Source organism: Solanum lycopersicum, chromosome 3 (assembly GCF_036512215.1).
Source record: "Solanum lycopersicum chromosome 3, SLM_r2.1".
In the NCBI taxonomy this organism is placed as follows: Eukaryota; Viridiplantae; Streptophyta; class Magnoliopsida; order Solanales; family Solanaceae; genus Solanum; species Solanum lycopersicum.
The window spans coordinates 62,390,768-62,457,771 of record NC_090802.1 but is presented as its reverse complement, the minus strand read 5'-3'; the positions used below and the strand labels follow the sequence as shown (position 1 = coordinate 62,457,771).

Here is a 67,004-nt window from a genome sequence, read left to right as displayed (position 1 = left end):
AGAGATACATGCACGATTTTTTAATGTTAACTGTTATCCTAAACATTATGCATTTAAAATTGTTGATTGTGTGGAGAGATAAAAGAGAGTAACAACAAATAAGGTTGGTAGATAAAGGTGAAAGAGAAAACAAGGAATACTTTACAAAAGTGTTAAGAGAGTCTTATTTGAGAGGAATAATATATATTAGAAAATAAAATAGATTTTCCATTTGAAATTCTAAAAAAAAATGAAAAAGTAATACTTTGAAGTGCAAAGTTCAATAGAAATTTGAGAGAAAAATCGTCCCATTAAATGGTTTCAAATATGGGCCCTCCGTGGATCACAGGGCCCATTATTCTAGTGGCAAGGAAATTATGGGCTGCTAAGCTTTTTCCCCTTCTTTTGGGCCCAACAGATGATCCAGTATCAACAATTCTAGTTCAAATTTGATTTGTATACTTGTACTTTATTATCACTTGTGGAAAAAGGCATGTTTTTCTTAAAGACAGTGCCAAATAATCAAAAAAATATTCTTGAAAGTGGAGGCTGAAATATGTGAAGAAACTTTAGTAATATATCACATTAAAAATATTTTTTGTCTAGTCATTATACATTGAATATATCCTAATTCCTATATGACACTGTGACTAATTATTTGCCGTCATTTGCAGACGACATTATGTTTTTGTTGACGGGATATTCTGAAAACTATGATAAAATTATTGATGTATCTCTTTATCATATATATATAAATCATTTTAGTTTATTGGGCTATTTGGACCTCATTGCAAACTTGGGCTGTAAAGGTATTACATATCCTGAGGTCCAGTCCGTATCCTTTCCGCGGGCTCATTGAAGTGCTAAAAACCAAAGAAAAGAAATCAACAAAATAGTCATATATATGTATAATGTATTGATGTTATATAAATAATTATAGTAGTATTCAATAAATAGTATATTATTATAATGTATATGGTGTATATACTTATATTTATAGATCGCAGTAATTCATCTTTCTTTAGCAAGTTAATTTTTTTCTCTTGAATCCTGAGTAACTCAATTATCCTATAAAAAGTTTCAAAAAATTGAGAATGATTTCCTCTCGATTCAAGTCTTTTTTTGATATATTATTAATTCAAATAGTTCATGTTTTGTCTTTTAATAATAGAAATGATATTATGTATCACAATCTTCTTTCATACTTTTGAAAGTTATATATATATCTTAAAATTAAAAGTAATTGTTCAGTTATTTGAAAATAATTTACTAATGCTAAATGTTTTATGCAAGAAAATTATCACAATTAAGGCTTATAAACCAAAAATAAATAAATAATCATGCATCCATATATCGTGTTATACGTACGAATTACGATATAATCTCTATTGACTTTGAAAAATAATAAATTTTGATCAAAATAAGGACAAACACTACATTGTGGATATGAATTCAAGGGGACATCAACCAATCCACGATCGACAAACAAGACACAATTAATAAGCATATAATTGCCAAAATAATTTCATGCACAAATAAGGCCGAAAGGTCATTATATTTTTTTATTATATAAATAGTCTTCTGATTATTTTGGGTGATGAATTTTGATTTAATAGACTTTTCGTCTAACTTTTCCTTTTATTATTGCCTATCACAATCTCTTTTAAAGGGCATACATTTTTATTTATCTTTAAATTTAAAAGTCTTTTTTTTTCTCATTCCCTTATTGAAAAAATTATAAGAATGAAAAGTGTACTTAAGGTTTTTATCATCTAGTGTCAAACTACTCTCTTATTGCTTACTAAAGTAAACACAATTTTTTCCTTTCTATTATATCGTCAACTTATTAACATTGAGTTTTGTCTTTTAAAAATATAGTGTGTAAATATGTTTAAGACTTTATCAATTAATAGATATAAAATGATAAAAATTCATTATATCAATCAATGTTTTCTTAATAAGTATGTCAAGTCAAATAAAAAAAAACGTAAAAAGTAGTATCACCTCCACAAAAAATGAATTGGCGTAGTTCCTCTATACTTAGGATACCTGAATATGTAAGTTACAAACGAAGAAAGATATGAGATAAAAACACTGTTGTATTAGTCATTTTTATATACGTACATGTATGATTTTTTTTTAAAAAAAGATTGAGAATGTGGGAATTGTAAATGATAAAAATTAGTTGGGTGCACGAGTGAATAAATATAGTTGAGGGGAAAAGAATGTGGTCAGAAAAAAACTCAAGTGCAATTTGACATTATAAAGGAAAGGATGGTACAAAGTCATGTCTGGTTTGGCGTATTGTCCTTTCCATTGGGCCCTAAACCAAAAGAATCTCAGCTAAAGGACGGCAGGGGATGTTGGACTGAAATTGATGGTTTTTAGGGCCTTTTTAACACTTAACCCTCGTACTATTATTATACTCTTCCAATTGTTGAACAACAGTCTGAGACGTAATTTACGTTCCAAAAAATAGCTCAAAGGGAGAAAGATTGTTCAAGTTTTATAAGAAGTTTACGTTTACCAATTTCATTAATTATGTATATGAGATTTTTGTCATTCTTTTAACACTAATCACTCCATCTTATTTTATTTGGCACTCTTTTCCTTTTCGGTCCGTTCCGTCCCATTTTATATATGTATTTGTTGTATTCATGCAGTTTGTTCAGTTCCTTCTAATTTCATACACTCGAGTCTCGAAATACGTGTCTAGTCAAAGTTGCTTTTATGTCATTCAATCAAAGGAAAAAAAGGTGATCATTATTCGATTTCCTATATTTTTTTAAAAAACAATTATTAATATATGTATTTTTATCACACTATTTTTATCAATTGATTTTAGTATTAACTCCTTGAAAATGTTTTAAAAAATTTTTCTCTCCCAACAAGCAAGACGAGATCCCCTCTTCTCTCCGTAATGAACTTTCTTCACTTCATAACCTTAGCCTTAGATGTCCTTTCATAGATTCTCCTAAGGGCAACACATAGGATCTTATTTCTATTGACGAAGAAAATTCAAGTTATGGTGAAAATTTGGATTAAGCCTGATTGAGCCTCATTAAATTTTTGTGTTCTTTTTTCTTTATTTATGATTGTGTGTTCGATTAATCCAAAATATTTCGACACCATAATTTATGGTCGTTTGGAATGGATAAAATAAGGATCATGTTACAACAATTATATTATTGTTTGGAGGAGACGATGGACACAAGAGTTTATTTTGGTCATGGTACTACTACTCTGATCAGTTTTTTGAATTTATAAATATAATCGAATAATTCTATTCCCCCTTTCAAAATTGCAATTAATTGATAGTAATTTATAAATATTAATCCTGGGATAAAATATCAACATACCAAAGATTCTTCTGCCAAATGCAATATTAAAATTATCTAGTGTTTGTACCCACTATACATGTCATATTTAGTGCAGTAAATCAAACATCTATTCTATTGATGAAAATTTATATCCACAAAATAATTTTGTTATTATTAATCCCTTCATGTTCAAGGCAATATCTAAGGAAGGTGAGTCAATGAGTCATCAGACTAGATTCTCATAATTAAGAAGAATTATTAAATGCCAATAACTAAATTATCGAAGCCAACCGTTTGCGATGTGATTCTAAGGTAAAGAAATTGAGTCATTAGATATTATTTTGCAAGGGTAAAAACAAAAACTTTGAAATTAAATTACTTCTAATCATACAACGTGACATTTTTCAGTTACCTATTTTTTTTAAGGGAAAATTTCATATATGGCAAACTTATTAGATTAAATAACATTATATGGGTATAGTTTACCTAATTACATAATATGGGTATAGTTAAGTTATTAAAGGTATCTTTAATTTTGTATATAAATTTTTTATTATTATTTATACAATTCTATTTTAAAAAGTTGTTTGTAACTGAAGCATTAAATATGGTAACAATAAATCAAGATAATGGCACAATTTTAGGGAAACGTCCCTATTTTCAAGCCATACGTTCAAATTTAAAAAAAAAATTGTTTATAATAAGTCATGTACAAATTAATTTGTGTATATACATACCTACCTATATATACAAAAAAAAAAAAAAAAAAAAAAGTCATTCACAGATTATTTTCTGTTTATATATATGAACTTACCTTTTTGTATATAGTATATACCAGCACGTATTCAATGTCTTTTATTGTATATGCACATCCAATTAGATTGCAATAACTATACATATACAATCTTATTGAATAAATATATACATGTACAAAAATGCATTTTACGAATTTGTATAACAAGAGATATATGTTATTCAGGTTTTTAATTGTATATAGTATATACTAACACTTATTCAATGTTTTTATTAATTGTATATGCATATTCAATACATTATATTCGATAATTTATATATAACTACTACAATATACAAAATTATAATCACAAATGATATTTCCCCATCTATATACAATCCCTACTACTAGCTATTAAAACAGACATGTACATATCAATTTTTGTATATGTATGTAAACTTAATATATACTAACTTCAAAAATTTGTATATAACTAATAGAATATATAAATTCTAATCATATATTCAAATTTTCCATCTGTATAACTAAGTCCAATTACTATTTTGTATATATATACAAAAACCAAAAATAACATAAACATGCAATATACTATATACAATTACTCACATGGAATATACTATATACAATACTTAATTTAATGGTTTTGTATATTGACAACTAATTAACAAAAAAATTGTATCTAAGTTTGTGTTTTAAGACACTATCTCATGATTATGAAGTTCTTCAGATCCGACTTCACAATCATTTTCCTCTGATTCAAATAGTACAACTTTCCTCTTTCTTGTACCTTGTACAATTTTAATACCTCTAGCTTTGACATTTTTAATAACTTGTTGAACTGCCATAGGGTCGTTTTTTTTCTTTGATCTCAGCTCTTCCATGGTTTGTTCTTGTATAAGTTGTTTTGATTTTCCCAAAGACCCTACATTAACCCCAAATTCTTGAGTTAGCCCCATTGAAAAGGATAGTAAAATGTCAACAACATTGACATGCAAAGGACTACCTCTGGTAATCCTCAAAGATGTAGATGATTTGTTCATTGTTTAACGAATTTTAGATCTATCAAGAACAAAAAAACGATTATTTCATCAAAATATATGGAAAAAAAAAAGAACACATATACAATTTTTAGATAAGTTAGAAAAAAAGGTAAATAACTAAAATTAAGGATAACTTACGAAATTGACTTCAACTTAAGGAGGAGACTTCAACTTCAGGAGGGATTACTGAAATTTTGGACAAAAATTCGAAATTCAAATCTGATATTGGAGTATTAAATGTAGGAGAAGACGTTAGAATGAGGAAAGGAGAGAGAAAATTAATTGTGAATAGGAGAGAGAAAATTAGATTGTGTATAATTATATACAAAATTAGAAAATAAGATTTTTATACAATTGGTTACATAATAGGTTGTGGACCCCCATTAATTATAGCAAAATAAAATAAACTATAATTATATAATGTAAATAAATTAAACTATACCCCTAATATATAATTAGTTATGAATGTTTGCCATTTCATATAATTTTCCCTTTTTTTAATCAACTAAATAACGTTCCTTGAATATTTCCTAAGAAATGGCATTTCATGAAAAGAGAAGAGAGAAGCCACGTGAAGCCTAACCTAACATGCTGGAGCTTTTGTTCACTTTGTATTAATCTCAAATTTGGACTCATGATATATAATTTTTTAAAATCTCTAATTATTCTTACGCTTTTTATTTTATCTTTAATTAGATAATCAATAGTCATGTGAATATTTATAATTTGTTAGAACACAAGTCGGATCGAAATGCATCACACCATTGGATTGCATTTTTAGTTACAATTAAGTGTAAATCTATATATTGACAGTCACTTGCGATAAGAAAATTGAGGGAAACATAATTTTCAAAGAGAAATAATATATTTTTGGGGGCATAAGAAATTCAAAATCATGAATCATAGATTATAGTATTGGTATATATGTATATATATATTGCTAGGGTAGGGTAGGAGAAACAAAATGTCTATATATTGCCAATCAACCATCTCTTCAATGTCATATCAACTCTTTCAACCAATAGCACTTCTAGCATATGTCAAATTGCATGTCGAATGTGTTTTTGAAAGAAGGAATGTCTTACATGGTGTTTAGATGATAGTGTAAAAAAATTGGCATTTTACGTTGAGAATCTCTTCAAAATTTTAATTATATACTCGAGTCATGAATTTGTTTTAAAATTAAAAACTAGAGTAAGAGAAATTTAAGTTCATTTTGAACACTTCTTAGCTGAAATTTTGAAAAACCTTATATTATGTACACGTTTCTAAGCATCCATTAGGCAAAAAAGTTAATAATGTCTTCAAATGCATTATCTCTTTTAATGGTACATATTAACTCAACCCTATTCCAGCTGAGCGTACAATTAAACGATATATATTATATTATATAATCAACATATCTATTTAATAGATATAATTAATAATATATATTATGTGATTAACTTATCTATTTCATAGATATTTCAAAGCATCGATTTTTCCCCCCAATTCTTTAGCCCAAAGTGACGAATAGAAACATTAATCATGTGATATTTCAATCTAAGTAGAATAAAATAACATATTTAAAGGACCAGCAATATATTCTACCTTATAATAGTATTGGTTATTTGTATAGCGTGTTGACTTACGATGACAATATAGGAATAAAAGTTTAGTTACTTATAAGCAAAGTGACTTCTGTTAGTAACTGAAAAAATCATTTAAATTGTTTTCTTTTGGTAGGAAATGTTTTTTTCTTAATTTTCTTTATCATACTAAAGTTGTGATCAGTTGAATGAAGTCTAAGTATGAATAATTTATTCGGAATTTAGTAGCTTTATATCCACTTCATTGTTATTATTATTATTAGGGAAAAAAGTTTGAAAAATACTCTAATTTTGCTGATTATTATTGTTATGATACGAAATTTTATAACGGATCTTTTACCTTACACTATTTAATAGTGTATTTAAAGATATATATATGTGCCTATGCGGACATATTACTTTTATTATTATGCAATATTTTTTATGTTTACGTGGACATATATATAGTTTTAAAATGTACTATTAAATTAAACAGTGCTAAAGGGTAAAAAGGTCATTTCTAAAATTTAATGTCGTTACAATAATTTCAATTAAAGTTTAAATATATTTCAAATTTTTTCCATTCTTATGATTATTATTGTTACTATTATTAGTGAAATGACGTTTGTCATACACTGAATAAACGTTTTGAGAAAATTTTGAAAAAAAGTTGGTAGATGAAGTTTAGGTGGGTCATCTTTCCGCTGATTTAATTACTCTATAAGATGATTGAGAGGGCTAAGCATTATTATTCTTTGTTGCACTACGAGCTTTGCCACAAACCAATCAAAAAACAACAAAACAACAGAGAGACATGATATGGAATTCCATTAACAAAGTGATAAGTTTTTCTTTTCTTTTTTAATTCTAATACATAATTAGTAATTAAATTAATAAGTATGGTACAATTAGTTGAAGGGAGTAGAAGTCTAAACTGGTCTAACCATATAATTCTAAAAATTAGATAAAATGTCTATTGGATCAAACATGATTTATTTCTACTAAATACTATATTAAAAAACTCACAACTTCAAGTGGAATTTATATCTAAAATTTGAGACTGTTACAAACGGATATGAAATGATTGAGATTGAAAAAGAAAATATAAATACTATATAAGTATGTGCATGTATATACATTTTTGATACATAATTGTACATTATATATGCACAATTTATACAATATCAAAAATGATATTTTTTGTTGCTTATACATTTACGTAAGAAGCCCATTACTCACTCATCAATTAGTCGTCTATATTCCACTCCAACATATTTAGCCTATTAAAATTTGAGTTGATATCTAATCCGAATTAATTTATGCGATAATTTTTTTTAATTTAATATATTATATATCGTTATGATAAATAAAATAATAAAGTAATATTATATACATACACATATATATATAAAAGAAATAAAATAATTAAAACAAATTAAAAATTATGGGAATTGGATTTGGACCCTCATTTTAGCCTATGTAATTTTTTTGACTAAGTCAATATTCTACCTACTTATTACAGTACAAAGCTGCGCCACATTCCTTTGATTCTTCACCAATATTATATTATAAAAATACATATCTTATTTTTCACATGATTATTTCCTCTATTGGTACGCAAATGTTTTTTTTTGCTCGTCATTTTGATCTTATTCGACCATATTAAAAATATATTTAATATAATATATATAAATATAGTCCCACTCAAATTTAGTCCAATATCTCATTTACTACCTCAAATATGGAGCAAGGGAGATATGATCTACGTAAAGTACGGGAACTATTATGTTGTAAGTTTAGCATCCTTTATTATAAATAATAATTGTCATTGCAAAAATAGTTAAATTATAGGTTATCCTCACAATATATTACTAAATATATATATATATATATTTTTAGGATAATGTCCAAGTACCCCTCAATGTATGCCCAAAATTCAAGAGACACACTTATACTATACTAAGGTCCTATTAACTCCATGAACTTATTTTATAAGTAGTTTTCTATCCTTTTTCAGCCTACGTGGCACTAGTTTGAAAAAAAAAAAGTCAACCATCATTGGACCACAAGATAGTGTCACGTAGACAGAAAAGGGACATAAAATTATTTAAAAAATAAGTTCAGGGGTAATAGGACCTTTGTATGGTAAAAATGTGTTTCTGAGATTTCGAGTATAGATTGAGGGATACTTGTGCATTATCTCTATATTTTTATATGTGTACATATAGAGAGGCAGGGGAGGGAGGGGGGTAACTCTGTAATCCAACATCAATATCTTGTCTGAGAACTCAATACTCAAAATAGTAATTTTTTACATTATTTATATATTTTTAGTATAAGAAGGTGCTTGGTAAGATGAAAAATGTTTTTCCACAGAATAATTATTCAAAGTATGGGTGGTGGTGGTGAAGGTGGCTAGGGATATTATTCTGTTCTGAATAATAACGGTGAAATTTGTTTTTTTACTCCTATTGGAAAAGTTTTTTTTAGATTCTTATTAAACTTGTTTTTACTAGAGATAAATATTTAAAAAAATTATTTTAATCTACGTGAGATTTAAAAAAAAAATATTTTTCTTCATACCATCATCACACACTAATTATATCACGGCACTAAAAATATAAAATTCTATTTAATTATATAAAAAGAGAGATTATATTGAAACAGCATAATAATATTTTTGACAATGTTATTAAGATTTGACGTGTGTAAGAGACCAAACATTTTGGATTAGATGTTAGCATCACATGTAATCGTTTGGTAATAAAAAGACAGCAATGATAGTGGCATTACATAGTTAACTGTTTTGTGGAAGCTAAACTCATTTTTGACGTAGCTTTTCTGGAATAAATCCCGCGTTTTACTCATCCTGCTGGCCTTCTTATGGGGTTCTCCAAACTTTGTTAATCCTAGGACTTACCTTATATTGTTGTCTCTTTTAACTTTCTTTTTATATCCTTAATTTATGCTTTTTTGTCTTGTTTTCGTTTTTATATGTTAAAAGATATAATTTGTTTCATTCAATATTTATTTTATATAATTAATTAAATTGGTAACACTTTTAAAAGAAAAAGGAATATTGATTTTATCTTGAGTTTTTAAAAATAATACTCTAGTAAATTGTTTAAGATAATTATTTTTAAAAAAAATTGTGAGGACAAATGATTTGAGATGAAGAGAATAATAATCTTTAACTTTCTCTAGAACAACTAATATTTTTTTCATCTACTATACTAAAATTAGATAATCACTATATTAAAATTTATCATATATGTTCTAGTGGAACAAAAAATAAATTACAGTATATTCGGAAAAATAATTAGTTTTTTTCTTCATTATACACTTTATTTCCTCAGAGTTTTACGCCAGAGAATGAAAGGAGAAGTAAAATAAGACTTAAGTTGATAAAAGAATTAGTAAAAGAATATGTGTGAAAAATATAATATATATCTCTATATGATTCTTTAAAAAATTAAGATAAAATATAATTTAAGATGTCTATTTTTCACTTTCGTTGGATAAATGATTATATGTGAGTCAATTTTGTAACAATAAAATATATTTGATCTACTTTTATAATGGTAAGTATATGTACAAGTTTATAATGAGATTTAAAGAACAATGTAAAGAAATATATTAGACCTTTTTTCCCTTCTATCTATTGTTCCTTAAGATTCGCTAAACTGAACAAGTAAAATGAGTCCCTCTAGTCCATATTAAGTGAATTGTCAGTACTTTTTATAGTTCAAAACAAGTGAATTCTCGAAAGTTTAAGAGAATTATCGTGACTCTTTTTTCCCCTTCATATATACCCTTCTTTTTAATGAATTTCTTAACTACTTTGTATTTTCTAATAAAATATTTTACCTTAAGAGTGTGCTTGATATGAAGGAAAACATTTCGTGGAAAATATTTTTCAATTTTCTCATGTTTGGTTGGGGCAAAAGTTTTGAAAAATGTTTTTCAAATCAACTCATTTTTCTCAAGATTAAGGAAAATGACTTCCCTTCAAAAATTAAGGAAAACATATTCCAAAGTTCTATCTAATTTCAAATTACATTTTTTTGGGAAAAACATCAATTTTCAAAAAAATATTTATAATTTTAAAATTTTATTTTTTCACCCGATCTCTGATCCCCCCTCCCCCTCCCCCAACACCAACCCCTCCCCAAAAAATTAATTTTGCTTTCTAAAAATATTTCAACTCCAAATTATTATTTTTAAACTCCTACCTCCCCCCCTAGGCCAGCCCCCTAACCTCCACCCCCAACCCCCTAAAAAATTAATTTTATTTTATAAAAATACTATATAAACTTCAAATTTTTATTTTTTTCACTCCTACCCCCTCCCTCTGCCCCCACCCCCTATCACCACCATCCAAAAAAAATTGTTTTTAAAAAATATTTCCAATTTCATGAATTATTTGTATTCTAGTAAAAATAAAAGATGTTCCTCAAAAATATTTTTCATTCATAAATCAAATACTAAAAATCATTTTCGGAAATATTTTCTATTCACCAATCAAACATGAGAAAAATAAGTCCAACATCTACTTGTTTTCCAGGAAAATATTTTCTAGGAAAACATTTTCCTTCGTACCAAACACACCCTAAATATTATTTAAGGTGTGTGTCATATCATACTATCAACAATTGACTTAATATAAATTATATGAGTATGGGGTGCTAGATTGCAACTGGAGGAACTGTTTGAATTGGCTCATGCCTAACAAATTTTCAGAATTGGCTAAAGATGATTATAATTTTGTAAAAATAACGTACTTATACTTTCTCACTGTTATATAAGGTACGGTAAAGATCTGGAATAATTACGTTTCTGTTAAAATTTTGTATTTTGTGTGTGTTTTTCTTAGTATTTCTTTTGGCAGTATAGCATGCATATGCTAGTGCTTTTTTTTTTAAAAAAAAATTGGTATGTAGGGTTGAGGTGGGACTATTACATTATGATTTTTCTTGAATATATGATCTTCTAGTGGCTCCAGTTTGTGTAAGCAAAACACTTCATCCAATATTATTTGATAAAGGCACGTGCTTCTTGAAAATGTATGTTTCTCTTTATTTTTTGTGAATGTCAGCTATTTTGCCTCTATGGTTGAGATGCTTCTCAATTCTATTCATTTTTCATATATTCAACTTCACCTCTTATTGCATCCATTCACAATTTTATGAACAATTTGTTACTCCTTCAACCTCTATTCATCTTTTTTCTTTCAAATCTTTCTTAATATTTACTTAATTATGCTATTGTGAGTGTTAAACCTTGTATTTAATGAGCAAGCTAGTACCTTTACCAAAGGTTAGCATCAATCAATTTGAAGTTTATCTTAATGTGATTATTCGACTAAAACTTTTATTTCATAGAATCATCAGAATAAAGTATTTACGATTTTTAAATATGAATATATAAGTTTTGGTCAAAGTTACTACTCGTAATTAATACTCTAGCTCCAACTTGCTGAATAAGTGTATGTGTAAATTAAAAAAGATCAAAAAGATTTTTAGAACTTGTCATCTTGGTTATAACAATATTTATAGTGTAATTATAAAACTTTTGAACTTTGTAATATTAAACGTGGCATAACATTAATAATTAAGAAACATCTATCCAAAGCATGTGATATTTTTTAGCTGGAAAGTTTTAAGTGATTGCGTGTTACAACTAATGCTACAAAATAAAACCAAGAATAAGGAAAGAGATGTCTTTGGCTGAGAAAGCTTAAACTAAACTGGTTTAAATAATTTTAAAAAACACTTAGATACATGCATCATTTAGTGTAACGTCAAATAATGTAACAGTTCTTTTATTTTTGTTCATAAGAATGCTAAAATTGAGTTTAATTAATTTGGCATTATGGATGCTACTAGAAAATAAAAGAGTTATTGTCATAGTGCAAATAGTAACCTGGCTTTTAAACATCAGTAAAGGACCTACATATTGTGGAATTAGCACGTAAATCAATGACTTTTTTTTCATTTGGCCACTAAAGCAAATAATTTCCATTAGCTTAACGACGAACTAATTAGCAAGAAAATCACCACCTTTCTTTTCTATATAGACTTCAAATTAAGGCAGTTGAACGATCAATTCAAACCCTCATTCAAAAGATTTCCATCATTAATTAACATCTACCACAAGGAAATTCTAATAAAAAGCTTAGTGCTTTGTTGATTAATTTTTATAAAATAAATAAGATTTAAATGTTATAAAATAGTGTAATACTATAATGGATGTGCTTCTTGCTGCCCTTGTAATTCCTCGAACAATTAAAACTACTCATGAAGCTAATGACACCTATTATTTATTTTGGTCCAACAAATATCACCTATTTAAGTTTTCCTTTAGGCCATGTCATCATTAAACTTAAGCTAAAAGCACATGTACCAATAACTTTGACTAATGTGTTATGTGTACCTTTAGTAAAAAATTGCTAGCCTATAAATTCGTTGGCCCTTCTTTTCAATTTTCCATTTCCTTGAGGACTCAACATCCTTGAGGGTTTGCGCCACATAGCTTTAGAATATGATTAGGTGTCAATAGGATGGCTCCAATGAAATTTGGGCAGGTTATAACGGATTAAGACAACAATCAGGTTAAGATTCAATCACCTAATTAAATTTGCATAAGTCAAAATAAGTTAGGTAATAGATTATATAATGGATCAAGATTTAATTCAATTTTTGCTAAACTTAATTATTTGATTGTTTCTTTTAAACTCTTTTAACACCTAATAATTTTTTTTCTTTTTTATTATAATTATATACGATATTTCAAATAAAAATAAATATTTACCCAATACTAATTACATACCATTTCAATTTTAATAGATTATGATGAGTTAGATTGAAATGAATTGAGCTAATAAATAACCGAATCACTAACCCACGACAAATTAGGTAGATTAGACGGATTGAGTTTGTTTCACAACCTCTAGAATCTGATAAGAGATTAGGTGGGTAATTGGGCATATAACAAAAAAGGTTTCCTCGGTCAAAAAAACAAAAAAGCAGATTTGGATTCCTTTTAGCACCCTAATTTTCTTATTAGCTTTAAATTTTAATACTATGAAACAAATAGAGAAAGATTAAAGACATTCAAGATATTAGTCAAGTTAGCCGTGCAAGTAAGAGTTTGTAAGATCTCGTTTGTACTTAATGGAGGTTTAAATTTTAATTATTCAGATTTAGTCTATTAAGTATGTTTGAATCTGAATTATTCAGATTCAGCTATTAGGTTTATTTTTTATTTTTTAAAAATCTTTTAATAAATCTGAAGAGGTCTGAAAGAATTAGATCTGTAGGAGACTCTTAATAACATTTAGACTCACTTAATAAATTATTAAATAACAAATAATCGCTTCTCTGCTTTGGCTAAAAACTCTCTCTTTTTTCAATCAAACACTATTTTTCTCTCTTGAACTGGTCAGTTTTCATAAATCCATTCAAGTATATTTTTTATATTAATAATTTTGTTGTATTGATGTGTATCACGAATACTAATTGCAATAGTATTTTTGGTATATTGTTGTTTATCAATGTTTTTGAATGAAAAAATAGTTTTTATATTAATAATTTTCTTGTATTGAAGTGTGTCAAGAACACCGGTTGCAATAATATTTTTAGTGTATCGTTGTTTATCAAGATTTTTGAACGAAAAATAGTACACCAAATCATGATTATTAAAACTTTTTTTTAATCAAAAGTGATATATTTTGTTGAAATTAAAATTTTATAATATTTTATTAATATAATGTTCAAATTCACTTGCACACTTAATATTGAAAACAAACAACATTAATTATTTAGTGTTCAAATTTAGAGATCATATTTTAATATTCAGATCAAATCATCAAGATCTTAATGTAAATCTTAATATTATATGTATATTCAAATTTAGACATGTTAATCTTAATGAAAACAAATAACGCATAAGTTTAATTAGGAGGCTAAATAGTTAACTTCTCTTCACACACGTAACACTAAGAAGCAAGCTAATTTCCACGGCTTGTGATTAAATCATACAAAAAAATATATATCAAATTAGTAATAATGACCTAAGCTCTTAGTATATGTTTTTTGCGTTGCTTCAATAAGCCTCATAAATTTATTCCTTTTCACTTTAGTCCAACAAGCCTAATAGATTTGATCAAACAAATCTCATAAATTTATTTCTTTGAACTATAACATCTTTAAATTTATGATGTACGATGCACATATAAGATGTAAAATTAGATTATGCCTTAAATTTTTTATTTTTTACTTTGAAATTTATACTATCTTCTAAAATGTCTTCTATCCCCTTCTTTGACCCAGCCACCAACATAATGTCTAACTTTTTAAGACAAACCAATCTCGTCCCAAATTTCGAAAAAGTAAACTTAGAGATACGAGTAGAAAAAAGAATAGGAAAAAAAAAAACTTAGTCTAAAAGTTTACACGATGTGGCAACTTTTAACTGGTGAGGTGAAATTTGTAGTATGTGTGTGATCGGAGAATCTTGCCTAATTTTTGGACCAAAAAGAGTATTGAAACAATCATTGAAATTAAAAATGCCACTATCTTCCTACCCCCACTCTCCAAATTGTTTTCTTTTTTTCCATTCTTTATGTTATTATAAATTTGAAACTACTCCACAGTCCACATGCAATCATGCATCATTCAAACTCGGACTTCATTTGACTTGGCACGTTATTTAAGTAATCATTTATTTTTATATTATTTTATTTTTAAAATTAATTGTTTTTTCGTATTAATTTATATAATTTAACTTAACTAAATTCAATATTTAAGAAAGATTTTTTTTAAAAAAATTATAGTATAAAATAATCATAAATGTTGGCATTTCAGAGTAATAGTATGTCTTTTTTTTAGATCGATTATAAATGGTGACGGAGAAAATAATATTTTTTAAAAAATAATTAACTTTTAGTATAACATGAAGAAAGATGGATAGAAGTAGCAAGGCTACTAGCTATATAATAACATGCTAGGGTTAGGTTTAACTTCAAAATACAAGAGAGAGTCTATCAAAATTTTCAATAAAGTCATCTCCCCATAATAAATTTCATTTTTTCTTAGGGGTATTTTAATAATTAGAAAAAAATGATGAAAAAGAGACAAGTTGTGGTGAGAAGGATCAGCAGTGGATCATCGACGATTAGGAACGTACGATACGTTGAATGTCAAAGGAACCATGCGGCAAATATCGGAGGTTACGCCGTCGACGGCTGCCGTGAATTCATGGCAACCGGAGATGATGGAACCGCCGCCCTTACTTGTGCAGCGTGTGGATGTCACCGGAATTTTCACCGGAGAGAAGTTGATGGCGGCGAAGTTGTTTCTGAGTCCTCTTAGATCATATTATTTGTTCGTCCAAGAAAATATTAATTAAATTAAAGGTGAGTTTTAAATTTATGTATCGGATAAAGTTGATTATAGTTTTATAATTTCATTGTGGTTTGTGCTTGGATATTTTTGTGTATAATTTGATGTACAAAATTGATGAATTCTAGCTAAAAAGAAGAATCTTTCTTGTAACTCAAACAAGATATATATATATATATAAAATTATTACTCATCAGAAGATTTAATTTTTAAGTATTTTATTTTTTTGCTTGTTAAATAGTACTCCATTTTTAATGTTTCAATAGTTCAATCTGGAAGTGCACAAGATAAAAGTCTTGTTTGAGAAATACTTAAAAGTGAAATAATTTAATAAATGACCTTCTAATGTGTTGAAATTAATCAGGTCTCACGTCACATATCCGTTTTTTCAACTTGAATCAAATATTTTCTAATCGTGACAAAGTTGGATATACATTTGACTAAATTAGAGTCTTTCTTTAATTAGGGAAGAAAAAACTCTTGACAATTCAAGAAAATAGGAATTATGATTAAAGTTATTAACATGTGATCGGAATCTCACGCATAATTAGTGCAATAGACTATTGATCAAGAATATTGAAGAAACTTCATCTGAATTACTTCCATGGTGTGCAAGACAGATAATATGTCCCCTTTATAAAATAACAACAGATAATTTCCAGTTAAGCCAGGCATTATTATAGAGTTGATTTTTTTTGGAGCTTTTGTACTCAAAGGAACCAATAGACAGATAAGTATATATATAGTATATATAAAAGAATAATACAATCTTTTTGTCATATTTTATTTCTCCATTGAACTCTCTGGCAGACAATAGGAGGAACACAATTTTTAATCAAGTTGCATCATCTCAGCTTTGCAAGAATTTTATATTAACTCTTCTAGGCCCACATATCTACTCATCTTGTCTTGCTATAATGCAGTCTTCCTTGTAATTAATTATAAAGCTGACTCTAAAGTCTATATAGCTTCTAATAAAATAATAATGCTGCTCAAGTGATCCTCATGATCTTCAAACTTTATATTACAAAAATAGGAGAAAGCAAAAGTTAAAGAATTAGTAGAATATGTCAAGTGATTCTACATAAAATCATAGTGGACGGTCCAGTCACTAAATTTATTTGGTGACTCCATTAATTTGTCAGGGCACACTATTAATTGAACGATTGAATTAAGCGTAAAATTATGAATTTAGATTTTATCTCGAATTAATATAAAAGGTTAATAAATTTATTATTCATCGAATTTTGAATAGTAGGCAAAGCAAAGAGCATGTCGTCGTTGTCATTTGTCAAGGCTATTAACATGTGTGCACGTGCACTGTGAATTATGAAGATTTGAACTCTGACAAATGAGTTGGGTAGAGTAAGAGAAATGGAGTCATTAGAACTTCCCCACACTGAAATCATCTAAATCTTGGTTATTAAAATAAAATAAAAATCAAATCTTTACGACTTTCCTTGTCACTTAAAAGTGATTACTTTTTAGTTATATTTTATTATAAAAATTGGATTTTTCCCTTTTCTTTTTGGTGTCATGTCTACCTTTTAGGTTCTGGTCGAGATGTAGAAAATGGGCACTGCACAAGGGAATGGAATGGAAATCACTCGATTTTTTATTTTCATAAAAGAAAAAGGTGATGTAGTTGAGAATGACTCGATGTTCTTACTTGCGTCGAATTATATAAATTTACTGTAGATACTTAAGTGAGACTGTATATTAATTAACGATGATTAAGTAAGAAAAGTTTATGCGCAAATCTATTGGTTTAGTTTAAATTAATTGATGCAGATTATTATCTCAGTCCCCAACATATTTGTCACAATATTGTTTATGGTCCTCCTATAGTTCTACACTGAAAGTACATATACAATATAATTCCTTTGTCACAAAGGACTTGGGATTTGATACGAAAAGAAAAGTTGTCTAGTGATGATTTGGTTAGCGTTTAACCAATAAACACTACTCAACAGTTACTCTTTTTCATTGAATATTATATTTTCAATATTGATGTGAGAATTTATTTTGAATCGTAGTAAGCAGATTCAAAAAGTAAATGAAAAAAACATTATCTTATAAATGCCGTACCACTTATATCAATTGGATAGACGCCGGGTGATGTGACATGAGACCACTTATGTGTCTTGTTTTATTAAAACCACTAATGTGTCTGTTTCTGGTTGGTTTTATGAATTATTAACAGTTAACACCACATACCTGTGTAAATAAAACAGCACTTCTGCCCTCTAAAAGTTTCAATTTGATCAATTTGGTTTAAAACAGTTGCTCAAGTATAATGGTCAACTAATAATACAATAAATTACGCCTATCTATGATAAAAGAAATGGTAACTTTAATTAAAAAGAACCATCTATATTTTCATTTTTATAAGCTGATACTAGATTTACGTACGAATCAAAGATACTATTTAATAAATTTACAAACAATTATCTTCTAACTAACCTAATTAGTTCCGGCAAATGGGTTTAAGAAAAAGTCATAACACGAAGAGGATGAGGCCAAAAATGTATTTTAACCTGCATTATGTTACTGGAATATTACTAGTGAATATAAGATTGCCATCTTACAAATTAGTCAAAAACTACCTAATAAATACCAAAAATAAAATATAGATATGCATTTTGACCAATATAAATATGAATTTAGGAACATGTTGTACACATGTACCATGCTTATTTAAAAAGAAAGAAAAAAGCTATTTGAGTTGATCATTTACTAATGAAAATGAAACAAATTAATCTAAGATAATACTATTAATTTACCTTTTGGTCTACGAACTCAATCCTTAGTAATAAATTTGTTTCAACATTTGTATGAAAGAATAGAACTTCCATATAAATGGATATGAAAGTTCTCCAAAATAAAATTGAATTCAGATGTAATTGGATTTTGAAAAAAATAACGTGCTATTTTATGATTAGTGTCAGATTTCTCCCAAAATAATTTTTATTGTGTTTTACATGTACTTTTTGATCAATGATTATAAATTTTACCTTATATTTTTTACTTTTTCACCATCAATCTCAATATTATGCCTCGAAAAGCATCACTTAGCAAACATAAATTTCTATTGAGGATCAAAGTAGAGAAAATATACGTTTATAGATAAAATGACACTATACGACTCCAATATTAATTATTTTTTTTTTGGTGTAAAGACTACAATATTTATTGAAGTACTCCTATGACATAAAAGTGAGCCTTTTAGCCATCACAATATTAGCAATATTTAGCTCTCAATATTTAGGAAGACGCAAATTTATTGTGGCTATGTACCTCCCGTTAGGCGTAAACAAGGTCATTATGCCATAAAATAACTTCATAATATCTCAATCTAGCTAGGTATAGTAAGTGTTACCTTTCTAGTCATAATTCATTTTCAAATATTAAATTGATAGGTGATCTTTCAAATATGGTATGTTTTACGGTTTTTTTTATATCAGTGTGAATCAATTGAATATAATACTGAAAAACACTTTCAAGCATTTGATAGGTACAAATTCACCGAATTGTCATACTTTGAGATCAGTCTTTTTTTTTCAAAAAAGAAAGAATAAGATTTCTAGTTTAACTCTATAAATTTTTCTATTCCTAATTTTGATTCAGTGCATGTTGATTATCCTAATAATTATATATAGTTCATATATAGCTATTATATATAGATATATAGCTTCTTTTAAATGAATCAAATTTAATTATCACGTAAATACACTTTATATTTCTATAAACAAAAGTTAAACCTTATTAAAATGTAGTCAAGTGACATAATAAAATCACAGTTTATTCATAACATAATATTATAAAATAATGAAAGGCACATATGGGTAACAAAAGTTAAACCTTATTAAAATGTAGTCAAGTGACATAATAAAATCACAGTTTATTCATAACATAATATTATAAAATAATGAAAGGCACATATGGGTGATGGAGAGGTATTTTAGTTATGGCTAAGAGTTTGTGACCTTTCAGAAGATAAAGAACTTGCATTTTGGAAAAAACTAAGGGAAGAGGGTAACTTGCATTTTGGAAAAAAGGCAAGGAAAGAACGTAATTTTTTTGGAAAGAACGTAATTATCTTTTAGGCGAAGTGAAAATTGATATAAGAAAGTTTGTATGATAAAATATTTATGAATTATTTATATGAAACTGTGGTACATTCATAATAAAAGTAAAAGGAAAACAATCAAAATTGAACATAATTTACTAACAGATAATTTTGATATGCACATTGTTTGGTTCCTATTATGATTCTTTTGCAATAATTTCCTCACATTCAATGTATTATTTATTTTCTCAGAGTTAAAACTAATTTTACTAATAATAACTTTTTTTAGTTTCTAAATTGTACTTTGTCAAAATGTACTCGTCCATATGGATGAATTTTAATTCAATAAGATTAATCTTTGTCATCTGAACTTTGGTAGTAGTTATAATTATGTAATATTTCATATATTATAGTATTTGACTAAAGTATTTAGCAAAGACACATATGAGCTGTAGATCTCAGAAGTCATCGTCATATAATTGTCATCGAGCCTGATCCCTTCATCGGAAAACTGGGCTTTTCCCGCCATAGGCTTACTCATGGCTCTACAGCCCTCTATTTATGGGCTTAGCCCAATAAAAGTTTGCAATTGGGTTCTGAGTTTTGTGGACTTATATTTCGATGTTGGTCTCTTTTTCAAAATCAAACATTTGGTAAGCTTCAGACCACTGACCTAATATTGCAAAAGGGCTGGAGGAATTTACGCATATAAACACTCAAAATAACTTAACTAGATTATATAGCAATAGTTTGCCTTTGTAATTACACGATAAGGGAGGAGCAATGAGATTGGGATAGGGAGGAGAGAGGCAAGCAAGATTGGGAGAAGGAGGAGAGATGTTAAGGCAGGCAGAGAGGGCAATAATTTGTATCACCCGTATCTCGTTTGTATAATTCGCGTGTATTTGTATAATTGAGTGATACAAATTCCGGATTGTACAAATATGATAAAACTAGTTATAACGAATTTATACAAACATAAACATCTAAACTTTCAAGAGTTATACACGTTATATCGATTATATAATACAAAATCTGAAAACTATACTTTCATATAAACTTTAAAAAGTTATAAACAAAGACTGAAACTAAAATACCAAAGACAATCATTGTTATATACAAATATAAACTGTCGCATACAAATACAAAATCAACGGAGAATTGTTAATTGTAAATTATACAAATGTGAAATTTTATAAACACGATTAATTATACAAGTTCAAACTCAACAAACATAACTAACCATTATTATTAATCACGAGTGATGACTATAACAAATTATAACTATAATAACGAATTAAAACGTATAAATTTAATTACCTAACTAATTTACGTAATGTCACAAAAGTAGCCATATGTACAGCACCAAAATTGGCGACCACATAATATAAAAACAAAAAAGCTTACTTTTTTTTGTCAAAAGTATGACATATACTTTGGTGTCACAGAGGCGGAGTCAAATTTTTTAATAAGGAGGTTCATAATCTATAAAAATAGATAGTTGAAAGGGTTTTGATATCTACTATATATACATATAAATTTATTTTAATTATGTATAAATAATATAATTTTTCGTCGAAGGAATTTCGAATGAACCCTTTAATGCAACGTAGCTCTACCCCTGCTTGGTGAACTATCAAGTTCTATATCCAATAATTTCAATATTAGATGAACTGATATATTAAAAATATTTGTTTTATATTATTTTGATTATTTTTTTAATTAGGATAAAATTAATAAGAAGTTAATTTTATTCTACTCATATATGTTATATGGCCTTTGAAAGTTTAAGAAAAATTTGAACATTCAAGATTTTTTTTAAGAGGCTAATTAATATGAATAAATAGTTATAAAAATAAGAGCAAAATTAGTAAAGTTGATCAATCTATTAATGATGCTTTCTTAATTAGCGTATAAAAATAAAAAGTGCTCATCTAATATGGAATAAATGGAGTACAAAATATTATTTTCGATTTGATTTATTTGGTTGATTTTAACTTAACATAAAACTTAAAAAAATAAAGAAAATTTTTGAATTTAATAATCTTAAACTAAAGATATATAAAATATATCAAAATTTATATTAATTTGTCATCTTATATATGTCATATAGAAAATTAAAATTTAAAAATTATTATTTTTTACCAAGAAATTTCATTAATAAATAAGAAAAACCTTCGAAGAGAAGAGTACAAGTAAAGACGGGTTATCCCCCAAAAAAGAAAAAAAAACATTTTATTAAATGGACCGCAAAAGAAAAATTAAAACGGCGGGACTAAAATAGATCAAAATTATGGACTCCAACATTAAAAAATATAACAAATTCAACACTACTAGTAAATATTTAATTATATTATTTTCTTTAACAAACTTGTGCAAAAATGTCGTATAAATTAGGAGCTACGATAACAAAAATAACTTTTAACGGTAATAAATAGACATATCAGTAAAAAGTTTTAAAATTTTTGTCGATTTTAGTTAAATGTCATTAAATCAAATTTTATCGATTTTAGTTAAGTGTCATTAAATCTAATTATCGCTAAAAGTATATCTTTAATGACAATTGATAATTAATTACCTTTAAAGCTATTTTTTATATAGTGAGGGAGTCAAATTATTTCAATACTACATATTGTACGGAGGATAGAAAAAGTTTTTGATTTAAAATAAGCCTTAAAAATAAGTAAGATCATACATATATCTTATTAATGATAAAATAAGAATTTTAAAAGGGAAAATGCACAAGTATCCCTCAATCTATGTCCGAAATTTCAGAGACACACTTATATTATACCAAGGTCCTATTACCCCCTGAACTTATTTTATAAGTAATTTTCTACCTCTTTTTAGCCTACGTGGCACTAATTTGAAAAAAAGTCAACCATCGTTGGACCCACAAGATAGTGCCACGTAGGCTAAAAAGGGGTAAAAAATTATTAAAAAATAAGTTCAGGGGGGTAATAGGACCTTAGTATAGTATAAGTGTGTCTCTGAGATTTCGGGCATAGGTTGAGGGGTACTTGGGCATTATCCCAATTTAAAACTGAAATTACTTCTAGTAAATATTTCATTATATATATATATATATATATATATATATATATATATATATATATATATATATATATTTTAAATAAACTTATGAAAAATATCGTATAAATTAGGGAACACTATAAGAAAAATAACATTTAATCACAATATATAAACATATTAGTAAAGTCTTATCGACATTAATTAAGTATCATTAGATTTAATATTGCTGAATTATTTAATAACATATACAAAGAATATTAATTATCGCTAAAAATACATATTTAGTGATAATTGCTAATTAATTATCCCGAAATTTTATTTTATTTTTTAATGTAAGGAGAGGCAGTCAAATTATTTAAATACTACTTATTGAATGGAGAAGAAAACAAAAGTTTTTTTTTTCTTACAAAAAAAAAAAATAGGATTAAAACTAGACCATAATTCAGAAAATTAAAGAAGGCACATGAGGGAATATGATAAAAGCAGCGCCTAGTAGTGTAGATACCGTTCAAAGAAAAACATAATCAAGGAAGGTTATGATTGAGTAATCACTATTTTTTAAAACTAAAAATCTTAAATTTGATGAATTAGAGTAATTTTTAGAGAACATTATAGTTTTGAAATGATTTTTTTTTTAAAAAAAAATCTATGAATTTGCTAGCGGAGAGATCATAAATAAAAAACAAAACAAAGGAAAACAGAAGTATTAATGTCAGAGTCTGTAAATAAAATTGTACATCTGTTAAGTGCACATGTTTTTGTTTTCATATCAGTGTGTGGTACGACCACACTTTTCTGCCTTTTCAAATAAATCAATCATTATTACCACATTAGCCATGCTCATTATTTTCTAAGAAAAAATACATACATTTTACTGTATTAAAATGTCATTTTTTTGGATGACTATAAAACTATATTATTTAAGTGTTTATATATATGCTGCAGCTTTCTAGTGTGGTGATAGTGAATAATTGCATCAAAAGCTGGCTGACTCTCTTTTGTGTCTTTTATCCAACTTCACATTAACTTAATGAAGCTTTTAGGATTAGATATATTACTAGTTGCTAAAATTCTACCTGTCCCAAATCAATTCCAAACAAGTTGTATCGTTGTTCGATCTAGAGGGCTTCTATTGCACATATAGTTTTTCAATATTAGCATTTCTTTTAAAATTGACCAAAAAGAAAAATGTATCACTTGAAATTGGAAAAAAAGAGTATAGTTGTTATAAATTCATTGAATGAGTGGATAGTCCATAAGGTTGGTATATGAACAACCATTGATATTCACTAGGTTACATGAACCTTTTTGGATAAGAATGTATCTATTTATTATGATACTTAATATGGTGATCTTTGGAGTGATTTCTCACTCTATAAATAGGGTTGTTCATTCACTATTGTAAGATATACAGATGAGACTTACATACACTTGAATAAGAAGAAAATTTCCCTTCTTCTATCTATCTCTCTTGTCTTCTTCTTTTTATGATTATATTCTTATGAGCTTGATTTTATAACACGTTATCAGCACGAGTCTCTAGCCAATTAAGATTGAGTTTTACTTTTTCTTTAACTCATGTTTTGGTTGATCTCGTTATGAAGATCAAAGTATTATATGCATAAAATCAGGTATGTATTTTCTAGAATATTTTTATGATTTAGAATTAAATAGTATTCAGTCACTAACAATTATCAGGAACCGAAGACATATACTACTATTGGTTGAATATGACATGCTATACAAAATTTCTTAAATAGAAAAAGGTATAAAATTTTAATAGCATGAATTTGAATGTTATTTTGATTGTTTTGAAAGACTCAAAGGATGAGTCATGTTGTACTTCGATTTATTATACCGTTGGTTAAGGGTAAGACGATGGATTCAAGTTTCATCGCACCAAAAGGGTAAGACATCAGGTTAAAGTCCGGATGCATCATAATAAAAATATTTGGGGATAAGACGATAGATTCAAGTTCTATCGCACCAAAAGGGTAAGACATCAATTTGAGTTTTGATGCACCGTGATTGGGTTCAAGTCCCATAGAATTATGGCGTAAAACGCCTTATATGGATAAGACATTGAGTTTGAGTCAATGCACCATAATGATGATATAATGATGACTAGGCTTTGATGAAAAGTCTTGAAATTCGTTCTATTGAATTTGCTTCATTCCTTGAAAAGAATGTGGTAGCAACATGTAATAACTCTGAAATCCGCCTGTTAACTTGCTCCATTCAATCATATGAATGTGGTAGCAGTGAATGTTAGTCTGAAAGATGACAAATGATTAATGATATGAATAAAGGCGTGGAGGGACATAATTATAATAGTCATCATTGTGGTAATGATAAAAGGAAGAACACTATAAGTTCTTCAAATAGTCCTTCAAAATGTGAAGGCAATTTAAATAAATATGTGAACTTAAAGTTCAAGGGATAATTCAGTTGCATAATGTTGCAAATCAGTTGCCAGAGGAATGCACTGACCCTATGATATAATTCAGCTGCGAATGCTTCAATGTGAAGTCCTTGAAGAACAGAGTCTATGATACGCCGAAAGCGTAATAGACTAATTGATTCCAAATATAAAATTCCTTAAAGAAGGAAGGAGCAAATGATCAATATGGTCATGATAATGAGGCAAGTGCTATAAAGGAGCACATTGACATAACACTTCATAAAATCTTGAAAAAGGTTCAGGTACCTGAAATAATGAAAAATGAAGAGATCTCGATAAGTTATGTCTTGTTGGAATCGATATCAAATAACCGTCGACGGTATCTTTGATATGAGGTAGCGCTCAATGATATAAATTGTAATGAGGATCTTGAATTCAAATCTGTCATATAGTGTGAACAGATAAATGGTTGGCCAAGTAAAATGCACAATTCAAGTATATTTTGTTTCACTTAGAAAAGTGACATTTTGGACTGGTAGTTCATAAATCAAGGTATAATGTCAGTGGGGTACAAATAAATTATTATGCGATAGTATAACCGTAAGATATCAAATACGGTTTGTGCCTTGGGGCATAAAGGTTTATCGCAAAAATCCTGACATTATTGGAGATGTTTTCTCCTTTGGTGGATGCAATGAGGTTTGTTTTGATCTGGCGACATATGAAAAACTTGAATGCATGTAATGAATAATTGTAATGTCTATCTAGACAATGAAGGTTATATGAAAATCCTTGAAACAATCGAGGTGTCTGAAGCATATAAGAGTTTGAAAGAAACTTTTCCAATAAAGCTTCAAGAATCCTTATATGGATTGAAATAGTCAAGGAAGAAAAAGGGTACAAAAGAATGACCCTAATTGTCCTTGTATTTTTATGAAAAAGGTCTTGGTAAGACAAAATTTTGTCTTGACCTACAGATTGTTAATTTGACAAATAATATATTTGTCTAACAGTGCACATACACTGAAAAATTTTGATGCAATTTTATGTGGATATATCGCATTCATTGAGTATCCCAATGATTATGAGATCACTTGACATAAATGATGATTCAGTTTGATCTCAAAAGAAGGATGATGAGTTTCTTGGTGATGAAACTCTATCTTGGTGCAATCAGCACTAATGCATCTTACTAACAATATTTGACTAGATATTTGTTTTGCAGTAAATTTACTGGCAAGATTCAGTTTCTCCCCGATAAAAGGACATTGAAATGGTGTTGAACACATGATTGAATATCCTCGAAGGACCATAGTTATGGGCTTATTCTATTCCGAGGAATCCAAGACAAAATTGATTGGTTACGCAGATGCAGAATATTTATCTGATCTGCATAAAGTTCTATCTCAATCACGCTATGTGTTTGCATGTGGAGGCACAATAATATCCTGGGGATCAATGAAGCAAATGTTGCTCTGCAGAAATAAAAGTCCTCCATGAAGCAAGTCAAAAGTGCGTCTGGTTGAGATAAATGACACACCATATTCAAGAAATGTGTGATTTTTCTTAAAAAAAAGAATATATCAACCACAATGTACGAAGATTGGAGACATCATCACAAGAAATTAAGTGATGTTTTAATCAGGGGGAGTACAATACGCGTTGCACTCTTTTTCCCTTGATCGAGGTTTTTTCCCACTGGGTTTTCCTGGCAAGGTTTTTAATGAGGCAACAAATGGTGCGTATCAAAAGATATGTGTACTCTTTTTCCTTCACTAGAATTTTTTCCCACGGGGTTTTTCCTAGTAAGGTTTTTAACGAGACACATTATCTATGGACATCCAAGGGGGAGTGTTATAAATTCATTGAATGAGTGGATAGTCCATAAGATTGGTACATGAACAACCATTCATATTCACTAGGTTACATGAACCTTTTTGGATAAGAATGTATCTATTTATTATGATACTTAATATGGTGACCTTTGGAGTGATTTCTCACTCTATAAATAGGGTTGTTCATTCACTATTGTAAGATATACAGATGAGACTTACATACACTTGAATAAGAAGAAAATTTCCCTTCTTCTATCTATCTCTCTTGTCTTCTTCTCTTTATGATTATATTTTTATGAGCTTGATTTTATAACAATAGTAACAATTTTATAAATCATTATTCTTACCAACTCATAAAATAATTAGGGATGATTTAGGTTTAAGGCTATGTGGGGCAAGTTGTGGATATATATGATTTTATATGGGTTCGAGCTTAATTGAGATAGAGCCTTATTTAGTAAAATAATTTCTTTAAAGCTATTAAAACATTCAAGATAGTAAATGAAAATAGTTTTTAAGTCACTATCCTATTAAATAAATATAGCTAAATAAAAAATAAATTAATTTTGTACAATTTTTTTTTTTTAAGTATCAAACTTAACTAGAATAAAAAATATTATAAAAATTATACAAAAAGAATCTATGCAAAACTGGATAGGACAGATTGAGAAGGATAAAGTTGCTATATAGGGCGGGATGGATTAAAATTTTACGGATTAAGCTCAACCCACATCGTCCTATCCCTACGAACAACATAAAATTCTAATTGCAATGTGATGCAATTTCCAACTGAATTTCAGTATTCTAAAAAAAGGAGAAAAAGGAAAAAGAAAAAAGAAGCAAAGTGGTCAAGGGCAAGTGTATATGTATAGTCAATTTATAGCAAATATATTTTATACAGTTCAAGTTGATAGTTTAAAGAACTTAAGAATGATAATAACAGTCAATTTTTTTTTTATTTCAACACTAAATATTAATCTGATAAAACTGGTACCTAAGTTGCATGTTAAGATACACAGGCTAATTTTTACACCATCAATACATCTAATTTGAATCTACTAATACACTCCATTATGTGACATAATTTAAATAATAAAGGAAATAAAGATTTTTGAAATGCATTGCCTAAAACATGTCATAACAATTACTGTATGGTTATAAAAAGTTCTTAGTAGTGAAAAATGTAAGATGAAATAATTTGAAGTTTAAAAAGTGGAGTGTATCATTTCTTTTTAAACAAAATAAAAAGAAAAAATTGTCCCACAAACTGAAAAATAAAGGGCGGGCCTATTTATATACATATTGTTGCAAATAAATTGAGTGTTAAAAAGCAATGTACTTTGCTGGTGAGTGGTTTTCTTTCTTAAAAGGAAATGCAATGGGCAACTAGTTAGGGGAATGGAAAGGCATAATAAAGGTATTATTTGATTTGAGTCTAATTTAGTATTTTCCTTTTCTAATTTTACGAGGATATTTGCATCCTATTAGTCATCTGTGTGTGTTATATCATATAAAAGTGTGGTTTTACTTTTATATAATTACATAATATTTAAAAATAAAATAACAATAGATAAAAATCAAGTTAAACGATATATTTAAATATAACGCGAAATGGAAAATAGAGATGCATGTGGAGGTAGAAATAATTGATTACAGCGCACAGTGCGGAAATAATGTTTCCTCGCCTCATCTTTGTTTTATCTTTTGCTCATGTGATCCCAAAATGCTTGCACATGCTATGCCCCCTCTTACCTTTATTTTTATCTCTCTACAACTTACATATCTCATTCAATTCAATTATGGAGCTAGACTACATCACCTTCTTTTTTCTTTTCTTTATTTGTTTCATTTCACATCTTCATTTTCCCAATTCCAATCCATGCTTTCTTTAGTTCATTATCTTCGTAATAACACCACTTCCTTTCAACCCATGTGATTTTCTGTCTTTCTATCAAAAGCAAGAATTTATATTTCAATAAGTGAAATGATTAAAAAAAATTGAAAAAAAGATATTGAATTCTGTTAAATTCGTAAGATAAAATGAGTGAATACATAGTTAAGAGCTAACATGAAGAACATTTATGTGATTGATCTATTATATGTTTTGATTTTGAACTTGATCTAGATCCGTCTTTCTATGTATTTATTTATTCCAATTGTAATATCTTAAGGCAATAATTCTTTGAAATCTCTATTCTCTTGCATGTGCTTCTCTGGATTCTGTAACTACCATCCCATATGGGAGTGCTGTATTTTTATGCACCGGCATTTTCAAATTTATTTATTACTATTCCTTAGATATATATACACTTAATTAAAGCATCAAATCAACACCTACACGTAAAAGAGAAAATAAATACTACTCTAACATCTTTCTTTACCTTCTAATAAGTAATATAATCCCTTTTAATTTAAAAAAAAAACAAAAAACTGATGTAGTTATGTAAACATATATTATTGGAATTAAGAACACTATGGGTTATGGTCAGTCGATCAATGAAGCAAAACTAGAGGTCAGATCTCATAAGAGGGAAAATATATGTAGTGTGTCATTTCTAGTATTCATTTATATCTATAGAGAGTTACTTGATGAGACCGGAGTAAAAAAAACAGCAAAATTGATTAAATATTTTTTTTTTTTAAAAAAAAAACAGTTTGTGTATGAAACCAAAATGCAGAAGTCGGTATATTTACGGCGATAATGGATAAAACAAACACATAATAACTTGCGCTTCCTGAGGTACATGATGGCTTATGCCGTACATGATAGTTTATATGCGCTTAAATTGACGTAAACACTATCGTTATAAGAAAATATTGACTTGTTGAAGGGATACAATCTTACAATTGCAAGTCACATATTAGTAAAGCAGGGCATAAGACAGTTTTTTTTTCCACCCCAGTATTCAAACTTCAATTAGATACAAATTTCATATCGAAAAATTTTACTTTCCAAGTTAAAGTGCCAACTAGTAAAAACGGTCGTATACCTAGAAAACTCAAATCGAAACCTTTTATTAAAAATAAAAAACTACTTACCATCGATTACTCTGTATATGACAGTTATTGACCCACAAGTGGGGTTAGAAGCTGAAGAAAAGAGTTAAAAGTCCATATAGTAAACAAAAACAGAACACATTGACATAAAGTGAGAAATGTCCCCATTAAGGGGCATAATAGGAAGACTACTCTAAATTCAGATCAAATCTTTTACTTAAATAATAAATTGATCCCAAAGGGGGTCTATTTATAGTCCAAACTCCTCAACACTTCTCATCAATCACTCACCTCTCTTTCTACTCTTTTCTTTTGCTTTCTGTCAAGCAAAAATCAGCAATGGCCAAGCTTGTTTCGTTTTTCCTTTTGGCTCTTATTGCCATTTCCATGGTTGCAACCACTGCTCTAGCTGCTGATGCCCAGTACCACCTTGATCGTGTAAGTTTTATTTTTCTCAATTATTTCGGAAAATGGAAAAAAAATTATAATGTGGAGAATCGAAACCCTCACTTGTTAAAATAATCAATCAACTGAGCTACGGAGATTCAATTTTCATGTAACTCTGTTTCTTTTATTCTAACAAATTTCCTTATTATTTCAGTCAAGGTATGGTCCAGGGAGCTTGAAGCCAACACGTAAGTTTTTTCCTATCTTTATCTTTACATTTATTTAACTAAATAAATAAAGAGCTCAATTTAAGCCTAAGATTATTAAAATATTGAGATGATTAGTGTCAGGAATCTTTGTCTGGGTGGAATATTTACAAATTTGTTCTCAGAATAAAAAATTCAGCCAACTCCTAAATACAGTTAACAAATGCTAAACTACGGTTATTAATTAAGTGATTATTGGGTGAATGTTCGAGTATTTAACAATTAAATATTCTATGTACTAGTAAGGACAAGTAGAGAACTGTTGATTTCTCATACCTGGTCCATTTAAATTTATTTATCATGTTTTTTCTAATATTTCTTAATACAACATTAATTTTATCAATCATCTTTATTTACATTTTTATCTTAAATTAATACTCTGTTATTATCTTTTTCACTAAAGTAATTTTCCCAAGTTATCGTTATTTACATAGTTACCAAACCTTGTTATAGCTGCAACCTACCCTAACTGCTAAAGCTTTGCCCCACAATAGGCTCGAAATAGCTCCGTTTTTGTCAAATTTAACTAATTTCAAGAACCACCACCTCTTCTTTGCTTCGCTATATTTGACCGGTCAAATTTAAAAAGCCAATTGTTTCACAACAGAATGCCTGCCACAATGTACAAGAAGATGTAGCAAGACACAGTACCACAAGCCATGCATGTTCTTTTGCCAGAAGTGCTGCAAGACATGCCTATGTGTTCCTCCAGGTTTCTATGGAAACAAAGGCGTTTGCCCTTGCTACAACAACTGGAAGACCAAAGAAGGAGGACCAAAATGCCCTTAATTATTTTACCACATTGCCACTCTAATTTATCACCCACAAAGTTGTTGTTTGTTGCTCTTCTTGATCCTATTATTATTATTTTGTCTGAATTAAGAGGTCATTAGTTGTATGACCTTTTTTTCACTTTTCTGTATGTATTTGCTCCTTTGGGCAGAATACTTTTGTACTGCCCGATATGAGAGCTATTTGACCAATTCTTCTGTTGGTCTATTGTTATCTTACTCTTTTCTTCTAATATAACAAAATCTTTTTCAGATTCGTCATTTGGTTTATTGTCATCTTTTAACTTCCCTAATAATTACAAAAGCATCATCAGACTTCTTCTTTAATGGGAAACCGCCAAGTTCAATGGGTACCGGCAGAGCAAATATTCAAGATCTCAAACTCATTGATACTATACATAGTATATATTGGTAAAAAAGAATTTGATCAAAAAGACGATCGTTAGTGTAAAATGAATTACTCATTTCATTTGACATAATTATTGATGAAAGAAGCTAGTGCTTAATAAATTGAAGAATAAATGTCAATTTTCTTTTACAATTACTCAGTGGATTGTTCAAACCCAAAAGTGAGATCATGATCACGTTGTTTTAAAGATTGAAAATTAAAAGATATAAATATTCTGAAGATAACAGACACAACCAACACTTCATAAAACATACTCCCAATCCTTTTATTTTTAAAAGATATTTAATTTAATATGGAGTTAAAAAAATAAAATTGATTAATAAAAACTTTGTAGTCCTAATTAAAATTATATCAAATTAATTTTATAGTATATTGAAAAAAAAGAAAATGATCTTTAATTATAATTTTATGGTATGTTGCCAAAAAAGGAAAAAATTGACACTTTTTTTTTTCTAATCCCGTACAAAATAGGAAAAGGATTTCCTAAACCTATTCAAATTAGAAATTATAACGCTCAAACCATTATAAAATGCTCTCACTTTTTGATACAAATTTTATTTTGCAAATCTCTCTTCTTTTTGTGCAATGGAAGAAACGGTAGAGTACCAAAAGAAGAATTGGATTGCTCTAAAAAAGAGCATCAATGGAGTGCTCAACAAAATCAATAAAGCCAACATAAAATACATCATTCCCGAATTATTTGGGGAGAATTTAATCCGTGGTAGGGGCTTGTTTTGCAGATCGATTATGAAATCACAATTGAATTCTCCTATTTTCACCGATGTTTTCGCAGCATTGGTCGCTGTTATTAACACGAAATTCCCACAAATTGGTGAACTTTTGTGTAAGAGGATGATTCTGCAATTGCAAAGAGCTTATAAAAACAATAATAAACCTCAGATGTTAGCAACTGTAAAGTTTATTGCTCATCTTGTTAATCAGCAAGTTGTTGATGAACTTATAGCTTTGGAATTAGTTACACTTTTACTCGATAAACCTACCGATGATAGTGTTGATGTTGCTGTTGATTTCGTTAAGGAATGTGGCTCGATGCTTCAGGATCTGTGTCCCTTAGGGTTGCACGGTGTTTTTGAGCGATTTCGAGGAATACTTCATGAAGGGGAAGTAGATGAAAGGGTTCAGTTCTTAATTGAAGACCTTTTTGCATTGCGAAAACATAACTTTGCGCCAGCTGTTCCTCTGGAACTTGACCTTGTTGAGGAGGAAGATCAAATAACACATGAAATCTCTCTTGGTGACATGATAGACCCGCAAATGGAATTAGATGTTTTCAAGCCGGAGCTTAATTTGTTCCAGAATGAAAATAAGTATGTAGAATTACACAAGAGGATTCTAGGTGGTGGTGGTGGTGATCAAGACGAAGAATCTGAGAATGAGGATGAGGGCGAGGGCGAGCACGAGAGGAAAATTGAGGATGAGACAGAGACAAACTTGATCAATCTTCGGAGGATGATTTACTTAACTATTATGTCAAGTGCTGATTTTGAAGAAGCAGGGCATAAGCTGATGAAAATCAGACTAGAGCCTGGTCAGGAGATGGAGTTATGCATAATGTTATTAGAATGTTGTAGTCAGGAGAAGACTTTTCTGCATTACTATGCACTTTTGGGGCAGCGGTTATGTATGATCAACAAAGTTTATCAGAAGAATTTTGACAAATCATTCGTGCAGCAATACTCAAGGATCCATCGACTTGAAACTAATAAACTGCGTAATGTGGCCAAGTTTTTTGCTCATTTACTAGGTACTGATGCATTGCCTTGGCATGTTTTGGCTTATTTAAGATTGACAGAAGAGGATACAACATCTTCTTCGCGTATATTCATCAAAATCTTATTCCAGGAGTTGTCAGAGCACCTTGGCATCAATAAACTGAATGATCGTCTTAGTGAACCCTCTATGCAAGAGGCATTCGAGTCGATATTTCCAAAGGATAGTCTCAAAAATACGAGGTTTGCTATCAACTTCTTCACATCCATTGGTTTAGGTGGGATAACTGAAAATCTAAGAGACTATTTGAAGAACATGCCAAGGCTTATCTTGCAGCAAGACAAGCGTGCTTTCAGATCAAGTCAATCAGATGATGTTCATCAAAGTAAGAGGAGGAGGAGAAGTTAGGTACTAAATTGTAATGATTCTTATAATATGAGTATATAACCAAAAGATAGTTAGTCAATTGGAAAAATCTTAACTTTTTTGGGTTTTCTGTTTTTTCTCTTTCTTTTGGAGGTTAGGCTGCTCTTGGATTCCTATATTATGTTAATAAGCATGAGTACAACAAACATGTATTGATCCATAGTTTATAAATAGCTAGCTTTTAAACAAATGCCCTTAATTCTTCTACCAAATTGCTACTCTAATTTGTCGCCTCAAGTTTAATTTATATTGTTGTTTTGTTTGTCTTCTTGTTCCTGATACTTCTACTACTGGTATTAGTTTGTCTGAATCAACAGGTCGTTAGTTGTATTATGGGATAATCTTAGTAAATTAGTTAGTTGAATATTTCACCTTTTTTACGAAGTTCGATCGCCTAATGTCCTGCCCCCGCCCAGACACCCCCGATTTTAAATAAAAAATTACTCCTACATAGTTGAATGACTTTTTTAACTCTGTTAAAAGTGTTACCTTCACTCTTTTGGGCAGAATATTTATGCGTTGCCCGATATGAGAACTCTTTGATCGATTCTTCTGTTAAAATCAGGACCGCAAAATCTATTATAGATAGAAAATGTTGGATAAAAATATTTTATTATATATTTAGATATTTTACTATTTAAATAAAATTTATTAACAAATTTAAATACGATTTTATCTTAATATTGATCTTCTCAAATCTCGTAGAATTATGTGGCCAAACAAAAGCAAAGTAACGCAAAATAGTACGTACACCCAAAGAACTATTAATTTTTGACACAGTGCGATTAACAAGAAAAAACAAAAAAAATCATGTTTATTTCTTTCGAAAAAAATTAAATTTCTTGTCCTTTTGCAATTTAAATATACAAAAAGAAATACTTTATTCGAAATCTTGTGTTATGTTTTATTGGTTTATATGGAACAATATAAATATTTGCCCTATTGGACCGTAGAAAAGTTCTCCACCGACTGTCTTCTCCACCAGCTAAAGTTTAGTGATATGCAGATTTGTAGAGGTTTCATCTATGGGCATTGACTAAAGAGAAAAACTATTAAATTTAATGTGATGGAATTAAGGAAACTTAGGAAATACTCCTATGCTAAAATATAGCCAAGTCCAGTAACTGTTATACTATTATTATGGAATTAGGTTTCATCAGGACCAGCATGTTACATATCTAAACACTAATTCAGAGCTTTTATCAGGTATATATTCTCATCTTTCTACTTTTAGCACTCTTTGTTCTTTTTTTCCACCTTTTTCAACTTTAATTAATCTTTTGATTGCTCAAATATGAAAAAGATTGGATTTTGAATTCTACTGTCTATTTTTTGTTTTCTTTTTGCTTTTGTGTTCTTGATGACCCAAAGTATGAAAAAAGATAAGATTTTGGGTACTGCAATCTATTTTGGGTTTTGTTTTTCTTATTGCCTTGGTGTTTTTGGTGACCATAAAATGAGAAAAATTGGATTTTGAATACTCCAGTCTGTTTTTGTGTTCTTCATGATGAAGATTGGATTCTGTTTCTTCAGCTGACATAGTTGTGTTTATATGTGCCTTACTTTTTTCTGGAATTCTCAGCTGCTTCTGTTCTATTTTGTCTTTGATATTTGCAGGTAAATAGGAGTATTTGTTTCCTCTGTAGTGTAAGAGTAGGTAGGAATTTGTAGTGAAAGAATCAAACTTCAATGAATTGAATAGCTAAATTGGGGCTGAAATTCGCGGTTTTACCAAGTTATGCACTACCTTGGAAGTATCTGAAAGTTCTTGAGAAGGGATTATTCTGGGTTTGTGGATTAATTAGTCTCCACAATGTGTTCGATACCTGATAAAAGCATGCTACCTTCAAGATTTCTGTTCTGTCTGATAGTCATTTCTGTTTTCCTTTTGATAGTTTCTTCACTATCCCTTTTTCAATTTGCGGACAATTCTTTTATGCCCAAATCAGTTTTTAGTTTAGTTCTTGTTAATGATACTTCAGTTTACTTGACCTCGAGTAGTGGGGAATCTAAAGATGCTTTCTTGCCTGCTGAAACTTCACATGAACATATACTGAAAACCCAGGATTTGGCTTCTGAAACTTCCAGTTTCAGCAACGATTCCAGTGGATTAGGAATTGGGAGATCTTGTGGTCCAGAACAAGCTCTTCTTAGAGTGTATATGTATGACTTACCTCCTGCATTTCACTTTGGGCTATTAGGTTGGAAAGGAAGTAAGGATGAAACATGGCCTAGTGTTAGTAACCTGAGCCAAATACCCTCATACCCTGGGGGCTTAAATTTGCAGCACAGCATTGAATATTGGCTTACTCTTGACCTTCTATCCTCAAACACCCCAACTATTAATAGACCTTGCACTGCTGTCAGAGTGCCAAATTTGAGTGAAGCAGATGTAATCTTTGTGCCCTTCTTTTCGTCGTTGAGTTACAACAGGCATTCTAAGGTTCAAGGGAAGAAGAAAATCAGTCTCAATAGATTGCTGCAGGATAAACTGGTGGAATTTTTAAAAGGTAGAGACGAGTGGAAGCAAAGGGGCGGAAAGGATCATCTGATCATGGCTCACCACCCTAATAGTATGTTGGATGCAAGAGAGAAGCTTGGTTCTGCTATGTTTGTACTTGCAGATTTTGGAAGGTATGGAGCCGAAATAGCAAACATTGAAAAGGATGTGATTGCTCCTTACAAACATATGGTCCAGACAATAGGTGCTGACAGCTCGCCCTCATTCAGACAAAGAGATACATTAGTTTACTTCCAAGGGGCAATCTTTAGAAAAGATGTAAGTTTCACAACTGCTTTTACCTGCAATTGATGAGTTAGCTAAGTGTTTACTTATATTGCTATTTCCCATGACATTAAAGTTGTGTTTTAATCTAACTATAAATTAACCTGCACTAGGTTGTGAGGCCCCAAGTAGTTAGTGGCAGTGAAGCTTGAACATGAGAGCTAGATGAAGTTTTCTCAAGTCTTTGTAATGAAATGGGTCCAAATGGAAGAAGTGAGGATTTATATAACTGAATTCAACTAACTTGGAATTGAAGTGTAGTTGCTGTTTGTTATCACAAGTAATTTCAAACAATGTTTGCTCACAAGTATATTTTGAGCCTCAGCCTTTTCTTTTCAGACCGTAGCATATTTTGTGACTGTTTTGTACTTAAAGGAATCACTGTAAACACCAGTTTAGGAGACTTTTGTGTTACTCCTTGTGGGAGTGAATTTCTTTCAACTGATATGAAGTACTGGTCACTAAGAATTATCACAAAATGGAAGAGCCCCTTTGTTTCCACAGGTTATTTACCCTCTCAGAAGAGCTAGAGAACTTACAAAGCGTAGCCATATTTTTCCAACACACGTAATGGTGTATTGGGCAATTGTTTCTGGGTTAAAGTGGAGGATTAACTAATGGGTTGATAAACAATTAGCTCCCCTTATGGGTGGACTAGATCTAATATCATGTTTTTGTTCCCCGTGCTAGTTAATCGACTTGAAGGGAAAACCCTTTGTATGCTGAGCAAGTCTTTTAACCTATGGCATGCACTATTACATTCTCTGTCCTGCCACCTCAATATATTCATTTTTCTCTGAACTGCAAAATTGGAATATACTACGTGCACATTCTGAAGTAGAAGTGAAACTATTTTTTCGAGTCCCTCCATCATTTTCTTCAAGTGTGATTTATCTAGTGGAACTGTGAACCTTATCCAGCATTCATAAGTTCTTCATTTAGGTATCAAAAGAACATAATAGATCCCATTTCCTTCTAAGATATCCAAAGAGAAATGTAATAGAGGAATCCCAGGTTGAGTACGGTTGGTATTGTTACTATGTACTAAAAAGAAATGGAAAACTGAAGCTAACGAAGTGTACGATGGCTAGGATGATCTAATGGCTACTGTTGATTGTAAAAATATTAACTAAAAAACTGAAAATTCCCTGTTCATTTCGTTTGAAGCTATAAAAGAGTATTAATTGATTGAAGTGATAGATCTCTTTGTTGCTCATTTAATACCAGGGTGGAGAGATTCGTCTGGAATTATACTACCTTCTCAAAGATGAAAAAGATGTACACTTCACATTTGGAAGTATCCAAGCGCATGGTGTTAGGGATGCTGGAAAAGGAATGTCCTCGTCCAAATTCTGCCTGAATATTGCTGGAGACACTCCATCTTCAAATCGTCTCTTTGATGCCATTGCTAGGCACTGTGTTCCGGTTATAATTAGCGATGATATTGAGCTTCCATTCGAAGATGTTCTTGATTACTCGGAGTTTTGTGTGTTTGTCCATTCATCTGATGCTGTAAAGAAGGGGTACCTTCTGAACTTACTTAGAGGAATGAAGGAAAATCAGTGGACCAAAATGTGGGAAAGGCTAAAGGTTGTCAGCAAACATTTTGAATATCAATATCCATCCCAAACTAATGATGCAGTGGATATGATTTGGCAGGCAGTTTCAAGGAAGGTGTCACATATACAACTGAAGGATAACCGTAACAACAGATACCACAGGTCACAGCTTTTCCTCAAAGACCAGATTTTGTGATTATTTATGTGAAATTTGAATCAATCATCCTGTACTTCTAGGATATCAGATGCCAGATTGAGCTGGTTTCTCCATCTTACGGTATGAAAATGTTTTTGCTGTAACCAATTTTCAAAACAATTTGTAAATTCTTTTCATTTGAGATTGCAAGTGTACACCACTCTCCTGCCTTATTACTAGGCTTCTTTTTAACCACCAGGATTTATCACTTTCATTAGTGGAATTGTATAACACAAATGACAAAGCATGATACTCCGTTCATCTAACATGTACAGTAAAAGAAAACTATTGAGAGGGAAGATTGCAGTCAACAGCGAGAAAATTTTCATTTCATCGTACATGCAACAAGTACCGGTGTTCAAAGATAACATGCTATCTATATGGTCAGAAAATATCAAAACAAATCTTTTGTGTATGAAAACGAGCATTAAAATCCTATTGTCTCTTTCTGTGGTTCTAGCTTTACATAACACATGAAGTTGCTGCTTTTAGTAAAGACTGCTATCAAACAAATGATAGTGATCAGTGTCACAAACCTAATAAAAGCGTTTGAGGACGCAGAATTTCCCACCATCCTCAAGTTTCTCTTAGAGAAGTGCAAAAGAAAGCAGCTGTGTTTCCCTGTCTTCATGAATCTTGAAACTGTCATCCCTGCACACTTGATTTGGACTCGCTGTCAACATTTATTATGGATTGGATCTGATCCTCTTTTCACTCTTCTTTTGTTTGATTGATTTGGATCAAAGGTCATCGAAGGTGAAGGTGCTATACTGAGCTGTGTTTGCAGGTCTTGCACGACAGCAGCCTTTAGAATGCGAGAACTTCTCAGATGAAATAAGTTGTCTTCTCCCCATCTGAGAGCAAGATCTATACTTGTCAGAGCAGAAACTCTCTCTGGCTGAGTTGATAAGAACCCGATACAAAGAATTAAGACCATCACCCTACGGTAAGGACACAACATTTTTCTGAACTTGGTGTCCAACAGAAGGAGCAAAAGTGTTTTCTTGGCCAAGACTATGATGAGAAAATGAGAGATTTGTCTGTGGCTACACTCTGCATATCCAACACCAAGTGCCTGTACATATAAACTTATGTTTCATCTTTTATGGGATTTGCAAGAATAAAGTTAACAGTAAAGCAGGGGAGGGTCCCAAGACAAACCATCTATAGAAGTTTAAGATTCACTTCAATCATAAGCCTGCCAAATACTGCAAGCAATATAAGGCTGTTGTACAAGACACTGACAGGTTTGAATAAAAGTGAAGTTGGAACACCAATCTTTGGGCCAAGAATCTATACATTTGTTCCCTACATCCCTTTCATTCTTTGCCCTTTTGGACCAAATAATGACCAGACTTCGAACTTTATTCCAACTCAGCTGCATCATCTATTCTTTAACCTCTAACCCTTTTAACATCAGATAATTAATGCTGGCTTTGTTTTATATCACATCTGTTACGAGAATAAATGACTAATTTCGTGTATGATCACTAAAACTTTTTTTACTTCAATGCAACTGCCCTCATTAAGTTAGAAGTTTAATTCAATGAGGAGGGCCAAAGCTGAGATTGCGACAGTTGCAAGAAAGCCAGATAAAGTATAGTGTATTGGAGAATGTGAAGAATAGAAGCCTCTTGGAAAAATATAAATCCAAGGAGTTGCTTTATGCCAAATTCTACTTTAGATTCTACAATTCCAATCTAAAAAACCAAAAAATAAAAATGGCAGTCTTGGTTCCTTGTGCTTAATGAGTTTCCCTTTATGCTTTTCTTTGCTCTCATCTTTAATTTAGATTGTGCAAATTTCCCTCCCATTCGAAATTCTTGGACCTTGTCAAGCATATTACTCTTTCCTTCTTTATTTTTCTTGCTTACCCATGTGGACCATCTTCTTCTCTTCTTTGTTTTTTCACTTTCTCTTTTTCCTTTTTCTTATTCTCAGATTCAGAATTTGTTCCTCTTCATCTTGCCCGTTGGTATGTGTTGTCTTAATCCATGAAACAATTTGTTCCTGGCATATTAACAAGGTTTTCTCTCCAACTTCAGAAAACAAGAAAATTATTTCATAACATAAATGTGATCAAAAGAACAATCTTAAGCTGGTTCCATCAGCGTAGAAACAAGTAGCTGTAAAAACTAAGATATACAAAAATCAATTGGGGTCTGGAGAGGGCGGCGTGTAAAAAGACTCACCCATGCCTTGTGAGGGTAGCTGAGTTATACAACACCAAAATTTATAGACATTATCCAGCAGGTATATAGACAAACGGAGATCAATCTCAAATTAGAGAGACCAGCAAAGTGCCCAAACATTTTAGAATATAGCAAGCAATGTAAATACTAAGAAGTGGGATGTAACAGTTGACTGTATCGATAAGAATAAACAATGTACATGATGATGTGAACATAATCTCCAATTTCAAAGCAGATAAGTTAGCTGCTATGGTTTTTTACATGTTTTACATGTTCAAGCATTAATGTAAATATTGTACAAAAGGGAACAATTTCAGCCTCTGTATTTGGCAGGGCTAAGATACGACTAATACATCGACAGTAAAAAAAGAACCTCTGTTCTCTTAGCTTTTGCAACTTACAAAGTACAATGTCATCATCAGCAACAGCGTTTAACATGCCAGCTGAGCAAAGCCATTTATACTAGCTCCGGAGGAGGAGTTGTGACCTGGCCAGTTGGTGTTGCAACATGGGTAGTTGGGTTTGCTGGTGCTGCTGAAGGTTCTGCTGCCTGTGCAGGTCCTGGTGCTATTGTTACATGCAAGCCCCTATGTTGCCCTGCTTGCAGCATGAAAGCAACCTCTGCTGCCGCTAGTGCTGCAGCCTCCTGTGTTCAAGAAAAGGAAGAACAATAAACATCCAAAAAATAATAATCAACATAAATTATATATTTTAAAAAACGAATGAGTAAACTCCATGTGTAGAATGAATTTATCTAATCTGTTTTGATGCATGAAAAAACAACTTTCGGTGCATGCCAAACTGAATGATGGAGTTCAAAGTAGTAGGATTGAAGTACATAGTTGTCGGCTTGGTTTCAGACAAGGATTAATTTCTTTTAATTTCTTATGTATACCTAGAGACTACATAAAAAGTAATAGACCACAATATATAGAAATTTTTTAAATATGTTTGAAAAAACAGTCAAAGAAATAGCTGTTTGATTTCCCAAATAGTCCGAATTTGGTATAAAATGGGAATGAAAAAGCTATAGTAGTTGGTTCTTTTTTTCTTTCTTCACTTGTTTATAAAAGTTTAAATTAATATGGGCAAGCAAAATTATCACGCCATTAATTCCCACAGCTAGAGCAAGTAGTGATAATTTTAAGAGTTCAACATGCCCTGAAATATTCTACTTGGTTATCAAGATAAAATCACATTGCAACATGTTACATAATTCAAATCTACTTAATGTGTGTACAAAGTGCTGACATCTGTCAGCAGAAAGTAAAATCTCACAACTGGAAGTGACAGTGGTGGGCACAATCACACTGGACATATAAACCAATTATATATTGTGACTAGCATCATAATCAACATGAAAGCAAAAGGTGGGATGTAAAGGATAGACCAGGAAAATAGAGATAAGACGATCAAATAAACTTGGAATTGTTTGGAAGTTGGTTAGTGTAGCAGCGAGAACAAATTTATTGGAAAAAGCACAAAGAACAAATGAGGTATTTCATGATTTCATCCCATACAAGAGGAATTCTTTAGTGACCAGATGTTTTAGCCAGGAGTCTTAAAACAAATATCTTTGCATGAGGTATTTCATTCATGCAGGGTGAACATGACATGACTCCTCTATGTTAAGCGAGAACACCCTGTATTGATGTATTAGCTATGACTAAGATTGAAGGTCTTGAATGTTTCTGAAAGAGAGTACACTAAGTTCCCATAAACTAGAGCAATGATCTTATTCACTCAACTTATTATATATACATGTGCACTGATGCAGCATTAATCAACCATTATGAGTAAGCAAAAAATTATCTGACCTGCACCACAAGGATTTTAATTTTTCCATTTTTGTAAAAATGCAAAATTATCATCAAATTCACATTATTATGAAAAACAATTGAAATCTATACAAGGCTCTAACCTGTCTTTGCCTTCGACGCTGCATGATACTTATAGCCCAAGCCATGATGTAGCAAGGTAGAAGAAAACCAGCAGCACGGAGTAAGAAAAGCTGTGTCAAGGAATCAACCAGATCAGTGATCCCACACGATCTCATGTATCATATTCTCATCATATCAAGCAACAAACTGAAAGATGATTTCACTATATGACTCACTCACCGAGAAAAAAGCAGAAACGTCATCATCATCCCCATCACCATTTCCGATGGTCACAGCATGCCTCAATAATAAAAGGGCCATTAACTGCAGGAACACAGTGCATTATTCTTTGTTTATCTAGAAACAGAGATAAGGTCAAACTATAACATAAATAGATCGCATGGGCAAAAAAAGAAAAGGTAAATATTAAAAGGAATATTTCCCCCCAGTTTCTCTATTATTGCTACTGGGGAAACTTTTAACAAATTTAGCCTATAAAGTGGAGGTCATTTATGATCCAATCAACCAGCCAGAAAGGACAAAAAGGCAATACAAACAAGGAAGGGAATATAAACACATAAGAGGAGAATAAAAGCACGAACTGTAGTGTGAGACCCTACCTTCTCTTTTTTTTAAAAAAAACATGACCTTGAAAAGCCTCTCTATTACTAGTGATACAGTTTCAAGAACTTGCAGGGAAAAATATTGTAGCATAAGCACGAAAATATACATAGTATAAGGTAGGATGAGTTTGTTTGTGTGGCTGATATGATTTACATTTTGAGCACTCCTAAGAAAGGAAGACTCTCATTTTAAAAGAAGGGAGGAAGTGTCATAAATCAAAGATAGTTGTGCCCAAAAAAATTGTATCACAACTTCTCTCAATAAAATATGAACTCCCAAGTTTCTTCTCTAGTCACCACTGGGTCACTACTTAAAAATGAAAATTCATGGACTGTACGGTAAGGCTAAACCCCACCTCCACCCAAGCAGAAAGAATGTTGAATCTGCTGGTGCGGTAATCAGTATCTTCCATAATAAAAAATTACTAATGCATACCTCACATTACCACTAGCCTGCATTTAGCAAAATGATTTTAGCAACATTGAGGAATAGCAGTTGCTTACAATTAAAGCAGCAGAACGGCAAAATGCAGCTCCACTAGCACTTGAATCAGCATATTCATCATAGTCAGCCTCCAAGAGATGGCGTTCTGCAGCCGCCATTGCAAGAAGCCGAGGATCATGTAAGTCGAGCTGAGTACCAGCTACCGTCCAGCCCCCACTGCAAGGCAACCATGTGCACGAATACATCAGTGACAGAGAGGAGAAGACAGAAAGAAAATTTTCAAGATTAAGATTGTGAGATGACATGCTGATCATGTTGGATTGTTTTCAATGAAGACGTTAACAGCTAAGCTGGCACCAAAGAATAGGTTACGTCAGATTATAAATCAAAATTTTGGCAGCAAGGGCCTCTATGTATATTGTTAAAACTTAAAACTTGACCGCATCATAATATAATAAGTTGAACATGTTTTAAGTACATCCAAAAGAGGGGAGAAAAAGTCTTTATGGCCAGTTTAGTTTGTCATATACTGTTCTTGTTGGCCAAGAAAAATAATTTCATGTCAATGTTGCTGAATTTTCACCTTTTTTTATTGAGATGGTAACATACCCTGCGTATATATAGGCATCAACACAAAATTGTACTGGTAACCAAATTGAAGTGACTACATCAGATCACCGAAAAGAGAAGGCAAACAAAAACCTTGCTCATCTTAAAAAGAGCCTAATACATCTATGATTGCCTCAGGATCATCTATGTACTCAGATTTGCACAAAACCTAAAAAGATGACTACAATTTATTTTTTTGAGATTAAAAAAACATCGATAATCAAATACAATACTTGATATCAAAGAACAACAAACTGATCTGGGAACTGGAATCATCACTAGATATTGAACATATTGGTAATGGAGAGGTCATGGTCATAGACCATGGATAAGGATTTGACTCTCCACTATCAAGCATACGATTAAATTCCTCCTTTTTTTTTTTTTGCTGAAAGCATGAAGTACAGTTGAGCTTCTTCATGATTTCTTGAGTTGCACAGCACAATTACCTATTCTTGCATTCATGAAGAAAACACAGGTTCACTTGCAAACTAATTCAGAAAGAAATAGATTATTTGGAGGCCTCTAAATAAGCGGAGCCATTCATAAAGAAGAGAAACATAATCAAGTCAAAGAGAAAGGTGTGAAGATGGTAAGATCATCCATTCCGTGGTCTATTTCCTCTTTTCTTTTTTTCCTTCTTTTGGGATATCGGGGGCAGTGGAATATAGAAAAGATACAGATAAAAAAATACTTGGAAAAGTAACACCAAAATCAGAATATCTTTCCATAGATTGTGGAAATGCTTAAATAAATATATCAAATTTTGGTACGCACAAGACAATATTCATGATTTCAACCAACCTCATGTCAATGGCAATATCTTCGGAGAGAGAAGGCGGTGGAGGGGCAGTATATCCAGGTTGGTAAGGCTGCAAGTTATAGAGTTCTCAAAGTCAACATGTAACTTCTTTTACGAAATAAGTGAGCCTTAACTAGAAATTATTTTAGCATGTATTCATTAACATTTTAAAGTCCCAATTACTTCTATTTCTGAACGGAAAAAATGCATTAATGAATTACTGCATAAGGTGAGTTATCACTCTCTCCAAATCAAATAAACTCTGTGCCTATGCAAAACCATGCAATTTCTTTATCCCTCCTTCTATTGCTCTTTTCAAGCTCATTTGGATGTAAGTGCCTTAGTCATGGGGCGAGGCAAATCATGAAGCATCATCACTCAAAATGAAAACAGGTATCAACAGATAGAGAAAGTACCTGATGGCAAATCTCGCATATTATATCACCCTTCTCGTTGCACCACCGCTGAACGCATTTCCTATGAGCATACTGGATTTTGTAACAAAGACGCAAGAAAAGAAAAAAAAAGAGAGAATAATTAGAACAAAAGACAAGTCCATAAACGTTAAAAGACCTCTGTCATGCAGTTGCACCACAGACATAATCAGTAGAATCGTTCTTCAGCTTTCTAGCAGCTAAAATCAGTAAACTAGACCACCTTCAACACAAACAAATCAAAATAGTGGATGTAACACTTCACTAAGATGAAAGCCATGAATGATAAATCATGTAACTGTCAACTTCTTGAGAAGAGAAACTTCAATAGTCGCACCATTCAGACTAGGGGGAAAAAAGATGGCATTACGGATACATATTTATCAAATGCACAAGCAATATTTAGCAGCTAATTGAATAAGAGAGAGAAAAGTAAACTTCACAAATCTACCTTTAAGCTTCCATTGCAGCTACATGGAATCTCCAAATTCTTCGGGCTATCTTCTTCCTGGCAAATTCGGCATTCCACAGTTTGAAGCAATGGCTCATCTTCACCTCCATCTTCTGGTTCTTCATCCTTTTTATTAGCAGTGCCACAGGCAGATTGACCTACTGTGTGAGAGCAAGAATCCCCCTCGGAGGATCCTGCATCCTCTGACCCTTGCATAGAGGGCAAAGATTCAGGTGTGATAAGACGATCAACACACAGAGCCAAGTGTTCTCCCATTAGCAATTCACCCACGTATCCTAAAATAAACAAACATGGTCAGCCATCTTAAGTAACAAGAAAAGAAAGGAATTTGTTAAAACTTCATATATCCTAGTGCAAGGTTGTGACCTTTTCTATCATACAAGACAACCAATTCATAAAATGCCTACGATTGACTTCCCTCCAATCCTCTCCTCACAAGGTTTTAGCCTTTTGTCCACTAGTATGAAGAACCACATGCCATATTTACTTCACAAAAAGAACTAGGAGAAACCCAACCATTCAACAAAAATATAAGTACAATCAACTCTAAATTAGCAACTAATCTTTTCTTTGATTTTCTCTTTTCTTTTTCTCTGCATTTGTTAACGAGCTACGAATACAGGAAAGTCAAAATTGACATTTTAAGCTATTCCATTTTTGTAAAGTTGAACTCTTCCAACACAAAGTGTATGCTTGTTGCTATAAACTGATACCGTAAACCCTTGTTGACTTTTTACAAGACAAGAAATACCCAATTTGGAAACTAAAGCAAAATGCATTTGAAACACTTCCAACTCCTGAATCTCCATTTTCCTCTTACCAACACGAAATATACTAGGCAACAAAATTTTAAAACAGGACCAAGCTTGAAAATCACCAGCTTTGAAGATCAAAGCATAATCAATTTGATCATAAGAGAAACAAGAACCCAAAAACTCAAACCGCAACGAAAAATCTTGAACCCGTAACAAGAAAAACAACAATCTGGTAAAAAAAAAAAAAGAGGAATGATGAAAAATTGGCGTACCTGAAAATGCAAATTGTTGATAGATTTTGGTTTTCTGAGAATTTGTATGAATAGTTTCCTTTTTTTTCTTGAGAGAAGAAATAGTTGTAAGAAGTCTTCCGGTTTGGGCCCTTTCGATTATCAACTAATGTTTTACAAGTATTTTCTTTAGATTATATCGACATGAGTTGCGGGACCGCTAAAGCCTATAACGACGTCGTTTATGGAAGTCCCAATATCTATTCTTTAAAAGCCGGCATACGAGAAATTACTCGACTTTACCATAAAGTAGAATTAGAAAAATAAATATAATAACAAAAAGATAAAACACAAAGTAAGTAATCAAAATAATGAAATTGAAAAATAATAAAAAATTATTCGTACGAATCAAGACAAAATATGATTTATGTGTATAAATCTTTAAGAAAGTCTTAACAACAAGTCAAATATTTTTTTTAAAAAAAAATTATCCTAAAAAAAATTTCATTTTTATTCGTATTTACACTACATTTTATAATAACTAAGCTAATATTTCCAGTTTACCCCCTTAAACTCTCAAAGTTTTGTGAATACAAATACTTTGAAATTCTGATTCTAAAATTTTATGTTCTTATATCAAATATGATTTTGAAACAATTCTATACCCCAAATATCCAGAAAAGAACATGTATATCTTTTTTGTGATATTTGAGATTTTTAATCATTTAAACGTATTCGATTAAAAATGAAACGGTACAAAATATTTTTAATAGTGTTTATGCAATGTAATTTTATTTTATTTATATATTTATTAATCAATAACAGTTATATGTGCAATTTTTGATGATAAGTCATAAAAGAGAACAAGATGACTTAATGTTGACTCAAAACTTAAACTAACATCTGAGAAGAAATCATTAATGGGAGAGAAAATCTATATAATATGTCTATTTTTTGGTAGTATATAACTTTTTTAACCAATTAATAATAATTAAATTATATGTGATATTTACTAAACAAGGACTTATTCCTTCCAAGAAGCAGCGTAAGCAGCACTCAGAGAAAACTTGGACAGTGTCAATTATTTGACTTTTGAACAAATTTAAAACTTTATAAATTTGTTGGACCAAATTAAACACGACGACTATACAAATAACAAAATTCCCTAATACTATTTTCACGCGCAAGGCCACACTATTTGTCCACGTTTGTTCGAAAAGGTCATTTTAGAAAAAAAATATTCATCATTATGAAAGATGCAGAAAGTGTGAGTACTTTAGAATTTTAACTTATGATGTGATATAATGACTTTAATGTATAAAAAAGATAAGTCATTATTCAAATGAGTTTTAATTAGAAGAGCTAAAGGTAATGGTCTTCCTTTCTAGAAGACAGGTGTTATTGGAAATAGGTAGGTTAAAAATAAGAAATTTTCTTTTTGATTTCTCCCATATATCCTAATCCACCTTGAAAGGATTATGGGGTTGGGGGTGGTGAAAAAAGGGAAATATGACAAGAAACAATACCTAATACTTAAAGAGCATGTGCATATGTTTATGGAGTAGTAGAGTTTGTCATTTAACACTAATTAATTCTTACATTAATAAATATTTATATTTAAAAAAAAAAGTAAGAATAATTATTCAACGTGAACGTTATAAAATAAAGAAAAAAAATAATACATAATATCAAATTATTACTTTAAATTAAATGTTAAAATCACAATTTGATTTTATTGTGCCCCGTAGCAAACTGTTGACAATCGTCTCTCTCCGTGAAATTCTCGCTCGATACTCTCCCTCTCTCGCTCAAAACTCTCTCTCGTCTCTCTCGCTTTATATATATATATATATATATATATATATATATATATATATATATATATATATATATATATATATGTATAAAATGTGTTTCTATTTGTATAGAGGAAATTGTATATACATATCAAATATATACATCTTCGTCCTATACACTTATAATTATATACAATACAAATATTCTCCTGCACAATTCTCTTTCGCCTTTCTCTTTTTCTCACTTTATACAAAAATAGATGGTACAAAATACAATGTTTAATTTCTATTTGAATAAAGCGAGAGAGAGAGAGTGTGATATTTAATATATCAACGTTTTATTTCGATTCAATTGTATACAAATTTAAAACTTATACAAATATACAAACACATAAAATTGAATTGAAAAGTTGCCAATGATTTATACAAACGAAAGGCTAACAACAATTTGTACAAATGACCTGCCAGAGAAATGAAGGGAAGCCAGTGAATCATACAATTGTTTCTTTTGTATACATGTATAGCAAAATAGCCTAGCTTTTTTTGTATAAATCTATAGCGAAATAGCATAGTATATTTGCTATGGAACACAATTATATGAACTATAACTATAGCATACCAACATGATTATTGTGTTTGTCATATGTGAAAGTTGTTCTAAAATAAAATATGATAATTTTATGCCAATAAAATCTCCTTTTTTTTAAGGCCCAGGGGAAGAGGACATGAGACGATAAGATAAAAGTTTAAATGGTCAATCAATTGAGCAACTAAGATTTTGCGCTAATTAAATCTCGTAGACTATACTTGGTGCCATTTATCTATAGATTCTTTTGTAGATGGGTCCCTTTTTTAATATGAATGTTTACGATAAGTTATAAGTTGATATATGTCACCCTTTTAAGTTTTCACATATAGTCATTTAAAAATAATTAATTACTCTACATAACTATAGTTTGATAATTACAGTTTGTAACTACATGTTATATGAAGGAGAGAAGCGAGCGAGACTGGGAGAGAGGGGAGAGAGGCAAGAGAGATGGGGAAAGAGTGGGAGAAAGGTGAATGGTATATGTATATTGGTTAGATAATTGTATATTATACATATGTATTTGTATATATGGGAAGAGAGATTGGGAGAGGGAGGAGGGAGGTGAGCGAGATTGGGAGAGGAAGGAGAGAGCTGAGCAAGATCGAGAGAGGGAGGAGAGATAAATTATATATGTATATAATTATATATTATATACATACATTTGTATATAGGGCGAGCGAGATTGGGAGAGAGAGGAGACGGGCAAGTGAGAGAAGGCAGAGAGTGGGAGAGAGGTAAATTGTATATGTATATATGTCAAATATTTGTATATTATACATATGTATTTTTATATTCTGGCGAATTATACATATACAAACATAACTAATTGTACAAATTCAAAGTCAGCCCACATAATTAATGTATAATGTTAGTGGCGAGTGATAATTATAGCAAACCATAGCTATAATAAGTAATTAAATAGTATAAGTTTGCTTTGTTGGGTAATTTTCCCAAAGTTTTAACCCAATTAGAAATATGACGGGCCAAAGGCCCACTTATTCATATTGATTAATGCAGAATAGTTTTGAAATGTAGACTCACACTTAATTAGTGGCTATTTGTCAAATTCTTCCGCAGCTTGCAAAGTATCCTAATCCTGCTGATTACACTTTTTAAACTCTCAAGCTACAATTAGGGTTCTTTTTCTGAAAATTGAAGTTGGCAGTTCTCAGTAATGGCGGAAACTGAACCTGTAACTAACGAAGCCCTAGGAATGGCCGAGAAGGAAGAAACTTCTGTTCAGAAAATGGACGTTGAAGTTCCAGCCGCCAATGATGCCAACGGCGGCTCGAAGCGTCCAAGGGAGGAGGGAGACGTACCGGAGGATGACGAGAATGGAGAGGATACGAAGAAACCGAGAGTTGACCAGTCTGTGGAAGAGGAAAAGAAAGATGTGTCTGTCCCGGTTAGCGTTGGGTCCAAGAGTTTCGTTTCCTCCGTGGAGATGTTTAACTACTTTTACAAACTCCTTCATTCCTGGTCTGTCAATCTCAATCTCAACAAGGTAAAACATCACTCAATATCTCCAATACTGTGCGAAGCAAGAGTTAGTTATTAGCCTGCTGGCTTAATTGTTATACTCTGGCATAGCTGAATGGACTATAGAAATTTGGGGCATTTTTAGTTGGCAATTTAAAAACTTTTTACATTTAAGCATTACCCTCCATTTCATTGAAGCATCAACTTGCATTATATATTGCTGTCTGTAATAATTTTCAAGTGGCTATTGACTCATGTATGACTTAGATACTTGTGATTGCCTTCCAAAAGTTAAAACTTAACACCTAAATGTATTTGATTGTATATCCTTTCTTGGATATGTGTATTTTGACAACAAACATCTACGAATAAGTACTAGTGTTAATTGGATAATCTGTTGGTATATGTTATTCAATTTGTACTTATTTGGTTACAATAGAGATGGTACTCTGCTTGATTTTGATTGGAATCAATACATGTTTTTCCTTTATATTTATCATCAGTATCTCTCTTTCTTCTTATCCTACATTCATGTTCCTCAAAGCTTTTATCTTTTTGGCTCCAAAATTTGAATTCATTGTGCTTTGTTGGCGGTTGGACTATCTGAATTTTTTTGGGGTTCAACTAGCATCTTTTCTCAGCAAAAGTATATGATTTGTATTTGTCATAACCACGAGGAGTTATTACTGCATAGGAATGTTGATACTCTGATTCATTTCCGCATAAAATCTGACTATCTGAATGTTTGATTTATTTTGGTATTGCAGTATGAGCATATGATATTGCTCGACTTACTTAAGAAGGGTCATTCAGAATCAGAAAGGAAGATTGGTTCAGGAGTTCGTGCTTTCCAAATCCGATTTCATCCACAATACAAGAGTCGCTGCTTCTTTCTTGTTAGGGAGGACGATACTGTGGATGATTTTAGCTTTAGGAAGTGTGTTGATCAGATTCAACCCCTTCCGGCAAACATGCAAACAAAACATCATGCTAATGGTGGAGGAAGAGGAGGTGGATATGGACGTGGCCGTGGAAGAGGAGGGAGGTCAAGATACTGAAAACAGCCGACAGTAGATCTCCAATTTCTTCTGATCAGTGTTTTTAAGTGCTGTTTAATCCTAATCTTGGTCATTTTAAATCTATTATCCGTAATGATGACATAATGTTTTTGCTGGTTAGAGTTTTCGATGCATCATTCATTATCTTACCAAAATCTGGTTAATTTGTTGAAACTCCCTGGGAAGTTTGGTTAATCTGATCATCCCTCTGCAACCATTGATGGTCGTTTTGTTGTTCAGAACTTAAATACTGTTTTGATATAGTTAGTATAACTAATAAATGCTACAATAAGTAGCAGTAGCCCACCACTACTGATTAGAAGTATCATTTGGAATAAATTTGACATTAACACTCTAGAGTGAATATTAAATAAATATATTGAATCGTAACTTACCTAAGCGTTATAATATGATCCTAAATGAAATGAATGATGAAACTTTAATCTCTTCTTTTATGAATATGAATGATTGCTACGTTATATCATAAGTCAAATACTCCCAGGGAACACATGACCATAGCTCTATTATATAATTTATATTGCTATAAATTAAAATTTCTCTAATTTATAAAATGAAAAGAGAAAAAGATAATGACCTGGTTGGGGATTTTGTTTTAAAGCAAATTCTAAACCTTTTTTTTTACTTCTTTTTAGGCAGATTCGATCTGAAGCTTAATGCGGCTGGAGCAAAATATAACTGCACGCTAATGCTAGAGTAATTACAAATCAAAAGCAACTCTTAATAATTATATTGGGGAAATGTGCTTCATATTTCAATCATCTTGGTCACCTAAACCTGATAGTAACACTACATAAATATATCATGATTAAATATCCAACCCAAAAAAGTGCATGGTAACAACTACTAAATAAAATCTGGCATGCACTCCCTTATCAGTTTGTCCATATTAATATCTCAGATCATTCGTAAAATTTTACAAAAATATATAAATTTCCCCCATTCTTTTTATTATGATTAATTCTTTTTGAAAAGTGCATGACCAAGTTTATAAAGTTTCGAAAAGGGGTTTTTAGGTATAAGTTAGTAAAATTATTATTTTTATTTTAGATGTTCGATTTCTTAACAATATATAAGAAAAAATAGATAACTAATATGAAATTGATCGAAGAGCAGCAACCAGCGATCCCACTCTCCCTTCAAAGTTGGAGTAAAGAAATTAACAGATAATTAGACTTCCTAGTCCCTATGGGATGGAAAGTTCCAATGAATCTAATACTTAAGTTATTTTTCTAATATCGAACGAACTATTAAACTTTCTGTTACATCGATCACTATTCTTTGTATAATATTTAATTTTCAAGGTGCTTTTATTTAATTTTCGACATAAAGATGTAAATCAACAATTTTATCCTTTAGTAAAAATTGAGGATCAAATTCCAAAAAGAAATCATAATCACAAGTTTTTATCACAGGTGTACGTGGGCACAAAACGTATCAATCAATACCAATGTTGATGAATGTAATTAATTAATGCTAAACATGCATGCATAATGACGGCGCACGATTATCAATGCACTCATTAATCCTAATAATTACTTTCACATTAGTTTCACTTATAATCCATGCCTTATCTTCTCCCTCTCCTTAAACTAAAATAAACCTAAAGAGGTCATTTTTAATTAATCTTCTTATACTAATATATATTATAATTTCATCTCTATGCCAAATATGGGAAGTGATCAGTCAAACTTTGAATTCATCATGACAAAGCAAGATAATCATCAAGACTTATTATCTCTTCCACCACAACTCCCTTCTCTTGATGATTTCAGGTGATAATTCATTATATATAATTTTATCTACTTCAAGAAATTATGTTTTCTTTTTTATTTTGATGTGTCGAAAATAATTTTTCTGGTTCAAATTATTTGATATGTGAAAAATAATCTCTCTAATTTAAGTTAAAGAGATAATGATAAAATCTACGTAAACACTATTCATTTAAATGAATATGTTGTTGTTATTTAACGTATGGTCATATATATTAACATGTTATGTTTAAAAACAGTGAATTTTCAGGACACTATGCTATCGACTATCAGTATGATTTGTCTATTCAAGAAAATACTAATCCTTTGATGGAAATGGAATGTACTCTCGAAGATCCATTTTATTCATCTTTTTATAGCCTTACCCCAGGTGATGATCATGTTTTGTACTATAGTATTATTATATTTTATAAAAAAAATATTGACTAGTAATTTCTTCTTTTTTTTATGGGTGCAGGAGAGTTATGCTATGATGAAATTGGAAATGAAGTTAGAATGTTGAATGAAATGAGTGGTGAATTAATCGGAAATGGGCACCAACAAGTGTTGTTATGTGATAACATTAATCAACAAGAAATAGTGGGTAATGAGGAAATTATTGTAACGGAAAAAGAGAAGGATAATATTAGAGAGGAGATTAATAGTTCAAGAATGTTATCACGAGATGCAATTTCAAAGTATTTTTATATGCCAATTACTCGAGCTGCAAAGGAGCTTAATATCGGGTTGACACTTTTGAAGAAAAGATGTAGGGATTTGGGTATTAGAAGATGGCCTCATAGGAAGTTGATGAGTCTTCAAACATTAATCAAGAATGTTAAGGTGAATTCACTCTCTTTTATATACACATAATCGCACGCAGTACTCTTTACTTTCAATGTTATATCTTTATCAAATATTTTAAAAATATTCTACTTTTGATGTATTTCATATGCATTCGCTGACATTTTGAAAGAATCCAAACAACATAGTAAATGGCCAAAAAGGTGCATCTTTTTCAATATATACAGGAATTGGAGAAGGTGGGAGGAAATGGTATGGAAGAAAAGTTGAAGGATGTGATAAAGCTATTAGAGAAAGAGAAGAAGAAGATGGAAGAAATACCAGACATGGAACTTGAGGAGAAGACGAAGAGATTAAGGCAAGCTTGCTTTAAGGCTAACTACAAGAGGAGAAGACTCTTGTGTATGCCAGAATTACATGCTTCTTTTGGTAGTTATTGCTCTACTACTCCTTCTCTTGATGATAATGTTGCTATTGGTGATCAACATGAAGAAGATGATGAAGAGATTAAGTCTCTTCTTGCTGACTGTTTCTCTTACAATAGTCCAACGTTGCATGACTAGACTTTTTTTTTTTTATGTTTTTTTTTGGTTAGCATCTATGTTATTATTAGCGCGGTTAGAAGGATGTTAGACGCAACAGTAAAGTTATTTTAGTGCAGTGTAATTGATCAGATCTTGAAATCAATTACTAATGTTCTGTGTCGATATAAATCGCCTATATCACATCCATTTGAGATGTGATACTTCTTTATATAAATCATGTGTGAAATGCTTGTTTGCTAGAAGTTAGTTTAGAATTTTTTTCAGGAATGACAGATTAGTTAATAGGAAAATGGATCAAAAGATGTTCTTTTGACATTACATATCAGAAATGGTATATTAATAAATTTATGATAAATAAATTAAAATATAGTAACTTGATGTATATATATATGGAGTCACTCACATCAATAATATTTCACACTATATGACACACCTCACAACTAATAATTACATAATATAGTAACTTTTATGTATATATATTTCATATTTCACATCATATGTCACACCTTACAACTAATAATTACAGAATATAGTAACCTTATGTATACATGGTTCATATTTCACATCATATGTCACACCTTACGACTAATAATTACAGAATATAGTAACCTTATGTATATATGGTTCATATTTCACGTCATATGTCATACCTTACGACTAATAATTACAAAATACAGTAACCTTATTGATATATAAAATAACTCGTATTAATCATATATCACACCTTTCGACTAATAATTACAAACCTTTTTTCAATCTGATATGTGGAATGTTTCATAACTATCACATTTCATACTATTTGACTAATGGTTAATTGGATATGACACTGCATAAAGAAACGCACAAAGGACTTCCTTCGATAACTAAAATGAACAATAAATCAGCCGCAAGGTTTACAAATTATTATTTCTTGTTTGGATTTGTTATGGTCAATTGATATTCAAGTGAAAGAGTTTAATTAATTATATGTTACATTAGCAATTACGATTGCTCCATCTTGATAAAATAATATATTCAAGTGAAAGAGTTTAATTAATTATATGTTATATTAGCAATTACGGTTGCTCCATCTTGATAAAATAATGTATTCAAGTGAAAGAGTTTAATTAATTATATGTTACATTAGCAATTACGGTTGCTTCATCTTGATAAAATAATGTCATCTATACGAGCTGAAATTCGATCCGTATATTTTATCAAAAAAATATCAAGTAATTCAACATATTGTATATTCAAAAAAGAGCGAAATAGATAGTTAGACTCTATATTAGAATAACGCTTTCAATAATATTTTCTTTCATATTCAGACTCGAACCGTGACTAGTGAAGTAGTTGGACTTGTTAAATTCCGCCATGCTTGCAACAACACATTGTTTACCAGTTTGAGGCATAACAAATTAGAGAATGAGAGCAATCTCTCCTCATTGTTCTTCTGTGTCCGCCTTCCGTTGGCTGTCTTCTCATGCGGCGGTGCGTGTAGACAACCACCGCCAATGCCTTACCGGACCCACAAATCATACCAGTCACTTGCATACCGAGAAAACCGAACCTTTGATTTCGCTTATCAAGTCAACTTCTAGTAAGCCTCATTTGCTACAAATCCACGCCCATCTCATCCGCAAGTCTCTCTTTCAAGATCCAATTTTTTTCTCACCTTTCTTATTTGGTATTGCTCTTCCTCCATTCCATGATTTGGGTTATGCTTCTCAGGTATTTTCAAAATTTAGAAAACCCGATGTTTTCCAGTACAACATCATGATTAGAGCTTACGGAATGAGTGATTCACCGGGAAATGGTTTTATGTTGTATCAAGAAATGCTAAGGTCGGGTGTGTCACCGAATTCTCTAACATCTTCATTCGTTACGAATTGTTGTATAAAGATTGGGTCTTTATTTGGTGGGCTACAGATTCATGCTCGAATTTTGAGAGATGGGCATCAATCTGATGGACGACTGCTGACCACATTGATGGATTTTTATTCATCTAATGAGAAGTATACCGAAGCTTGCAAAGTGTTCGATGAAATGTCTCATAGAGATACAATAGCTTGGAATGTGTTGATTTCTGTATATATGCGTAACCGACGAACTCGGGATGCTTTGGGTTTATTTGATATGATGCAGAGCTCGTATGATTGCCAATCTGACGATGTTACTTGTTTGATGTTACTTCAGGCTTGTGCAAATTTGAATGCATTGGCATTTGGTGAGAGAGTTCATAGATATTGTGAAGAACATGGTTTTGACAAGGCAATGAATATCTGTAATGCACTTATAACTATGTACTCTCGGTGTGGTTGCCTCGAAAAGGCTTTTGAGGTGTTTAAGGGAATGACCGAAAAAGATGTGGTGTCTTGGACTGCCATGATATCGGGGTTGGCTAGCAACGGTTATGGCAGAGATGCAATTGAGGCATTTCGGGAGATGCAAAGAGTAGGTGTTTCCCCTGATGATCAGACTTTCACTGGTGTTCTTTCTGCTTGTAGTCACTCCGGACTACTTGATGAGGGTAGGATGTTTTTCAATAGTATGAGCAAAGAGTTCGGGATTTCACCAAACATTCATCATTATGGGTGTGTGGTTGATCTAATGGGTCGTGCTGGTATGGTTGATGAAGCTTACAACCTTATAAATTCGATGAAGGTCAAACCAGATGCAACAATATGGAGGACTCTACTAGGAGCTTGTAGGATTCATCACCAAGCTGAGCTAGGAGAACAAGTCATTGAGCGTTTGATTGAACTTAAAGCACAAGAAGCTGGAGATTATGTTCTACTGTTGAATATTTATTCATCGCTTGGTGATTGGGGTAAGGTAGTAAACGTGAGAAAAATGATGAAAGACAGGGGAATCCAAACCAACCCTGCTTGTAGTACTATTGAGTTCAGAGGAAAAATACATGAATTTGTTGCAAATGACTTTTCGCACCCAAGAAAGACAGAAATTTACGAGACGTTGGACGAGATCAATCAGCAACTTAGGATAGCAGGATACGTTGCTGAGACAGTGGCAGAGTTGCACAATGTAGGTACAGAAGACAAGCAGATTGCATTATCTTATCACAGTGAGAAATTGGCTATAGCTTTTGCGGTTCTATCAACTCCACCTGGCACGTCAATTAGAGTTGCAAAAGACCTCCGGATTTGTGTTGACTGCCATAACTTTGCCAAGATACTGTCAGCAGTCTATAGTCGAGAAGTTATCATTAGAGATCGGAACCGCTTCCATCATTTCAGAGAAGGTCGATGCTCGTGCAATGACTATTGGTAACTGTAAAATGTTTAGCCAGTAAATTCTGGAGCAGAACAGAAGTTGGACTTAAATAGATTTATCTTTTGAGAGGATGATGACATTGATATCGAATGTGGAGTCGAACTAATCATTCATTAGTAGAACTCTACACATACAGGATAGAGAAAATTCCATTATCGCTGAATACAGCTTTGAGTCTACATTTAACTAGACTCGTAGCCAGAGTGAGAGAATCTATAATATATGTCAAATTACAGAGGCAGTTGATTTTGTTATTACTGCGTTGTGATCAGTTGCGCGGACTCTTCACTTTTGATGCCGCACCCGTGTCGGATTCTCCAAAAATTACTTGTGGTGAATTCGACACGCAACCATTGACATTTCTGAATGGTCCGAGCAACACAGGTGATCAGTATAAAGGCGAAACTTCCCGTGCTTATGGACTGAACTGAAAGAGTTTTAAGCTGAGAAAATTGTTGCACTTTCCAGATGGAAGATAGTGACTGCAGAAGACTGTGATCAGAGGGAGGTTTACATAGAACAGACGCAAACTGGCAAAGTGATCTATAATAAAGTTCTTATCGAAGGACTGTTCAATTCCTTCCCCCTCATCTTTCTTTTGTTAAATTTCTTCCATAGTATCAGACCCAAGTAAAGAATTGGTTAATATCACATACTAGTCAAATAGACAGATTTCTATAGAATATGTCACTCTAATTGGAGATTGTGATTTCGTGACAGCAATATGATCTTGTTCAGGTTGGGAGACACATTTTTGGAGTTCTGAGAGAATAATCTTGTGCAATATTTGAAGAACAAAATTGGGTAAGCAAAGTGAATAACGGGTTTAGAATACTCACTTTTAGCATAGCTAAGTTTCATAATAAATCGAAGTACTTCATGATTTTTCATCACACAATCCCCAAAATGACACTCAGATTCAAGAGAGATAGAAAGAGTTGATTTGACCCAAAAAAAAAAAGGAACATGACAAGAGTGCCTCAACATCGTCACTTGAGAGTTACATACCAATACCAGAAAGGAGATACAATTCTACATCCTATTGTTTGTTACTCCGTAACAGAAGCACCTTTCAACTCAACTGCAAAACTGGAATATGTTGATCAACGTGAATTTTGCTAAATTGCTTTATTCCTGTCATCGTTTCTTCAGCTTGTATTATCCTAAGCAGCTACAGGTTCTTTCTGAACAAAACCTGTACCCTTCTCAATGCTAGACTTCAATTCTGGCTTTAAAGCATCCAGAGCTTTCTGTTCATACTCAGACAGTCCTTGAAGGTCAGATGAAATCAAAGCCTCAACCCCATTCTTTCCTATTTTAATCCTTGACGCAAAGAATGGAAGCTCTGATATGTCAGACTGCACAAAAGCACACTCATAGACATCACTATCTCCATCAAGTGCACGGAGAGAGGACTCAACAAATCTTGCAGCAGCATAAGCCATGGAAAGTGTAGCAGACCCTGCACCAGCCTTTGCCTCCACAACTTCAGTGCCAGCATTTTGAATCCTCACAGTTAGCTCCTGTACTTCTTCGTCAGTGAAAGTAGTTGATGGTTTTGTCTTTGATAACAAAGGCAAAATGGTAATACCAGCATGGCCACCTACAACTGGCACATCTACGTCTATAAGCCTCAAGTTTTTCTTCTGAGCAACAAATGTGTTTGCCCTAACTACATCTAGGGTGGTAACTCCAAAAAGTTTTTTCGGATCATAAACACCCTTTCGCTTCAACACCTCTGCTGCAATTGGCACTGTGGAGTTGACTGGATTGCTAATGATGTGGATAAATGCATCCGGGCAGTTATCAGCAACAGCCTCAACCAATGTCTTCACAATGTTTGCGTTAATGTTGAACAGGTCATCACGTGTCATACCTGGCTTTCTTGGAACACCAGCAGGTATGACCACCACATTTACACCTTTCAAGCAGTTAGCCAATTCAGATGCTCCAGTGAAATCTGAAACTTGGGAGGGAGTGTTGCAGTGACTGAGATCAGCTGCAACTCCTTTGACATTAGCTATATCATAAAGGTTCAGCTCTGAAACTAGTGGTGACATCTTGACCAAAAGAGCCAAAGGTTGGCCAATACCACCACTCGCTCCAAGAATAGCCACTTTGTAAGATGCTTGAGGCTGAACACAACTAACATATCCCCTGTTTCCTTTTTGGGCCTTTGGAGTAATAGATTGTTTAAGGGCAGCAAGACTTTCTTTACCAATAAAGGACGATTCTGATTCACAGCTTACAGTTGTCGCAGCCTTCAAACCACTGAAACTCCTAATGTTGTTTTTGGAGTTGAATTTCACACCAAAGGCTTTTGATTGTGATATTGAGCTCCCTTTGCAACCAAGAGATGTGGTTGAGCCAACTGATAGAGTAGTTGCTGATGTAGCTGCCATTTCACACCCTGCAAAGCAGAAAGATGATGTTAGTTTTCTATCAACAGTTTTTTAGTACACAACATACCACATCTGATGCATGATTAAGAATCTTCCCTACTTGTTACATAAAAACATGTGACATTGCATGAAGAAAGAATCAGTAATGTGCTTCATTCAGTTTCCGATAATAGAAAAACTTAGCATCTAAATGATGCACATCAAGTTAAATGAAATAGGCATCTTTCCTCGAGGAGTCTCCCTTGAGATTACCATTTAAGGGATCTTAGTTCTAGTTTCTAAAATAATACTCAAGTACTAATATTTTACTGTTTCGTAGCTGTATTATAACCTTAGAGTATCACTTCCATTGTTCTACCCTTACCATTGACATCATTACCAAAATAATGCAAGATTTTGAAAGATGAGATTCAATTGCCTGTTTTAGATTTAGTAATGTAGGGAGATATAAGCACTTTTAAGAAAACGATATTGCATTAAAAAGGATAGCGCTGTAAAAAGTAAAGTAGGAAGGAGAAGATCCTTTTTTATTATTATTGAGAAATCACTGAGTGCCAGAAGCGCAGAGTTTGAAACTGTCTCCAATTAAATACCAGGCTTTTGTCCTTGACAAAGTTTAAAGCCAAGACTCCCGTCTAACTCAGGCATCACGTACTAAACTCATTAGGTAAGCTGGTAAGAATTGGAGAAGTTTTGATAGTTTAAAAAACTGTGGGGCCTTTCATGTTTATGAGAAAAAAATACACCTTTTGAGATCTAAATTGCATTTCAACTTTAAGCAACTTGATATCAAATCATGACCATATGGGCTCTTAGAATAATATGCAGAGATGAATGGGGGGAGTATCTGTTTTGCAAAGATTGTAATTGCATAGATTCAACCAATCTGAAAATCCTAAAAACCTAATCACAGAGGAATCAACAGAATAAACTAAGAAGTAGGCCTAAAAAAACCAATACCTATTCACAGAGGAATCAACTGAATAAACTAGAAAGTATGCCAAACTGTTTCAGAACAAGAGTGCAGATAGTAACGGGTTGATTCTTCGCTCTTAAAAGAGATGACATTGTATAGACAGCCAAAAACTTAATTTATCTGGAACAGGGTTACTAACAGTAGAAACCAGAGAGTAAGCCGAGCTTTGTCAAAAACGAGAGGGCAGGTATTGCTATGAAGATTAGACAAACAAATCCTGATCTACACTGCTATGGTGCTCTGCTCCCAACAGCTAAAGTTAGTTCTTAATACCAAAAAACAAAAGAGAGACTGCACACATATCTTTGCTGCAACCTTGTCACAGAAAAGAAAGACTGCACACATATCTTTGCTGCAACCTTGTCACCACTTAAATAGAGGACTCGGCAGCTCCAACAAGATGACAGACGCATCTACGTCATACATTTAGCCTCTGCTCTATTCTTCAGCGAACAATGAATACGAATAAGTGATAGAGAAATGGATATTAGACCAGATTGCAAATGACACAGAAGGCCAACGCAGTACAGTGATGCAGGGGCATTCCATCACAAAATGGCACAGGAATTAAAACCAAAATATTTTCCTTCCAAAACTATCAATGTTACTTTCAACCAAGGAATTTCGGCTTGAGAAAATTGGTCAAGCTGACTTTTGAATATGCGAAAATAGACAATATTTCGAATAGAAGAAACTGAAAGGTTAAATTTGACTGCAAAAGTGTATCTCTAGAATATAACACATGCATCAGAGGCACCTCAAACTACTAGATCATATCCTTGTTTCACTCTCTATTTCAGTGGGAGATGGAAAATGGCTGGCAATAGTGGATGAGCAAATTAAAATGAATAACCGGACGCACAGGCTTATTATAAGTATGAAATTACATATGACAAGCACAACTAGAAAATCGGAAATAGCACAATCACTCCCTTAGCTATCACTGCACAAGTTTACATCAAACATCGATTCCAAAGCATCATTATATTTTCATATAGAGAAGCAGGCCGGAGAGATCCGATTACTCCTAGTTTGATTTCAAACTCAGAATCATATCAAATAAATCAAAATAGCAGAATCATATCGAATAAATAAAAACAGCAGGGTTTAGCAGATCTAGATAGACGAAAACACACACATAAAAAAGTTGATTTACATGAGAGCTACGGCATTCTATCGAATTCAACAAACAGAATCAATAAAGCAGAATGCCAAAATCCAGTAACTGATCCGAACCTGAACTAGATGAAATCAAGGAAGCAGTTCAAAGATAAAACTATAGATCCAAAATGAGCAGAGAGAAAATACAAAACTACATACGTAAATCTAAAGAGCAGAGATGGAATTACCTCAGGAGAAAAATACGGCGGAGCTGGGAAAGTGAAATGGAGGGGTCGAGAGAAATTGGAGAGAGAGAAATTTGTACGTTTTGCCTGAAAGAGAATGCGAGTGAGTAGAATGCAGAGAGGGTTAAAAAAGGGGTAGGTTTTCATATAAAAACAAGGTGAGTTGGTGAAGTAGTGGCACAAAATATGGCTCTCCGTCAAAACGCACCCTTCGATCACATCGACTGATGACGCCTCCATCTAAAATTCAACGGTGAAAAAATGGAATCTCCCTTTCTTTGATTCTTTTTCATCCGTCCAATTTAAATCACGCTTTTCTATTTTATTTTTCTTTATTAGCATAACATCGATGTTTTTGTTTTTTTTTTTTAATTTAAATGTTAATGAGATGCCTTATATTCATAGATATATTTGAGGCGAAAAACATAGATTCTTTCTAGAATTGTGTTCATATGAAATAAATGGAAGGACTACTATTCTTCTGATAAATACGCACTATTGTTAAAACGCTTAAGATTTTTGAAATTCAAACTCAAATTTATCAATTGAAGTTAAACTTAATAGCTATAAATTCTCATTTAACTAAATAAATAAAGTCAAGACTATATATTTTAGAGTTGGTGTGCCTAATCAATTAGTGTTTAGACTTGCTGGGCCACAAACCTAACATTTGATATAACATGCACTTAATTGGGTTTCAGTTTTTTACTCTAGGCTAGATAGACTCCATCCTAAGGACCTCAAGGGGCCATTTGGTTAGAGAGATTAAATTAAAGACTAATTTTCATTAAAATGGTAAGCTCTAGCCTCTACATAACATTTCCAGCACAATAATTCCTATATATTATTATATTATTGGTACGTCAATCTCTTCATTATTGTTTATAATATAAATAATCACCGTTCCATAGCTATAACGGGTGACCTTGCTTTCAATAAACCAAAGGTCATTTGCTTTGAATCATAAAAAAGATGATTTTGTGAAGCTTTTGGTTTCAATATATTAAAAGGTCAATATACTGGAGATCATTTGCTTTGAAGCATACAAAAGGCCATTTGCTTAATCAACACTAAAGGTCGTTTTCTTTGAAGTATGCTAATGTCATTTGCTTTGGTGTTCAATGAAAATGTAAAATAATGCTTACTTAATGTCTCCACATAACTAATATTCCTGCAATGTTAATGACTACTCACAAGTCACAATCACAACCCTTTGTTTGAACTTGGAACATTAAAAAAAATTAATCTTTGTTTCCTGTATAAAATCATATATCAGTACAATCTCATTATTCACTTATCTAAGCTTTAGAAGTTTAGTCCAAATTCGAAGTTTAAACTAGCTTCAACAACATTGACAGGAATGCAAGTAACATGAAATTCGATAAAAGGCATAAATACTTCAATTACAAATCAAGTTTACAAAATATTAGCTACTATGAAATTTTATCCTCTTCTTATACACTGAGTTTGTCCATTTCCCTTCTTAGTGCATTAGCCCTCACCAAACTTCCAATGGTATTCACAGCAAGCTTCAAGTCTTCAATGGGGTTTCCTGGTGCAACTTTCTTGTACAAATAGCTGTCGAATGTCATCTTCTGCACATACTCATCAGCGCACATCTCCACGAAAGCTTCTCTTGCTGGATTCGACCTGTAAAATACCTTCTGCAAGATATCAAGCACCTTGTATGTTGGCCAGTAAGTCTTGTCCCATTTCTCCAAGTACTTCCTCAAATCACTCTCGTCCACCATTCTCTTCCCATTTTCTGATCCTTCAACAATTGCTTCAGCACACATACGTCCACTCTTCGCCGCGAAGTAGATCCCTTCGCCTGAACATTTCGTCACGTATCCTGCTGCATCCCCAACTAATGCGACTCTGTCTTGTAATCTTCTTGGCCTTGGGTGTTCTGGAATTGGATGAGCCTCAACTCGGATGATTTTTCCGCCGGTGATTTTGGAATCGGCTCTCAGTCTTGTGGCTAGCTGGAATTTCTTAATGTCTGCTTTGTGGGTAACGGTGCCTGTGCCGACGGCAACGTGGTCACATTTAGGGAAAACCCAACCGTAAAAATCAGGGGATACGTCATCGCCGACATACATTTCAGCTAAATTCTCGTAGTACTTCATTTTATCATCGGAAATTCTAATTCGTTCCTGGAAGGCAATGGCGTACTCGTAGTCCCCAGCGTTGATGGATTTTGCGACACGGGAATTTGCGCCGTCTGCGCCGATAACGGCGTCAACTTCCAGGGTGCACTTCTCACCGGCGCCGTTAGTTTTGGAATCGTAAGATGTGTAGTGTAGGACGTATGGTGAATTTGGGGCTTTTGGCATGTCCATTCTGAGAAACAAGCCGTTGAGAACAGAAGCTCCGGCTTCAGCAGCACGGTCCCGGAGGTAGGCATCGAGTACTTCGCGGCGCACCATACCGATATACTCGTGAGGCTTCAGAGTCTGTCCGATATCGACGGCGACGTTGGATGGGGAAATCATCTTCATCTTGGTAACTTTCCGATCGATGATATCGAGAGGTAGATCGAATTCGCCCACCATGCAGAGTGGGATGGCACCACCGCAGGGTTTGCAGTTGTCCATCTTGCGTTCTATCAAAAAGGTCTCAATTCCACCCTTAGCGAGCGTCTCTGCAGCGGCGCCACCAGCAGGACCACCACCAATCACCGCAACGCGAAGGTTTCTGCCGGTGACTCTTGGGCTGGACTTCGAAGCATTGATACGTAGCCTACGGTGGGTGTGGTTGGTAGGGAGGGATTTAGAGATTTTAATAGAGTTGTTTTCCGGCGAGGATTGACGGAGGCCGATGAAAGTTTTGAGAGCAATTGAAGCCATGGTTGTGTAGTGTGTGAGAACTGAGAGAGTGAGTGTGGAGATTTTATGAAATTTTTGTATGATTTTGATGGATATGGTTAGAGATATTAAGGAGATGACTGCCGTTGATGAAAAGGGATGGAGGGCTAAGATTTGATTTGGATAATGGTGTGTAGATTCTTGATTTGTTGTTTGTTTTTGGTTACGTTTTTTTTATTTATTTTTTGTTTTTATCGTAGTATTGGGTCTTTAATTTTGCATGATGTCCAAGTGGCTCACATTCTGCCACGTAGCTACAGTTTTCTATTGTGGCTCACCGTGCTCTTATGCTCAATTTTGCTCAAATATCTCTTTGATCGAAAATTTTTGGAGAAATAATCGCTAGAGTTTCATATATAATTTTGAGAATTTTATGCATACTAATCTTAGTATCCTCGTCTTTCGGTCCTTAATTATTTGATTATTTTTAAATTAATATATTTACTAAAAAATAATAATTTATATAATTAATTTATTAGTATTAATCATGAAGTTGATGTATTAGAACTTAACATTTTTAAAGAGTTCTATCATTTTCAAAGTAATTAATTGTGGATATAATAAACTAATAAAAGTTGACATTTCTTGATTTATCAAAATAGACAAATAATTAGGAACAACTAAAAAAATAAACGAGTAATTAGTATGGTTGTATACTTCCTCCGTCCAATAATATTTGTTCATTTTATAAAATTCATAGATAATTTA

At 31.7% G+C, this 67,004-nt stretch overlaps 10 protein-coding genes across 10 annotated transcripts; 7 read left to right on the top strand and 3 right to left on the bottom strand.

Moving 5' to 3' along the window:
- Positions 1-15,636: 15,636 nt before the first annotated feature.
- Positions 15,637-16,261, top strand: LOC101253676 (mini zinc finger protein 3). Its single transcript, XM_019212734.3, has one exon. The coding sequence runs from the start codon at positions 15,781-15,783 to the stop codon at positions 16,030-16,032; it is 252 nt and encodes an 83-aa protein (XP_019068279.1). The 5' UTR covers positions 15,637-15,780; the 3' UTR covers positions 16,033-16,261.
- Positions 16,262-30,651: 14,390 nt separating this feature from the next.
- On the top strand, positions 30,652-32,097 carry LOC101251077 (gibberellin-regulated protein 6). Its single transcript, XM_004235992.5, has 3 exons — positions 30,652-30,835; positions 30,999-31,032; positions 31,658-32,097. Exons 1-3 carry the CDS (start codon positions 30,737-30,739, stop codon positions 31,837-31,839), a joined length of 315 nt encoding a protein of 104 aa, XP_004236040.1. The 5' UTR covers positions 30,652-30,736; the 3' UTR covers positions 31,840-32,097.
- Positions 32,098-32,250: 153 nt separating this feature from the next.
- LOC101259626 (uncharacterized) lies at positions 32,251-34,637 on the top strand. The gene has a single exon (XM_069295589.1). It carries the CDS (start codon positions 32,836-32,838, stop codon positions 34,387-34,389), a length of 1,554 nt encoding a protein of 517 aa, XP_069151690.1. The 5' UTR covers positions 32,251-32,835; the 3' UTR covers positions 34,390-34,637.
- A 656-nt stretch (positions 34,638-35,293) lies between these two features.
- Positions 35,294-39,139, top strand: LOC101260033 (probable arabinosyltransferase ARAD1). Its single transcript, XM_004235937.5, has 3 exons — positions 35,294-35,613; positions 36,025-37,186; positions 38,420-39,139. The coding sequence occupies exons 2-3, from the start codon at positions 36,221-36,223 to the stop codon at positions 38,945-38,947; spliced, it is 1,494 nt and encodes a 497-aa protein (XP_004235985.1). The 5' UTR covers positions 35,294-35,613; positions 36,025-36,220; the 3' UTR covers positions 38,948-39,139.
- Positions 39,140-41,342: 2,203 nt separating this feature from the next.
- Positions 41,343-47,720, bottom strand: LOC101260808 (uncharacterized). Its single transcript, XM_004235940.5, has 8 exons — positions 47,432-47,720; positions 46,384-46,679; positions 45,915-45,986; positions 45,501-45,568; positions 44,147-44,303; positions 43,260-43,343; positions 43,061-43,150; positions 41,343-41,785 (listed from the first exon to the last, which is right to left on the bottom strand). The coding sequence occupies exons 2-8, from the start codon at positions 46,657-46,659 to the stop codon at positions 41,597-41,599; spliced, it is 936 nt and encodes a 311-aa protein (XP_004235988.1). The 5' UTR covers positions 46,660-46,679; positions 47,432-47,720; the 3' UTR covers positions 41,343-41,596.
- Positions 47,721-50,821: 3,101 nt separating this feature from the next.
- Positions 50,822-52,531, top strand: LOC101250203 (protein EMBRYO DEFECTIVE 514). Its single transcript, XM_004235989.5, has 2 exons — positions 50,822-51,281; positions 52,024-52,531. The coding sequence occupies exons 1-2, from the start codon at positions 50,952-50,954 to the stop codon at positions 52,312-52,314; spliced, it is 621 nt and encodes a 206-aa protein (XP_004236037.1). The 5' UTR covers positions 50,822-50,951; the 3' UTR covers positions 52,315-52,531.
- A 1,890-nt stretch (positions 52,532-54,421) lies between these two features.
- LOC101259929 (protein RKD2) lies at positions 54,422-55,558 on the top strand. Its single transcript, XM_019212733.3, has 2 exons — positions 54,422-54,926; positions 55,115-55,558. Exons 1-2 carry the CDS (start codon positions 54,552-54,554, stop codon positions 55,448-55,450), a joined length of 711 nt encoding a protein of 236 aa, XP_019068278.2. The 5' UTR covers positions 54,422-54,551; the 3' UTR covers positions 55,451-55,558.
- A 1,093-nt stretch (positions 55,559-56,651) lies between these two features.
- Positions 56,652-59,454, top strand: LOC101263802 (pentatricopeptide repeat-containing protein At3g47530). The gene has a single exon (XM_004235949.5). It carries the CDS (start codon positions 56,837-56,839, stop codon positions 58,700-58,702), a length of 1,866 nt encoding a protein of 621 aa, XP_004235997.1. The 5' UTR covers positions 56,652-56,836; the 3' UTR covers positions 58,703-59,454.
- A 134-nt stretch (positions 59,455-59,588) lies between these two features.
- Positions 59,589-63,661, bottom strand: LOC101258932 (malate dehydrogenase, chloroplastic). Its single transcript, XM_004235933.5, has 2 exons — positions 63,433-63,661; positions 59,589-61,115 (listed from the first exon to the last, which is right to left on the bottom strand). The coding sequence occupies exon 2, from the start codon at positions 61,105-61,107 to the stop codon at positions 59,869-59,871; it is 1,239 nt and encodes a 412-aa protein (XP_004235981.1). The 5' UTR covers positions 61,108-61,115; positions 63,433-63,661; the 3' UTR covers positions 59,589-59,868.
- Positions 63,662-64,780: 1,119 nt separating this feature from the next.
- LOC101262299 (geranylgeranyl diphosphate reductase, chloroplastic) lies at positions 64,781-66,675 on the bottom strand. The gene has a single exon (XM_004235945.5). The coding sequence runs from the start codon at positions 66,276-66,278 to the stop codon at positions 64,884-64,886; it is 1,395 nt and encodes a 464-aa protein (XP_004235993.1). The 5' UTR covers positions 66,279-66,675; the 3' UTR covers positions 64,781-64,883.
- Between the last annotated feature and the right edge of the window lie 329 nt (positions 66,676-67,004).

Coding starts and splice junctions, on each gene's coding strand:
- LOC101253676 (XM_019212734.3), top strand. CDS start 15,781: ATGATGAAAAAGAGACAAGTTGTGGTGAGAAGGATCAGCAGTGGATCA.
- LOC101251077 (XM_004235992.5), top strand. CDS start 30,737: ATGGCCAAGCTTGTTTCGTTTTTCCTTTTGGCTCTTATTGCCATTTCC. Junction 30,836..30,998: donor CCCAGTACCACCTTGATCGT/GTAAGTTTTATT, acceptor TTATTATTTCAG/TCAAGGTATGGTCCAGGGAG. Junction 31,033..31,657: donor AGGGAGCTTGAAGCCAACAC/GTAAGTTTTTTC, acceptor GTTTCACAACAG/AATGCCTGCCACAATGTACA.
- LOC101259626 (XM_069295589.1), top strand. CDS start 32,836: ATGGAAGAAACGGTAGAGTACCAAAAGAAGAATTGGATTGCTCTAAAA.
- LOC101260033 (XM_004235937.5), top strand. CDS start 36,221: ATGTGTTCGATACCTGATAAAAGCATGCTACCTTCAAGATTTCTGTTC. Junction 37,187..38,419: donor GGGCAATCTTTAGAAAAGAT/GTAAGTTTCACA, acceptor ATTTAATACCAG/GGTGGAGAGATTCGTCTGGA.
- LOC101260808 (XM_004235940.5), bottom strand. CDS start 46,659: ATGGGAGAACACTTGGCTCTGTGTGTTGATCGTCTTATCACACCTGAA. Junction 45,569..45,914: donor TATGCGAGATTTGCCATCAG/GTACTTTCTCTA, acceptor TATAACTTGCAG/CCTTACCAACCTGGATATAC. Junction 43,151..43,259: donor ACGTTTCTGCTTTTTTCTCG/GTGAGTGAGTCA, acceptor TCCTTGACACAG/CTTTTCTTACTCCGTGCTGC.
- LOC101250203 (XM_004235989.5), top strand. CDS start 50,952: ATGGCGGAAACTGAACCTGTAACTAACGAAGCCCTAGGAATGGCCGAG. Junction 51,282..52,023: donor TCAATCTCAATCTCAACAAG/GTAAAACATCAC, acceptor TTGGTATTGCAG/TATGAGCATATGATATTGCT.
- LOC101259929 (XM_019212733.3), top strand. CDS start 54,552: ATGGGTGCAGGAGAGTTATGCTATGATGAAATTGGAAATGAAGTTAGA. Junction 54,927..55,114: donor CATTAATCAAGAATGTTAAG/GTGAATTCACTC, acceptor CAATATATACAG/GAATTGGAGAAGGTGGGAGG.
- LOC101263802 (XM_004235949.5), top strand. CDS start 56,837: ATGAGAGCAATCTCTCCTCATTGTTCTTCTGTGTCCGCCTTCCGTTGG.
- LOC101258932 (XM_004235933.5), bottom strand. CDS start 61,107: ATGGCAGCTACATCAGCAACTACTCTATCAGTTGGCTCAACCACATCT.
- LOC101262299 (XM_004235945.5), bottom strand. CDS start 66,278: ATGGCTTCAATTGCTCTCAAAACTTTCATCGGCCTCCGTCAATCCTCG.